This window comes from Panicum virgatum, chromosome 8N (assembly GCF_016808335.1).
Source record: "Panicum virgatum strain AP13 chromosome 8N, P.virgatum_v5, whole genome shotgun sequence".
Lineage (NCBI taxonomy): Eukaryota > Viridiplantae > Streptophyta > Magnoliopsida > Poales > Poaceae > Panicum > Panicum virgatum.
The window spans coordinates 23,136,802-23,208,890 of NC_053152.1; the positions used below are offsets into that span (position 1 = coordinate 23,136,802).

A 72,089-nucleotide genomic window follows, 5' to 3' on the forward strand; every position below is an offset into this window, starting at 1 on the left:
TTGCCGAATCCTTTATGAGATTGATCTATCACGATTCTTGTTGATGATGCTTTGATGCCTAATAGTTCGCGACTTGGCTTTGGGTTTGCTTTACTCTTGCATGGTTTACTTAGATTACATCAACTATCGTGTTCTTGTTGATTCATTACCGATTATCCTCGTGTAGTGACAGTATGCGGGAGGGAAAGGTTTTGATCTTAGAACACACCTTTGGTAGATTAGATCCATTCTTCGTTGCTTGGCGATTACATCTCTAGTGATCCTAGACCCTATGGACAAATGCTCTTCATATCTTGTGCACACATCTATCATTGCTCACTAGTCTAGATTAGATTAGATTGGTTAGATTAGATCTATTTCACACTCAAACACTCAATATAGATCTTTTACCAACATCATTAGTGCTTAATTAAGCATAGTAATACACTTGTTCCATGGATTGATAAACCTTGGGGGAATACTCTAAGGGAAAAGCTACAGGATCCGTGCGCTTACGGTACGTAAATTGGCGTTTTAAGAAGCGTCAACAAGCTTTTCTGGCGCCGTTGTCGGGGAACAAGCGATTTTGCTACGTTTAACTTTGTATTAATTTTGTTGGTTACTAACACCTAACCTTTTCTCTAGAAAATTTTTGTTTTTGTTTTTGTTTTGATTGTCTAGATGGACCATCTCATTCAACACATGTAGGAAGGAGAAAAATCACTAAGGGACTATGCAAGCCCGCGATCGGAGGACTTCGACATGCAAAAATCAGATTCGGTGTTGCGAGCCACCGAGTACGAGATCAAGCCTCAAATCATCAAGATGGCGGCGGCAAACCCCTTTAGAGGAGAAGAGACGGACAACCCATATAGACATATCAAGTGGTTCACAATGCTATGCAACACGGTACAACAAGACGGAGTTTCGCTAGCTTGGTTTAGATGGAATCTTTTCCCATACTCACTTGCGGAAGAAGCGAGAAGATGGTTTGCACTTGCATCCTTCGAGGTAAAAGGAAATTGGGATGACTTGATGAAGAAATTTTGCGAGCGGTTCTTTTCGTTAAGCAAGGTTCAACATATTCAGAAGCAAGTGATCAACTTCGCGCAAGGAGAAGAAGGGATAGATCAAGCATGGGATAGATTCAATGGATTGATTGAACAAGGACCGAAGCTCGGATTTTCCGGTCAAGTACTCTTGCATACCTTTTACTTTTCCCTAACCCCCGAGTGCATGCAATTTGTTCAAATGTGTGCAGGAGGAGATCTCATGGAGAAAACACTCACGGAAGCCACCCAACTCCTACAAAAAATCAGCAAGGGTGCGGCCATGCGAAGAGATTGGGAGAAACGATGTTCGGCAAGCTTCGAGGAAGAATCTCAAGTGCGGGTGCTTGCTGGAATTTTTAGAAAAGAGACATTGGAAGTAAGGGAAGAACAACCGAAGCATGGGAAAGTCATAGAGACAAACCACGATGAAGAAGCATCGATCCGGGGTGCAACGAAAGACGACCCGGAAAAGAAAGGAAGAACCATGGGCACCGCCAAATCGCTAAGGGAATTCGAGCAAATGGATTGGATACCAATTGACTTCGGAAGATTGTTCGACAAAGCAAGACCGCATCCAAATCAGCGAGGAATGGCGAAGGTGATAGCGGAAGACTTCCCGCTGGATAATCACACGGGATATACATTTGGCAAGGAATCGGCCGGTGATATTATTTGGAAACTTTTTGAAGAAAAAGAGGAAGATATTGACTTAGACGAAGTGCTGGAGATCAAAAGGGCCCTAGGAGTGAACTCGGAATCGTCACCCTATGCACACATAGCCCAAGTATATGCGATTGGAAGTGATCAAGAAGAAGGTAACCCATCACCCACACCTCATGTTGATTGCATAATAGAAGGAATAAAATGTTGCAATGTTTTATGTGACGTTGGCGCCCATGTCAGTGTGATGAGTTCCAAGGTTTATGTTGAGCTTTTTAACGAAACATCAAACCTAGATGCCACAATTATTAAATTGATCATGGGAGATGGTAAATTAATCAGACCGCTAGGAGTGCTTGGAAATCTAAATGTTGCTATAGCGGGTAAAAAAATCCCTACCGACTTTTTTGTGATTAATGCTAGTGATGATGAGCATGAAGGCATAATCCTTGGAAAACCCTTTCTCAAATTAGTAAATGCTATTCTAGATGTTGGAAAAGGGATTGTCACTTTTGATCTAGATGGAGAGAAGCGCACATTTGAATTTCATTCAAAACCATCTTTTGCTTCACCTCTACCTCTTGATAACGAAGAGGTAGAGAGCATTCGTTCCATTGATTCTTTCAGGGATCCTCTCCAACGCGTTTTGGAAAATGGAGACGCTCAAGATGATCAAGACGGAGAACTAGCGGAAACAATGGAAGAGTTGATGCCGCAACACGGGAATTTGGAGGACAAAAAATTTGAAGACATTGGATAGTTAGATCAAGAAGAGGATGGTGCGCCCGATGTTGAGATGAAGCCACTCCCCAAGGGATTGAAATATGAATTTTTGGGAGATGGCAAGACTTTTCCGGTGATTATTAGCGACGAATTGAGCCCGGAAGAGACGGAGAAGTTGCTGAATTTATTGAAGAAGCACAAAAAGGTGATCGGCTACTCGATTAATGACTTGAAAGGTATTAGCCCCGCTTTTTGCACACATCGTGTACAACTCGAGGAGCAATACAAACCGGTCGTAGAGCATCAAAGAAGGTTGAGCCATGCTATGCGTGATGTGGTGAAGAAGGAGGTTATCAAATTGTTGAATGCCGGAATAATATACCCCGTGCCACATAGTGAATGGGTAAGCCCCGTTCATTGCGTTCCGAAGAAAGGAGGACTCACGGTTGTGAAAAATGAGAAGGAGCAATTGATACCACAAAGAACCATTACGGGATGGAGGATGTGCATCGATTATAGAAAATTGAATAAGGCAACGAGGAAGGATCATTTTCCACTACCATTCAATGACGAGATGCTAGAAAGGTTGGCAAAGCATTCACACTTTTGTTACCTTGATGGATACTCGGGATTCTTCCAAATACCTATTCATCCGGATGATCAACATAAGACCACGTTTACTTGCCCGTATAGAACTTTTGCATATCGGAGGATGCCTTTTGGATTGTGCAATGCGCCCGCTTCTTTTCAAAGGTGCATGATGGCTATATTTTCAGATTTCATAGAAGAGATTATGGAGGTATTCATGGATGATTTCTCGGTGCATGGTACTAGCTTTGATAATTGCTTGGGAAATTTGGAGAAAGTTCTTAAAAGATGTGGAGAGGTTGATCTTGTGCTTAATTGGGAGAAGTGTCATTTCATGGTGAAAGAAGGAATTGTTCTCGGTCATGTTATCTCCGAGAGAGGGATAGAGGTGAACAGAGCAAAGATAGAAACCGTGGAGAAATTGCCACCACCTACGGACCTCAAATCTTTGAGGAGCATCCTCGGTCATGCCGGATTTTATAGGAGGTTCATAAAGGATTTTTCAAAAATCACCAAGCCATTGACACAACTTCTCCAAAAAGATGTGGAGTACATTTTCGATAGTGATTGTCTTCACGCATTTCGAACACTCAAGCAATCCGTCATAAGTGCTCCTATCATGCAACCTCCGGATTGGAATCTACCTTTTGGAATCATGTGTGATGCAAGCGACTATGCCGTAGGAGCCGTTCTTGGACAAAGGAAAGAGTGGAAGGTAAATGCTATCTACTGCGCAATCAAGACTCTCAATGAAGCCCAAGTTAATTATGGAACAACGGAGAAAGAATTGCTTGCCGTGGTATTCGCCTTCGAAAAATTCAGATCATACATAGTAAACTCTAAGGTGATAGTTTATACCGACCATGCGGCAATCAAGTATCTCTTGTCTAAGAAAGATGCTAAACCACGCTTGATTCGATGGATCCTATTGCTACAAGAATTCGATGTGGAGATAAGGGATAAGAAAGGGGCAGAAAATGTTGTGGCCGACCACCTATCAAGGATGAACCATGGAGATGATGGAAAAGAACCTATCGAGGATCAAATGAGAGATGATCACCTATATAGAATTCTCGACAAAGATAGTTGGATGAATGAAATAATAAGAGCAATAAAAGGGATGCCCTTGGATCACTTGGACAAGAATGCAAAGAGAAGAGTGATCGCAGAAAGAAGAAAATACTATTGGGATCCACCATACTTATATAGATATGGAGAAGATGGAGTCCTAAGAAGATGCATACCAAGGGAGGAACGTGAAGAAGTTCTAAGAAAGTGTCACTCGTTGGGATATGGAGGACATTATGGGCACTTTAGAACTCAAGCTAATGTATGGGCTAGTGGATTCTATTGGCCCGAGATGCATGAAGACGCGAAAAGATTTGTTTCGACTTTTCCGGAATGCCAAAGGACGGGGAATATCTCGCAAAGGAATGCCATGCCATTGAACTACAATTTGCAAATAGATCTATTTGATGTCTGGGGAATCGATTTCATGGGACCATTTGTGAACTCACATGGCTTTGAGCATATTTTGGTGATGGTGGACTATGTTTCTAAGTGGGTTGAAGCTATGCCATGTCGGAAGGCATCAACAGAGGAGTCCATACACATAATTAAATCGGTTATCTTCCCTCGATATGGCGTCCCGAGAATCCTGATAAGCGATGGAGGAACACACTTCATAGGCAAATACTTTGGTAAATGCTTGAAGAAATTGGGAATTGAACATAGAGTGTCCACGGCTTATCACCCCCAAACAAACGGACAAGCGAAAACTTCGAACAAGCAATTGAAGGACATTTTAAAGAAGACCGTGGTAAAAGGAGGAAAAGATTGGTCGAAGAGACTAGATGATGCACTATGGGCATATCGTACGGCACACAAAACCCCAATTGGTATGACTCCTTATTAATTTGTTTATGGAAAAACATGCCACTTGCCGGTGAGCTAGAACATAAGGCGTATTGGGCAATGAAGGAAATGAACTTTGATGCGGAAGCCGCTGGAATTAAAAGGAGAATCCAAATAAGCGAATTGGAGGAGTTAAGATTGAAAGCGTACAATAGTGCATCTATTTACAAAGAAAGGATGAAGAGGTGGTGCGACAAACGATTACAAAACAAGAAATTCAAAGAAGGAGACAAGGTCCTACTCTACAATTCAAGATTCAAACTCTTTGGCAAAGGAAAATTACAAAGCAAATGGGATGGACCATATGTTGTACACTCAGTTTCACCCACGGGAGCGGTGACAATCATGGATGCGAAAGGCGACCAATATGTGGTGAACGGACAACGACTAAAGGTATTCTTGGAGCCCGATGTCGTGCCCCTTCATTACATCGACATATACACCATGGATGTGGAACCCGAACGTCAAGCCTAACGACGTTAAGCAAGGTAAGTTTGTAAATATTCTCTTTTAGATTTTATTTTCATAGTTTTATTTCTATTCTGGACGAACTTTGAGTAAAACATAGGCTTCTAATTTATTGGTGAGCACCTCGGAAAAAGTTGGAGTCCAGGGGGCTGAAAAACCCCATGGGCCGGCCGGCCCAACACCCCTAGGCCGGCCGGCCTAAGCCTTCTCGTGTGCGAATCGGTCTCGATTTTTGGTAGGTGCGAGATAAGGAAATTTCAAACCTGTGCCTTATAGATTTCATATGCCAAAACCGAAGAGATTTTGGACTTCTCGTCCAAGTCTTTTCGGGATATAAATAGAGGCGCGGGGTAGATCTATTCTCTCATACTTTTCAATCTACACCACCACCTCGTGAGAGACATCGACAATGGCCGGTCCAGCGAGCGCAAGAGCTATGATTGAAGCAATGGAGATCAATGAGAGGGGCTTGACGCCCAACACCCCCACGCCAAAGACACCTAGCCCTATCTTGGCAACCGGTGCGACGCCCCTCCTTGTTGAAGCAAAGCGATGTGAAGCGAAGGCCCCTCCGAAGAAATTCAATACACAAGCACGGATGAGCGTCGGAGGGAAGGGCCTTCAATGGTGCAATGAGAAGCTAGCTTAAGCCCAAAGGGTTGTCATCGTCATCAGTAGCGACGAAGACGAAGGCGAGAAGCGACAAGACAAAAAGCCACCTGCGCCTAGGCGTTCCTTGCGCCTCCTCGAAGTTAAAAGAAAGAACTACATCGAGCACACCCCAGAGCCGAAGGACTATGCTGGAGACAGCGATTGGGAGAGCATCATGAGCCCCGGTTCATGGGGTGCCACCGGTCGTGACTACGATGATGATTGGCCGGGGTGGCCCGACGAAGAGGAGAGAAGGGAAGAAGACGACCCCTCCGGAGGTGATAGCGGCAAGAAGAAGAAGGACGACGACGAGCCCGAGGACGACAGCCCCAACCGCAGCGGGCATCACTCCGGGTGCTGTTTCAAGTGCCGCAATGAAATCGCGGACCTCCATGCCACCATTGATAGGTGCCACGATTGAATCGTGGCAATGGATCGAAGGATGGATGACATCGAGAACTTGGCCGAAAGACATTACAACTTCCTTCTCTGCAACATAAGGAAGTTATTTGGGATGGTCGGAAATCTACAAAAGCAAGGAGGAGGAGGGCGTCCAAGATGCAATTGCTCGAGGTGCCGTTGAGAACACCGACGAGCATCACACCCATCTTTTATATCATTGCGACGAGGACGCCGCATAATCTAAGCATGGGGGAAGGTGTGACGACTCGTAGATTGAATTTTGGTCTTTGTTTACTCGAAAGTTCGTCGTGTGCGTGTCTTTAATTCCGCATGTGTGAGAGTCATAGTCTAGCGTTGTGTGCTTTATTTTTCGCTTGTGTGAGAGTGAGTCTTAAATTAGTGTTGAGTCATGAAAACAAAATAAAAAGAGTCTTTGTTTTTGTTGGATCGTGCATTTTATTTATGCATTCAGTTTTACTTTATTTTCTTTAAAGCAATTGTTCACGAGCGTTGTCATGAAAATTATTTCGTATTTGTGGAGCTTAGTAAATTATTCGTCCATGTTAATACCCACACTTGAGCTTTGATCTAGCGCTTGGTTTTGATTACGCTTGCGAGTAAGGCATGATTTGGAGGACTTTAATTTCATAAAAATAATAAAACCCCTACAAACATAAGGTTGATCAAGTTCTTGGCAAGTTGAGAGTAAAAATCCTATCATCCAAAAGCTATATTCGTTCCACCATATGTATTGGATGTACATTGAGTTGAGTTAGGATTTCTTTCTCTTGGGAGTTTTAATTTCGAGCAATGATCATGTCTGTATTTTTCATCTCTGAATTGCTAGCCACGTCAATATTCGGTAATGAGAATTCCTCATTGGAACAACTCATGAGATCTACCGGATTCCAAAACCCGAACCCGAGATTATCTTGTTTATTATCGTCTTCCTTGACCACAACCCAATTATGAGGATACGTTCTGTTTCTGCGCATGATTTGTATAAAACATAATTTTGGGATAAAGAAAGGAAGGAGTATTAGAAAGATGGACCGAATCCGACCTGGGAAAGCCCCAGGCCGGCCGGCCTACACCTCCTGAGCCGGCCGGCCTAGGCCTCTCTGGTCTTGGTTCGGCCCCCAAAAATTCAGGGAGACACTTTGGAGATTTGCCTATCTATGTTTTATAGAAAGTGTCCTATGAAAAGGTTCGGAACAGAGAGAGAAAATTCGGGAGAGAAAAATAAGAAAGAAAAAAAGAAAAAAAATGTATGAGAAGAGAAGAAAAAAATGAATGAAGGGATTCTATGGTTAGAGAAGTGCAAAGAGATATCACCTTGTTGTTTGAGAACAATATCCTCAATTCCAGCCATGTGCAATCCGACAACGAGGACGATGCTTGTGCCTTGAAGTCAATCTTTTTGTATGCCTTTGCACATGTCCACCATTCTAAATCTTCTTACCCTTGAACCCTTTACATTATGGAGAAACTCTCATGATCATTGGCTTGGAAGGTAAGCGATCATTAGAAGGTTTTCTTAATTTGACAATATATGTATATACTTTGCTAAGCCTCACCGATAGCCCCACTTTATACTTGAGAGACTTTTGGGAGATGAGAGTTTGCAAATAATAATAGGATAGCCACTTATATCGAGAGACATGAAAGGACTTATGCAAGAATTTTTGGTCTAACCTTTGTTGCAGGGTATTTTGTTTCTTAATAAAAAAAGTAAAAAGAGAGAAAACCCTCCAAGGATGGCATGAAAAGCAAGTGTTGTCAATATTCGAGTTGCCGTCTAAAGGTAAGAGTCGTGGAGTAATATTGGACGAGTTTTTAAACGCCCATGATATGATTATCCTCGCTGCTCCTCTGACCTTTGTTTGAAGAAATATTGTTAGACTTGTTTGCATAAGTAAATTTTGCAGTTCGAGAACTCTTGAGCAACCCTTGGAAGGATTTGATGATTTGATTTGCCCGAGGACGAGCAAAAGCTAAGCATGGGGGGAATGTTGGCGCTCCTTATGTACCCATTTTACTATATGATTAGGAGTTGTTTTGGTAAATTCTTCGGGATGATTCATGTATTAACCCGCCACTTGGCACCCGAACTTGATCGTTTTTGATTTTGTCCTGGATTTTGGAGCATGTTGCATTTTGACAGGAAATTGGACATTTTTGGAGATGTTTTGACGCATGGTTACAACTGGGCTAACATGAGGAATAAAAGGAAGAGGCCACATGCAAAAGTTGGGACCGAAAGGGGCCAGAAAGGGCCTAGGCCGGCCGGCCTAGCCCATTTCGGGGCCCAATTGGTCTCAGTTTTCTTCAGCACGAAGTATGCGTCAACCCTAATCTGTGTTTTACCAAAACCGCCAACTATATCTGCCTATAAATACCCTAAAACTGCCATCAAAGGGGAGGATCGCAGGAGGGCGGAGATCGCAGAGAGATCGCAGAGAAGAGCATCTAGAGATACATTCGAGTTAGACACAAGAGAAAGGCGACACCGGAGGCCTCATCGTCCCTCGGCGCCGCTGCAAGTTGGAGGACAGCAAGGGATCCGTCCCTTGCCGGAGATTTCGTCACCATGATCGACTATGCTTCGCTTAGCTTCATGGGGTAAAGTCCTCATTTGTTCATGGGGTTATAAGGAGATCTTGAGTTGTAATTGCCGAATCCTTTATGAGATTGATCTATCACGATTCTTGTTGATGATGCTTTGATGCCTAATAGTTCGCGACTTGGCTTTGGGTTTGCTTTGCTCTTGCATGGTTTACTTAGATTACATCAACTATCGGGTTCTTGTTGAGTTGTTACCGATTATCCTCGTGTAGTGACAGTATGCGGGAGGGAAAGGTTTTGATCTTGGAACACACCTTTGGTAGATTAGATCCGTTCTTCGTTGCTTGGCGATTACATCTCTAGTGATCCTAGACCCTATGGACAAATGCTCTTCATATCTTGTGCACACATCTATCATTGCTCACTAGTCTAGATTAGATTAGATTGGTTAAATTAGATCTATTTCACACTCAAACACTCAATATAGATCTTTTACCAACATCATTAGTGCTTAGTTAAGCATAGTAATACACTTGTTCCGTGGATTGACAACCCTTGGGGGAATACTCTAAGGGAAAAGCTACACGATCCGTGCGCTTGCGGTACGTAAATTGGCGCTTTAAGAAGCGTCAACAAGCGATAGCGACCACGGCCCCTCCGGCCATCCGAGCCACTGGAGGCACGGCGCCCCGGGGCGAGTGGCATGGCGGCGGTGGCCATGGACCCGCTGAAGCGCCCCGACCCAAAGATCAATGCTAAACCAAGTATTAATTACCGAATAAAGTCTCCGGCATAATACATGTTACATCAAGTGGAGTCTAGAGTCATACAGAGCTTTATTCAACATGTACACGAGGGATAAAGCGACAATGCAGAGCTACAGAGAACAACCATAGGATAACGACTAGCATGACGGCATGGAGGACTAGCTCTTCATCCATCACGGCTCCACTCGATCAGCTTGGGTGCGGACACGATCTACTCGTAGTCTTCTGGCACAAAGTCAGGATCCTCTGGAGAAAAATCAACAAGGGTTGAGCACAAAAGTACTCAGCAAGTTCCACCTCACCCTACGGGAGGGGACTGACATGCACGACACATAATAAGCACATTCTACTAATAATGCAACTAATGGTATGCAACCCTTCCCGACACAACCCACAGTAGGTAGCTCACTAGTTGTCAGGACCACACCGTAGCCTGTCCATACCGTGGACACGGACCATTCGAATGGATTATACACTCTGCAGAGGTCGTACACTGTACCCACACGCTCGACTGCCCGAACGGACAACCGATATAGCCGACACCCAGCCGTGGTCACGCCCCAGCCCGGCCGCACAAACCCTCGGGCCCTGACCCCAATGGTCTATACCTGTAAACCATCCCCGCAACCGTCAGGCTAACCAGTGGGATTAGGCTAAGTCCGGCCCATACCGGAACATGTGGTCGTACTAAAGTAAGCTAGGTGAGCTGTCAAGACAACTTGGTCCTTATGGTTCACCAGGGCGGCAACCATCCCTCAACATGTCAACTCGAGCCTACCACCACGGTATTACTCACTTGCCAGTCTACCACCACGGTAGCGCCGGCTCCAGCACACCCAGCTGCCCTAGTCTCAGCCAGATCCCTTCATATCCTATTCTCAGCTCTGGATATGCATGACTACTCAGATGCATGCATGAGCACACTCAATCACTCAAGTACTGGTATATGTAATCGATCCTAGACCCAGGCTTCAGCTAAACGTCCTCACATGGATGCAACCGCTCTCGTAGGGGTCGATGAAACTTGCCTTCGCTTACGTACGCGTCGGCGGCGGCGGCTTCCAACTCGCGGTATGGGTCTTCCAGCTCCGGCTCGCGGTACTGGCCTTCGTACTCCTTGGCAGGCTCCTCCTCGGTCACTCCGTGATCTATGGGTGAAAACAGGACAACCGGCAAACAAACACAAGCAAGCAATAGAATAAGCTCAAATGGAGATGAAAATGGGAGGAATAGATAGTATATGATTTGAGGAGAGTTTAGGAAAAAGGGTTACGTGAAAAGGAGTTGATATGAAGGAGATATTGAGTTTACAGTATTGGTCGGTATTTAATTCCGATAATAGAATGATTTGGATTAAGTGCTCTCGGCCTGGTGGGTATTTTGTGCCTTTATTAGTGTTGTGGAGTTAATGGTCGGGGAGCTGACTGCCATCTCACCTTGGCGCGGAACAGCTCGAGGAAGAGGGTCAACTGTTGGAGCTTCATCTTGTGAGTGAGTTGGGCTCGTGAGGAGTGGTTCAGCTAGCGGAGCGAAGCGGCTCGGTGTGCTTGGGCTGGTGACGGGGCTCGTCACGGCCTCGCTCCTTTTATAGGCGAGGAGAGCAACAGCGGTGTCGCGCAGGGACGGGCGACGGCATGGGCTGCGGCAGCTCGTCGTCAACGCGAACAGTGGCAGCACTGAAGCTGCGAGCGTCGAGGCAGCAAAGCCGGCGAGGACGCTGCAGCGGCGTGGGCGAGGTGGGGACGCGGGGATGGGCGGCACGGTGTGGTGTCGGTGGCAGTGCGCGGTCCCATCGTGTGGCCGGCGTGTCGCCCGTGCGCGAGCGAGAGCGAGCGGGTGAGGACGGCAGAGGGGGGGCGTCGGCTTCCAGGAAATGGAGTGAGTGCTGCCATGATGGGTCATTTCAAGGTCAATGGTGTGGGTACTCTGCGGCTTCCAGTGAATGATGAAGTTATGGTGAAGGAGGTAGGCGCTACCATGATTGTCGGGGAATTATGGCGTGGTACGTTGCCGTCGAGGCGTGAGTAATAGCAAGTAGGTGCTGCCATCGGTTGATTGTGAGTTATGGCGTGGAACGGTGACTCAAGAGGCTTCTATGGAAAGAGACGAGATGGTATTTGTCGCAGGTGCAAGCATGCGTATGCTGGTTACTGGAGGGAACGAATGTACTAACGCAAGGCAAGAGTATAAAATAGTTTGCCTAGTAATTATGTAATACCTCATATGACGTTAATATTATTTTACGTTACTAGTTTAATTGCAACAAAAGTTTTATTTTAGTGATTGTTGGAAATTGAGGTGGCCCTACTAAGTTGAGGATCTACACCAACTCACTTCAGAGTCAGTCAGCTTCTAGTTACTTAGTGTACCGGGTCCTTTTGACGGCAGAGCCGCCTTTTGCTTCCGGGAGGCAGAGCCTACCAACAGATGAAGCTAGCTTCCGGGTGGCAGAGCCAACCTTCGATGAAGCCCAGATCCTTTTGTGATCTCGGGTGACAGAGCCAACCTTCGATGGATCACAACTTATACACTAAGTACTAAACTTAACCGGGAGACTAACACTTATAAAGACACTTACCTTATTGGAGCAACAAAGTTACAAAGGAACACACACCTTGTGGTGGCTAACCTAGCCCACTCTACCTATGCTCACTTCTACCATGCCCTTGGATGTGTGTGGGATGGAGTGGAGTAGTATGGCATGGCAAGGGGTGGCACCCTCCTTATATAGGCACCCATACCCTCTTGGATGAGTAACACATGTCACACTCTGGGAAGTTCCCTACAAATATCTATTTCTAGAAAATTCTAAATTTTACCATGACAAGAAAATATCCAAGCTTCATGTCTTCTTATGATTCTTGTGGAGCATTCTAGAACCTTGTCATGGTGAACAAAATTATGCCATGGTTTGTCCTTATTTTTATAGAACCTTCTAGAAGTTTGCATTGTATATTTCAACACTCCCCCTCAATAGTGATGAAAACTAGGATGTTACAAACCTACCCCACTTAGGTTGAATCTCGTCCCCGAGATTCAGCTTCACTACTAAAGAGACTAGGGAACTCGGTTCGGAGCACGTCTTCTCTCTCCCAAGTTGCTTCTGCTTCCGAATGCCTGCTCCACTGAACTCGGCAAATCCTGACTTCTGAGTTGCGGGTTCTTCGCATCACAGTGTCCAGAATTTTTACTAGTACCTCTTGATATCTGAGATCATCCTGCAGGTCGATTATCTCTGGGGCCACTTGTTCTTCTGGTACTCGTAAACACTTTCTGAGTTGGGACACATAGAATACATCGTGCACATCTGACATCTCTGCTAGCAACTGAAGCTTATAGGCTACTGCTCCCACTTTATTGATAATTGGGGAAGGTCCAATGTAACGTGGAGCCAACTTCCCTCGTACCTGGAATCTGCGTGTGCCGCGAATTGGGGAAACTTTAAGGTACACATAGTCTCCAACTTCGAAGCTGAGAGTACGTCTTCTTTTATCGGCATAACTTTACTGGCGGGATTGAGCTGCCTTTAGATTCTCTCTGATTTCTGCTATCTTGTCTTCTGCTTCTTTAATAAAATCTGGGTCCTCAATAATGCGGTCACTGACTTCGGTCCACATGAGAGGTGTGCGACACTTCCTCCCGTAGAGGGCTTCAAACAGCGACATCTTTAAGCTTGACTGGTAGCTATTGTTGTAAGAGAACTCTGCATATGGCAAACTGTCTTCCCAATTTTCACCATAAGTAAGAGCACAGGCTCTTAGCATGTCTTCAAGGATCTGATTAACTCTTTCAGTCTGGCCATCAGTCTGAGGATGATAGGCTGAACTGAAGTCCAACTTTGTACCAAGTGCTTCATGTAACCTGCTCCAGAATCTCGAAGTGAACTGGGTGCCTCTATCTGACACAATCCTCTTAGGTGCTCCATGCAACTTCACAATACGCTCAATATATAACTTGGCTAATTTATCACCTCCATAAGTGGTACGCACTGGGATGAAGTGTCCCACTTTAGTGAGTCGGTCAACAATCACCCAAACTGAGTCATGACCGCTCTGGGTTCTTGGTAGACCGGTGATAAAATCCATACTAACTTCATTCCACTTGCATACTGGGATCGGCAACGGCTGGAGTAATCCACTGGGCTTCTGATGCTCTGCCTTGACATTTTTTCACACATCACAATGAGCGATGAATCGAGCGATATCCCCCTTCATACCATTCCACCAATACTTCTCCTTAAGGTCCAGGTACATTTTCGTAGTGCTGGGGTGAATGGAATAGGCTGAGTTATGGGCTTCATCCAAGATGGTCCTGCGGAAATGACCTTGCTTAGGCACACATAATCTCTTCTTGAACCACAAGACACCATCTTTATCTACTCTGAAATCTGGGCATTGCCTTCACTATTGCGACTATTAATCCATACCAATCTTTTATCCTCCATCTGAGCTTCCTTTATCTGGTCATCAAGGACGGGATGGACACTAAGGTTATAGTTGCAAGAGTGGCGTACAACCCTTAGGTTCAGCTTCCTCATTTCTTCACTCAGCTCTGGGGCTTGTGTGACTAAGTGATGGCAATATGCTTTACGACTGAGCGCATCAGCCACCACATTAGCCTCTCCAGGGTGGTAATGAATTCCAAATCATAGTCTTTGATCAACTCCAACCATCTTCTCTGTCTAAGGTTGAGGTCTGACTAGGTGAAAATGTACTTCAGGCTCTTGTGATCCGTGTAGATTTCACACTTGTTCCCGATCAGATAATGTCTCCAAATCTTGATGGAATGCACCACTGCGGCTATTCCAAGTCATGGGTGGGGTAGTTCTGCTCATGTGTTCTCAACTGCCTTGAGGCATAAGCTACAACTCTTCCTTCTTGCATAAGCACACAACCCAATCCATGTCGGGATGCGTCGCAATAAACAACAAAGCTCTTCTGGTTATCTGGCAAGACTAGCACCGGGGCAGAAGTTAGTCACCTCTTCAACTCTTGAAAACCTCTCTCGCAAGCTTCAGACCAGACGAACTTCGTGTCCTTCCTGAGCAACTCGGTCATAGGCCGGGCTATCTTAGAGAAACCTTCTATGAATCTCCGGTAATAGACGGCTAATCCCAAGAAATTCCTGATCTCCGAGGCTGAGGTTGGTTGCTTCCATTCTGATACTGCCTTGACCTTTTCTGGGTCCACTTCAACACCTTCAGCTGTTAAGTCATGACCCAGAAAACTGACTCTCTGCAACCAGAATTCACACTTACTAAACTTGGCATACAACTGGTGTTTTCTAAGCTTTCCCAGCACAACTCTGAGATGTTGTCCATGCTCCTCAGCAATCTTAGAGTAGACCAGTATGTCATCTATGAATACCATGACAAACCGATCTAACTCCTCCATAAACACGTTATTCATGAGGGTCATGAAAAAGGCAGGGGCATTAGTCATACCAAAAAGCATCACTGTGAACTCATACTGGCCATAACGGATCCTGAAGGCTGTCTTAGAGATGTCCTCTTGTCGCACTCTGAGCTGATGATAACCTGACCTCAGATCTATCTTGGAGAAAAACTTAGCTCCCTTCAGCTGATCAAATAGGTCATCAATCCGAGGCAGAGGGTACTTGTTCTTGATGGTGACTGTATTCAGATCACGGTAGTCCACACAAAGTCTCATGCTTCCATCTTTCTTCTTCACAAAGAGCACTGGGGCTCCCCACGGAGAAGCAGCAGGTCCAATAAATCCCTTTTGTTGAAGCTCTACAAGCTGCTTCTTCAACTCGGCAAGCTCTGGGGCTGCTAACCGATAGGCATTCTTTGCTATAGGCTTGGTTCCAGGGACTAAGTCAATAGTGAACTCTACATCTCTTTCTGGAGGCATACCGGGTAATTTATCTGGAAACACATCTGCGAACTCCCGAACTACTGGCACATCTTCTGGGGATTCTACTTGGATGTGGTTCACCATGGAGTCTGACAGGCTAGGCTGGATTAGGCATGTGTTTGTAATCCCTTGGTGGTTGGTGACTGTCACTGCTCTCTCAGCACAGGCTATGTTTCCGCAGTGCTTGGTGAGCCAGTCCATACCGAGGATGACATCTATCCCTTTGGAAGTAAGGACTACTAGGTTGGCAACGAATACTACCCCACTTAGGTTTATAGGGATATCTAAGACACCTAAGTGGCAGGGTATATGACCTCCAGGGGAACGGGTCATTAGTGGCCTATTAAGGGCTATAGTAGGTATATCATGCTTTTCCACAAAGTGGGAGGATATAAAGGAATGCAATGCTTCAGAATCAAAAAGCACCGAGGCTAGAGCGGATTGGACCAGAAACTCACCAAAAGTCACTCCGGGTGCATCCTCTGATTTTTCAGCATTCACATGGTTCACTTTTGCCTTGCCGAAGGACTTTTGCCTTGCATGGTTGGCTCCAGTCGGCTGCTTTGGTCCTTGGATAGAGTTGGAGAAAATAGAAGGGGCGGACTGATTGAGATACGGGCAGTTGGCCTTGTAGTGTCCGGCTTCGCGGCAGTGGAAACATGTCTTCACAGTGGTCACTTGACTTCCACCCGACGGTTGGGTGCGTAAGGTATTCTGGGTCTTCATAACAGGAGCTGATTGGGCTGGCTTCTGGAAAGAACCGAGGTGCGCTTTGAATGAAAAGGCACCCTAGCTCCTCGGGCCTGAGTGAGCCAGATACTGGGTCCACTGAAACTTCTCCAACTGCTAGGGTTTCTTGCTTTCAAACCATCGTTTACGCTCACTGAGTTCTGCCTTCCTGTTTCTCTTAGTGGTGATAGCCCTGTTGACCATAGCATTAAAATCACTGTGGGTGGTGACTTCAACCAAGGTTCTGATTTCAGGGTTAAGCCCACCAAGAAAAGCTTCTTGCATCTTCTCGTCATCATTGATATCCTCTGGTGCATAACGAGACAACTCTGTGAACTTATGAAGATACTCTGTCACAGTCATACCATCTTGATTAAGCTTTCTGAACTCATCCCTCTTGAGCTTCATAACACTGCTGGGAATGTGATGTTCTTTGAAGATCTTGACAAAGTCAGCCCATACCATCTCGTTGGCGTTTTCATTTAATTCCCGGTAACTCTGCCACCAAGCAAGGGCTGGTCTCCTTAACTGTTGTACTGCGAGCAAAACTTTGTCTCTGTCATCTGCATGGACCACTTGGAGCTTCATTTCAATCTCTCGCGGCCAATCATCTGCCTCAATAGGGTTATCAAATCCTCCAAACTTAGGTGGCTGCAAGCGATTGAAATCTGCAATTCTGCTGCCATTGCCATTATGATGCATTGCAGGTCTACTGTTGCCAAGATTGCCTTGAGCTTAAGCGGTGAGAGTGGTCACAAGAACTTGAAGGAGTTGATTTTGTTGCTGTAGTATGGCTGCCAGATCAATGGGTGTTGGGGCACGGGGAGGTAGCAGCGGTAGGTGTCCATTTTCTGGTGCTTCTGGGGCTACATTCAGAGGGGCCTGGTTTCTCGGGTTGACCTCGTCACCGTCTTCCTGAGCATGGAGTCCCTGGACTCGGCTCGAACGACGGGACATCTGCGGTCAAGGAGGGATAAGGTAAGATTAGGTGACTCTCCTAATTTATTACTAGGGTAGATTTGTATATATATAATAGCATACAACACAAACGAATCATTCAAGCACCACACAATCATTCATTCAAACAAGCAGGGATACATGACACGATGGATTATAATAATGCGGCTCGACTTTTAAGGGTCGGCTGGGATGACTCGACTACTAAACCCTACAACACGGTCTTCGGGGTCACTGTTTCCGGGATCTCGGGGAGACGCGGGAGGCGTGGGCTGCATGGATTCACAAATCCTCCTGCGTGGTTGGGACGAGGAACATAGCGGAATTCCCTCTAGGATTGGCGGCTCCGCAGCAGTCCTGGGATGGCGTTCCTTGCACTTGGCACGGTCCATTAGGTAGACACCCCTAAGGAGCTGACTGTGGTGATCTGCCTGCTCCCTAAGGTTCTCTTCGGCCACGGCAAGGCGGCTTTCAGCTTCGGCTGCTCGGGCTTCTGCCAGGGCTACGGCCAGTTTAGTCCTACGCCAATGGGACTCCGCTCCCTCGGCACGCTAGATTAAATCTCTCACACGCTGATGTAGTTGGTCGCACAAATCATCGAGGCTAAGCAAATAGCCAGACATAGCGACAACTGTGGGGTTCTTCTCTGTCCCTGCGTGGCTCTCCAGGTTGCGGATCCTCGCCACCCAAGCAGGACGGCTACGATCCAGCGGTGGAAAGTGCTTCATGGGAGTGGAACCCAAGTGCCATTCAAACATCTGGCACAGGTACCGCAACGCCTTGCGAGCTGCAAGTTGAATGGTGTTAGGCATACGGGCTCCAGTGGCGGTGACGCTCCAGGGTTGCATCTCCAAGTACTTATCACTGGCGCCAATATGGATAGTGACCTCACAGCTTTCAGTGCCATGCTCCATGAACTCGCGACCCACGTACTCTGGTCGTTCCGGAACACCAAGTCGCACCGTGGCAGCATAAAGCACCCTAGGAAATCCATCTTCGTTGATGCAGTAGGTGGTGGTCCAGTCATCCGCCATCTGACTTACAAAGGTAGGGTTAGCATAATAAGGATAAAGTTTTAAGGAGTAATAGGGTTTCAAGGATTGACCATCCTAGGGCTCCTACGGTCATCGTTCACTACAGGTTCGTGTCCTACAGCCAAGCATGGCTCTGATACCACCTGAAGTGCCCCGACCCAAAGATCAAGGCTAAACCATGTATTAATTACTGAATAAAGTCTCCGGCATAATACATGTTACATCAAGTGGAGTCCAGAGTCATACAGAGCTTTATTCAACATGTACACGAGGGATAAAGCGACAACACAGAGCTACACAGAACAACCATAGGATAACGACTAGCATGACGGCATGGAGGACTAGCTCTTCATCCATCACGGCTCCACTCGATCAGCTTGGGTGCGGACACGATTTACTCGTAGTCTTCTTGCACAAAGTCAGGATCCTCTGGAGAAAAATCAACAAGGGTTGAGTACAAAAGTACTCAGCAAGTTCCACCTCACCCTACGGGAGGGGACTGACATACACGACACATAATAAGCACATTCTACTAATAATGCAACTAATGGTATGCAACCCTTCGCGACACAACCCACAGTAGGTAGCTCACTAGTTGTCAGGACCACACCGTAGCCTGTCCATACCTTGGACATGGACCATTCGAATGGATTATACACTCTGCAGAGGTCGTACACTGTACCCACACACTCGGCTGCCCGAACGGACATCCGACATAGCCGACACCTAGCCGTGGTCACGCCCCAGCCCAGCCGCACAAACCCTCGGGCCCTGACCCTAGTGGTCTATACCCGTAAACCATCCCCGCGACCGTCAGGCTAACCAGAGGGATTAGGCTAAGTCCAGCCCATACCGAAACCTGTGGTCGTACTAAAGTAAGCTAGGTGAGATGTCAAAACAACTCGGTCCTTATAGTTCACCAGGGCGGCAACCAACCCTCAACATGTCAACTCGAGCCTACCACCACGGTAGCACTCACTTGCCAGTCTACCACCACGGTAGCGCCGGCTCCAGCACACCCAACTACCCTGGTCTCAGCCAGATCCCTTCATATCCTATTCTCAGCTCTGGATATGCATGACTACTCAGATGCATGCATGAGCAGACTCAATCACTCAAGTACTGGTATATGTAATCGATCCTAGACCCAGGCTTCAGCTAAACATCCTCACATGGATGCAACCGCTCCTTTTATAGGAGAGGAGATCAGCAGCGGCGTCGGGCAGGGATGGGAGACGGCGTGGGCTACGGCAGCTCGTCGTCAACGCAAACAGTGGCAGCGCTGAAGGCGCGAGCATCTAGGCGGCAAAGCTGGCGAGGACGCGGCGGCGGCGTGGGCGAGGTAGGGACGCGGGGGTGGGTGGCACGGCGTGGTGTCGGCGGCAGTGCGTAGTCCCGTCGTGGGGCCGGTGTGTCGCGCATGCGCGAGCGAGAGCGAGCGGGTGAGGATAGCAGAGGGGGGGGCGTCGGCTTCCAGGAAATGGAGTGAGTGCTGCCATGATGGGTCATTTCAAGGTCAATGGTGTGGGTACTCTGTGGCTTCCAGGGAATGATGAAGTTATGGCGAAGGAGGTAGGCACTGCCATGATTGTCTGGGAAATATGGCGTGGTACATTGCCGTCGAGGCGTGAGTAATAGCGAGTAGGTGCTGCCATCGGTTGACTGTGAGTTATGGCGTGGAACGGTGACTCAAGAGGCTTCTATGGAAAGAGACGAGATGATATTTGTCGCGGGTGCAAGCATGCGTATGCTGGTTACTGGAGGGAACAAATGTACTAACGCAAGGCAAGAGTATAAAATAGTTTGCCTAGTAATTATGTAATACCTCATATGACATTAGTATTATTTTACGTTACTAGTTTAATTGCAACATAAGTTTTATTTTAGTGATTGTTGGAAATTGAGGTGGCCCTACTAAGTTGAGGATCTACACTAACTCACTTCAGAGTCGGTCAGCTTCTAGTTACTTAGTGTACCGGGTCCTTTTGACGGCAGAGCCGCCTTTTGCTTCCGGGAGGCAGAGCCTACCAACAGATGAAGCTGGCTTCCGGGTGGCAGAGCCAACCTTCGATGAAGCCCAGACCCTTTTGTGATCTCGGGTGACAGAGCCAACCTTCGATGGATCAGAACTTATACACTAAGTACTAAGCTTAACCGAGAGACTAACACTTATAAAGACACTTACTTTATTGGAGCAACAAAGTTACAAAGGAACACACACCTTGTGGTGGCTAACCTAGCACACTCTACCTATGCTCACTTCTACCATGCCCTTCGATGTGTGTGGGATGGAGTGGAGAAGTATGGCATGGCAAGGGGTGGCACCCTCCTTATATAGGCACCCATACCCTCTTGGATGAGTAACACATGTCACACTCTGGGAAGTTCCCTACAAATATCTATTTCTAGAAAATTCTAAATTTTACCATGACAAGAAAATATCCAAGTTTCATGTCTTCTTATGATTCTTGTGGAGCATTCTAGAACCTTGTCATGGTGAACAAAATTATGCCATGGTTTATTCTTATTTTTATAGAACCTTCTAGAAGTTTGCATTGTATATTTCAACACTCCCCCTCAATTGTGATGAAAAGTGGGATGTTACATCCGCAGCCACCGGGACCACCAAGGGCACACACCGGCGGCGGTGACAACGCATCTGTAGCACGGGCTTGTTCTTCGAGTTGAGCCTTCATTGATTCCCTCTTTGTTGGACGTGTAGACATGTACCCATGACCTTGAACAGTGGAGGTTTTGCATCCTATGGTTTTCTTCTAGATACGCTGGAAAATAATATTTTCCTCTAAATCTGATATCACAGCCTCTTTGTCAACACATGTCTCTGCAACATTGAAGAGTGCTTCATCCTAATAGATACAACAACAAAGGCATTACTATTCAATATGAAAATTTAAAAAATGTTGGGCTCATGATGCGCAGTACTAAACTAACTGTATTACTCACATAGACAGCCTGAGAAGCTTCATCTGACCATATCCCATTCCTCATGTGTGTACTCCTCCAAATTTCAATATCACCTGGTTTTACACCTGTTTCGGGATCTTCTGGGATGCCAGGAATATATTGCATCAGTTGAAACTTGTGGAAGAGAAAAATATACAGAATGCCATTTTCGAAGATATGAAAAAGTATGTCTTAGCTTTACCTTCTCATCGCTAAGTTTGGAGAATGATTTGGATCCTATGCAATGATTGGTCCTTTTTTGCTCACAGTTTTTAGAGTTCCTGTTGCTTACCTTCTGCAAAAAGGTTGAAGTAACAAAATAAATTAGTAGTTCACTGAACATATATAGCTAGTATGTGTATTTGAAAAGGGAAGGAATGAAATGTTAGTATACTTGGAAATCTTGACCTCCGAAATACAAAATCAAATAATGCCACTCAACAAGGTCCAAGTCTTCAGGCTTGTTCCTCATTCTTTCATCATAAGTGTCGTATGCTTTGTAAGTAGCACTGAATGTTGAACGCCATCCTTTGTACCGCTCCTTGGCTATGGCCCATATTTTTTCCTTACCACCCTCAGTGTTTTGAAGGTCCCACCAATTCTGTATATTTAAAAATCATTTAGAATATGAAGAGTTTGCCTATATGACATGATATTTGTTATGGTCGGCGTCACGTACGAAAGGAGGAGGCCGCGACGTGGCTAAGGGCATGGCCAGGACGCACGCGCCAGGTACCCAAGACTTACGCGCCAGCCTCCTGATTCCAGCGATTGGTTCAGTAATTGTAGGAGGTGATTTGTTTCCTTGTTAGCTGGTTTGTTGCCTAGTTTGTTACCATGTGCCTATAAGGCCTAAACTTGTGGTCAATGGATAAACCAACTGGAGTTTGAGATCAATCTCTCTCGTTCCCCCTTGCCGCTCCACGGCCACACACTTACACGCTGGACGCCGGGAACCCTGACGGCATCCAGCAGCGCTGCCACCGGGTCATCCGGCCTCGTCCTCCTCCTACCCACGACTAGTTCCTTCACAGCCGCTATGCCTTTGACAATCTGGTATCAGGGATGTCCGGCCTGAGTCCTGCCAGCTCCGTTTATGCCACCACCACCTCCGCGCCGCCCTCCACCGCGCTCACGTCTCCACCCGTCACAGCGCCCCCGACCTCTGCTAGTTTTGACATACTGGCGGCAGCCATCTATGGCCTGCAGTGCCAGATGGGTCAGCTAGCAACCAGGTTCTCCGTTCGGGATGGCCCCCGGGAGTCGCTGCCGCCATCGTCCATGCTGTACAGCCTGCCGGGCTTCGGCGGCCTCTCTGCGCCCGGTCTCCACAGCGCCGGAATCGTGGCCTCTGCAGTGCCCACGTCGGCTGTCGTGGTGCACACCGAGGGAGCGTCTCAACTTCCTCACCCGTCGACAGTTGTGCCCATAACGCAAATCGTATTCCTGCACTCACCGTCCTTGATTCCCAACCTCGACGACTAGTCACTGTACATGCCATCCTACAACGCTCACACGGACACGCTGGGGGTGCCGCGGTTCCACAAGCTCTCCTTCCTGACCTATGACGGCAAGGAAGATCCCCTGGGGTGGCTGAACAAGTGCGACCACTTCTTCCGCGCCCAGCGCACTCCTGAGGAGGACAAGGTGTGGCTCGCCTTGTTTCATATGAGCGGCGTGGCCTAGCACTGGTACTTCATGCTAGAACGCAACGCTGGTGATGTGAGCAACATCTCCTGGGCCTCGTTCAAGACGTTGTGCCAACAGCGCTTCGGACCCACACTCGGCACCAATCATCTCTCTGACCTGGCGCGCCTTCCGTTCCCCGGCACGGTGGTGGGCTACGTCGAGGCGTTCCTGAGTAGGATGGCCCACGCCGGTCTGCTGTCCCCGTTGCAGCAGGTTCAGCTCTTCACTGACGGCCTTCCGAATTCGATTCGCACCGACATCGAGCTCCAGGCGCTGGCCGATCTGCAGCGCGCCATGGGGCTGGCCCCGGCCTACGAGCGCCGCGCCGTGGCCCTCCCTGGCGCTGGGACCGCCCGCGCGCCACGCTCGGTTTTGCGGCCCCAGCCCCTACTACTGCCGTCGCCGCCGGCTGCGCCACCGACCATGACACCGGCCACGATGACGACGACGCCTCTCACCGGCGGAGATGGCCGAACGCCGTCGCCATGGGTTGTGCTTCAACTGCAACGAGTAGTACATCCGCGGTCACACGTGTTAGCGCCTCTTCTACCTTGAGGTCACGGACCCCGATGACACTGACTTGCCGGAGGAGGCGGCGCAACAGGAGGAGCCGTCGCCGCTGATCTCGCTGCATGCGATCACCGGCATCCGTTCGGCCGACACCATGCAGATCCGTGTCGCCATCAGCCCCCATGTGCTCACGGCTCTCCTTGACTCTGGCTCTACCCACAACTTCGTCAGCGAGGTTGCGGCGCATAAGGTGGGCCTGCGGTTCGATGACTCCAGCGGCGCCCGGGTGACTGTCACCAATGGTGACCGTGTCGCCTGCCGTGGCGTCGCGCACAACATCGCCATCCACATCGACAACGACCACTTCCAGGTGGATTGCTACGCGATCCCCCTCGACTGCTACAACTTGGTCCTCGGGGTGCAGTTCCTGCGTACCCTGGGGCCCATTCTATGGGACTTCGATGACCTCTGCTTGGCGTTCTGGCATCGGGACCGGCGCGTCCTATGGCACGGCCTCGGATCGCCCTGCCAGGCCGACCAGGCGCAGTACCGTCTACATGCCGTGCGCACCACCGACGGAGACCTCCTAGACCGCCTACTGGCCTCCTTCGAGGATGTGTTCGCCACGCCGACGGGACTTCCGCCTCGCCGTGACTGCGACCACCGCATACACCTTCCGCTGGGCGCCACACTAGTCGCGGTCCGCCCCTACTGCTACCCCCAGCTCCAGAAGGATGAGCTGGAGGCTCAGTGCAACACCATGCTGGAACAAGGCATCATCAGGCCCAACACATTGCCGTTCTCTGCCCCGGTACTCCTCATGCACAAGTCCGACGGCACGTGGCGATTCTGCGTCAACTACCGCGCCTTGAACGAGTGCACAGTGAAGGACAAGTTCCCGATACCAGTGGTCGAGGAACTCATCGACGAGCTGCACGGCGCGTGCTTCTTCACCAAACTGGATCTGCACGTCGGCTACCACCAGGTGCACGTCCACCCGGATGACATCGAGAAGACGGCGTTCCGCACCCACCACGGCCACTTCGAGTTCCTAGTGATGCCATTCGTCCTCACTAACACGCCAGCCACATTCCAGAGCTTGATGAATGCCGTGCTTTGCCCCTTCCTCCGTAAGTGCTTCTTGGTGTTCTTCGATGACATACTCATCTACAGCTCATCCTGGACAGAGCACCTCCAGCACCTATGCACCGTCCTCACCGTCCTGCGCGACAACAAGCTCTGCGTCAAGCGTTCCAAGTGCGCCTTCGCCACCACCTTGGTTGCGTACTTGGGCCACGTGATCTCCTCATCAGGCGTGGCCATGGATGGGGACAAGGTCGCGGCGGTTGCAACATGGCCGCAGCCAATGTCCGCACGTGCGCTGCAGGTCTTCCTCAGCCTCGCCGACTACTACAGACACTTCATCAAGGACTTTGGCACCATCACGGTGCCCCTGACACAGCTGCTATGCAAGGAGGGCTTCTCGTGGACCGACGACGCCACGACGGCATTCCAAGCACTCTAGGTAGTGCTGTCCATGGCACCGGTGCTGCAACTCCCCGACTACACCAAGCCCTTCATGGTGGACTGCGATGCCTCGGGGACGGGGTTTGGCGCCATCCTGCACCAGGGTGTCGGACCCCTGGCCTTCTTCAGCAAGTCGTTTGCCGCTCGCCATCAAAAGGTGGCCGCCTATGAGCGCGAGTTGATCGGGCTCGTGTAGGCTATCTGCTATTGGAGGCCGTACCTATGGGGACGCCGCTTTGTGGTCCACATGGACCACTACACCCTCAAATATATGTTGGATTAGCGCCTCTCAACGGTTCCTCAGCATCAGTGGATCAGTAAGTTATTCGGCTTTGATTTTGCAGTCGAATACAGGCCGGGGCGCCTAAACATGGTCGCGGATGCTCTGTCCCGCCGCGAACCAGAGGAGCCGCGCTCGGCCATGCTCTCGAGGACGACATTCGTGCTGTAAGACAACCTAAGGAGCGAGCTTCAGGTGGACAACCAGCTCCACCACCTCCGCGACTCCATCGTTGCCGCCCGTGGTGCTCCCTGGAGGCTCGACAATAGCCTCATCCTCTGCGGCACCCGCGTCTACGTGCCGTCCACCTCGCGCGCCCTACCGGAGGTCCTATAGCTCGCGCACATGGCGGGGCATGAGGGTATGCAGCAGACGCTGCAGAGGCTACGCCGCGACTTCGCTGTCGACCGCGACCGCGCCGTGGTGCGCGACTTCGTCCGCGTGTGCTCCACCTGTCAGCGGACCAAGACAGAGGCACTCCACCCCGCCGGCCTCCTCCAGCCGCTCGACGTGCCATCGCAGATTTGGGCCGACATCGCCATGGACTTTGTGGAGGGCCTTCCCAAGGTCAACGGCAAGAACGTCATCCTCACGGTGGTTGATCGGTTCTCGAAGTACGCTCACTTCATTCCACTCGGCCACCCCTACACGGCGTCATCCGTTGCTCGCGCCTTCTTCACCGACATCGTCCGGCTACATGGGATGCCCGAGACCATCGTCAGCGATCGTGATCCCGTGTTCACCGGACACGTCTGGCTCGACCTATTCAAGATGGCGGGCATCAAGCTCCGCATGAGCACCACATTCCACCCCTAGACTGATGGCCAGTCCGAGGCGGTGAATAAGGCGATCGCCATGTACCTCCACTGCATCACGGGAGATCGTCCTCGCGCTTGGCTAGAGTGGCTTCCATGGGCCGAGTACTGCTACAACATGGACTTCCACTCCTCCTTGCGCGCGACGCCGTTCCAGGTGGTCTACGGCCGTTCGCCGCCAGCTCTCCTTCCATATGAGCCGTCTTTGTCGCGCACGGCCACGGTGGACACTCTCTTGCAGGACCGAGATGCCTTCCTCGCCGACGTCCGCGACCGTCTTCTCCAAGCGTAGTCCTACGCCAAGCGCTACTACGACGAACACCATCGACCCCTGGAGTTCGACGTCGGCTCTTGGGTTTGGCTATGGCTCCTACACCGCCCAGCTCAGACCTTGGCCCCCGGCGTGCGCGGCAAGCTGGGCCCGTGATATGCTGGGCCATTCCTGGTGCTGGAACGCGTGGGCGATGTCGCTTACCGCCTACAACTTCCGGAGGGCGCCCGTATCCACGACGTCTTCCACGTCGGCGTCCTCAAGCCGTTCCATGGTACACCGCCACCGTCTACGCCGGCACTGCCTCCTCTCCAGCAAGGACGTCTACTCCACGTGCCAGAACGGGTTCTGTGCTCCCAACTTCGCTGTGGTGCTTGGCACGTTCTCGTTCTTTGGGCTGGCCTGCCCGAAAGTGAGGCGACATGGGAGCCCGTGGACGCCATGCGCGAGGGCTTTCCCGACTTCCAGCTCGAGGACGAGCTGTTTCCCGAGGGAGGGAGAGATGTTATGGTCGGCGTCACGTACGAAAGGAGGAGGCCGCGATGTGGCTAAGGGCACGGCCAGCACGCGCGCGCCAGGCGCCCGAGACTTGCGCGTCAGCCTCTTGATTCTAGCGATTGGTTCAGTAATTGTAGGAGGTGATTTGTTTCCATGTTAGCTAGTTTGTTGCCTAGTTTGTTACCATGTGCCTATAAGGCCTGAACTTGTGGTCAATGGATAAACCAACTGGAGATTGAGATCAATCTCTCCCGTTCCCCCTTGCCACTCCACACCACGCACACACTCACACGCTGGACACCGGGAACCCTGACGGCATCCTGCAGCACCACCGCTAGGTCATCCGGCCTCGTCCTCCTCCTACCCACGACTACTTCCTTAGCAGCCCCTACACCTCTGACAATATTACTGTTAGCCAACAAAATAAATAGTTGTGCGTACCATAACATCGAGTGCAATAGCAGTTTTGACATCTTGATCTATGTGTTTCCAGAATTTGACTCCAATAACTGGAGCCCTTTTTCTCATAAATAGTACCACTTCATCCACAAATGCATGATAGTTATCGCCTATGGGACCTCCTAGCCTTGGTGAAAAATCAATTTTTAGTTTCTGGGAGCCACTCTTTATTCTCTTTATGGCTGTTGATAAACCCTTCAGGGTACCACGGCCAGCTTTATTAGGACCTCCAATTGAACCTGTTACGAAACCAATATGTTCATAATGATGAGTCAAATTAAGGATGGAAGATGTTGTAAGAAATTGTTTATGCAGTACACACCTTTCCCTTTTCCTGTTCTACGCCTTGCATGAGATGGCCAATCTTTTTGAGGTGGTGGGCTACGAGTGCGGTGTTCATCAGCAGCAACTCTACCATCATCAATATCATCATCATCTTCTATATATGACACTGAACGATCAGTATGTAAAATTTATGGTTTGCACATATGCCAAGGAATACATATATTAATAGTAAAGCAAAAGAGTAGATTTTACAAATGTCCTTAAGAAAGCCTTTATGCCTCAACCATTCTTTATATGTCTTGATGGTTTCATCCCTGAAATCATCTTTAAATTCTGCATATCAACAGATAGTGTAAATAATGATATTATAACTTATATCATAAATAATCTTTGATGTGAGGAGGATTTTAAGTTACCTGTGTCTAGTTGATCTTGTTGCAGGTTTTCAAGCCATTCCTTGTATGCATCAAGTGGTTCTTTTGCAGTAGGTACATCTATATAATTTTCTTTATTTGTATCCCTTGGTCGCTTCATGGGTGTTATGGACATCATTAATTCGGACAGTTGCTCTGTTGCTAGCAATATTCTGAGTTTCATCTCTCCCTCATTATTAGCAAGTGCAGCTTCTGTTTGGTGGTCATAATCAAGCAAGATGAGGCTTGCAGAGTCATTGCCACATCACTTGAGATAGTACAAGAAGTCCCGCACACTGTACCCCAGCTTTGTTTTTAGTAAAACTAAGTTGGACAATTTGATATAGGACCTATCACAGACTAGCTCGCAGATTTCTTTATCCGCTGGTGCTCCATAGCGATAGACAATTACAGTCCACGTCTCACCAGTGAGTCTACAACAACAAAATCTATTTTTAGTGCAGTCCATGATTGAACAATAAATCTGCAATGCTGAGTTAAATATGTTCAGTGTAGTAGGTAATAACTAGGTGAAATATGACCAAAATTTCAGTGGTAAATATATACTATGATTTAATATATATCTGTAAGGATCACCGGGGTGTCCGACCCTAGAGGGGGAGGGGGTGAATAGGGTCGCTAATCGCTTTTCTATCCTAGGGCTCAATCTAATTGCATAAGATAAACCTAACACGTCCTACACATGCTAGTTATGACTAAGGTTTATCTATGCTACCCTCTACTTACCCCAAAAGACTTGCCACCTATAGCCAATCCTAATCAAACTAACTAGGAAAGTAAAGGTAAGCAAGAAAGAGTAAATGCGGAAACGTAATGCGGTAAGTAAAGCGGTAAGGGAGGGGATATGCAAACTCCCGTGAAGACACCAAGACACACGATTTAACGTGGTTCGGTTAGGACACCAAAGTCCCTCCCTACGTCCACGGCCACTTGCTCACAAAGAACAAGTGTGATACCGAGTCTCTTCGCTTGATCACCGTCTTGCCACGCCTCCAAGGCTCCCGACAAGCAAAGGCTAAGTGACACCAAGTCACAAAGACGAGGTCACCGCCACCGTCTATCTCGAAGCGTCACCACGGCACCGTCTTCACTATCTTGGAGCTTTAACACCAAGTAGGGGCCTCCTTCCCCGCACAAAGTGTCGTTGCCACTCCACACCAAGTCGGAGGGTCACACGACGAGTACAAGTGTTTGCTTGCCGCAGCAAGACTTCTCTCAAGGGAGCTCTCGCAAGAACTAATCCCTAATCAAGCACTAAGCACTCTAACAAGTGTGCTTAAGCCTATATGATGTACAATGAAGCTCTATGGTGGTTGGAGATGATCTTTAGCTCTTGTATACTTCCTTGAACTCCAGCACACTCAAATGGTGCGGCCTTGGGGGTATATATAGGCAGCACAAGCAAATATAGCCGTTGGAGAAAAGCTGCCAGAAATGTGCTTAACACCGGTTAATCCGATGCTCCCCAAAATGCCATCGTCGGTTTAACCGGTGATACTAAACTGCCCACTGAAAACTAGCCGTTACGTGTACGGGCAATCAACCGACGCAATCGACCGGTGTATGTAATGTTAGCGTCGGTTTAACCGGTGAGTGCAACTGTCCTCTGATCCTTGAAAAACAAACTCTCTGGACAACTGCACCGACGCCATTAACCGGTGCATCATCGGTTCATCCGATGTATGCATTTTTCTTGGTCTGCTTCTGCCATTGCACCGACGTATTCAAACTTCCTATCGTCGGTTCATCCGGTGCCAAACCCTAGCCCGCAGGCCATCTCTGTCATTGCACCGATGAGTACATTTTGCCTTACGTCGGTTTAACCGGTGATACTAAAACTCCCAGACGTGCTCAAGTCAATGCACCGACGTGTGTAATTTGCTTGGCGTCGGTTCAACCGGTGACTTGATTTCTCCCCGTAGGGGCGGCCCTTCGGGCCTAGCTTCGCCTCTCTTCTCTTTGTCATCACTTGAACCTAAAAGCCTGAGTATATCATCTAAGAAAACACATTAGTTCAAGTGTTGCGTGTGTCATCAATCGCTAAAACATTATATTGAAATATGGCATGAGAGGCCATTTTCGCTACAATATCATAGTCGAATTGGCATACAAACACTAGGTTACAAAAAAGAATCAATGTCGATGGTCACCAGATAGATTTCATCTTCATATATAGTGTCCCTAAGACAATTCATAGAAATCCTTGCTGATTTCATAGACAAGAATTAACCCTATAGGTGATTTCTATTACGAACAGATGTATAGGTGAACTCGGACAAGAATTAAAAGATCAGAAGATGGACTTCATGATCAGGGTTTCCCAAAGAGAATTCAGAATAACCGTATAGGTGATTTCTATTAGAACAGTAGGCGTTCTCAGTCAAGATTGAAATTCTCACGAGATGGACTTCATCATAGGAGAATTCAGGCAAACCCTAGGCGACAGTAGCTGTGAAATACCAAGGACGTAGCGTACCTGGGTTTAGTAGGTTGAAATGGCATCTCGTTGTCATTAGTGAGCCCTTGGGGATGAGCAGGACGACGATGGGGGTTCTTGAACCTTTGGTCGCCGGTGTCTCCATGAGCAGGACCTCCGTGGTCGCCAGTAGTGTTGGAGGGAGGAGTCGCCGCCATATCTCGATCACCAGGAGGCACCGCGTCTTGTCGCCCCCTTCTCACCAGTCCATGCGTCGACGGGATTTGCGAGGATTAGGGTTAGAAGCAGCGGCTTTTCTGGGAATATGACGAAGGGATTCCGCGGGGTGGGCGGATTAGTGGTAAATTGGGAGGGAAGATGAAACCGACGAGGACCGATCAGGCGGGGCGGTGTAATTAGCGTGAAAAAATTGGGATGGAAGGGTAACCGATTTGGGATTAATAATATGTAAATGGTTACTTATCACTAAAACTTAAGTGGCCCAATGGTTTAGTATGTTGGTGTTGTCCATGAGGTCCCAAGTTCGATTTTGTGCCACAGAATGTTTTAGTGAACTTTTTTTTGTTTTTCATACTTTTTATGAGATGGAACTTATTTTTGTAACATGCACATGGGCCTTATAGTTTCAAAATAACAAGTTAATTTTACACCTCGTTTACATACACATCTGCTCCAAAGCATTGTCTTAGCTCCAACATGTTTCAAGATAAAAATTTTATTTTTAGCTCTCATTGACCCATTTGTTTCAAGATGTTGTCTTAGCTCCCACATGATATGATCACATATGTGTAGAGATCATCATCGAACATATCAATATGGCTAATTATCTGCTCGACAACACTGTCTTACCTCCATCATGATCCGAAGTAATACATATGTATGAATAAATATGCATATGTTCTTCCAAGTACTCAACTTGGCTAATGAGCCTAACTTTGAAAATAAATATTTATATTAACGCCTCATTCACCCCTTTGTTCCAAGATGTTGCTTAGCTCCCATATGTTATGACTAAAAATAAAGAAGTTGACATTTCACATGATACACTCTTAGCTAATTATGTTGGCTATAAGGGTTTATTGGAAAATTTGAGATTCGAACATATATGTATTTCAAACATGGGGAAGGATGTCAATTCATTTTGTATTTAGTAAATAGTGGATAAATTCCAAAAAAATGTTAGTAGATGGGGTCAATTAACATTATGGAAATGAATTTGTGTCGAAGAAAAAAATCCAAGACAGTAGAAAAAAAATCAAGAGTAAAGTGCACCAGCGGTCCTAAAACTTATCACGTCGTGTCATCCCGATCCCCGAACTCGTAAAATGCAGATTTGGCTTCCTAAACTTAGCTTGGGTTTCATTCAGATCCTGAATTTGCAGATTGCATATTTGATTCCCTAAACTTAGTTCGGGTGCCGTCCATGTTCCTAAATAAAAAAATGTATATTTGACACACTAAATTGTATACAAATTATTTGTCAAACTATCGCCACTGTTTATCGCCACGTCAACCTAGTGTGAGGTGTTTATCGCCACTGTTGTTTACTGGCAACATAAAAGCAATTAGCAATACTTTGTTATTAGATGATGAGGTGGGACCAAACTCTCACCAATGCTTCAAATGGTAGGGAGACATTATAGGGAAGGAGCTCGAAGATTGTGTTGCGAACAAGGCGAGAGTCATGCCTATGTGAAGAAAGAATGTACATGTCCTGAATTTAGGGATTTAACTGTGTAATTTATAAGTTTGTGGATCGGGACGACACTCGACAATAAAGTTTAAGGAGTCAAATATGCAATTTGGGAGTTTGAGGATCTAAATGACACCCAAAGCTAAGTTTAAGGAGCCAAATATGCATTTCACAAGTTCGGGGACAAGGATGACACAATGTGACAAGTTTGAGGACCGCTGGCATACTTTACTCTTTACTCAAAAATCAATATTGGGTCCCACGTGTAATATCGCAGCTATTCAGATAATTTTTTAATTTCAAGCCGGGAGATTAGGAAGTTAATCAAAATTTGACTTTCTTGATCGTTGGTCAGATGAACGATCGGGCACCATGGTTACGTAGATCTCATCGAAACAAATCTGTTTGAATATACACATGCCAAATTTGATCATGAGGTGAGTGTGTGGTGAATCCGTGAAATTTGGGCCGTCGGTTTTCTATTAGGTTTCTATTAGCATCTTAGGGTACGGTTTTTTTTTCTTTTCCTACCCTTGTTCTGCCGCCACCTCCTCCCTCCTGTTCCATGCCGCCTCTCTCCTAGCGCCGCCATCTCAGGTTCCCAACCCTCTTCTCAGGTGGTCGCCCTCTCCCATTAAATCGCCGCTGGTGCAAATGATTACCTATTTTTTATTTACCTAAATTTTGAGGATCTTTTAAGAATGTAATATATTCGCCTCAAATTTCATTTTTAATAAATTTTAAGTATTATTTAAAATATAAGAAAAACCATATCATAAATTATTTAAATGCATAGTGTCATGTATGTTTAATTAAACATGTAAGGTCATATTTGTTTAAGACAACTTAAGGTATTTTATAGGTGTTTGTGCGCTTTGGTAAACATCACAAGTGGAAGTGTCTTATAGTCCATACTCCACACATGTAGGCGACGAGACGCACGGCCGCTAATCCCTTGACTTCGGGTATCTTTAATATTGATACCTGACAATACATGTTTATGAATTTCACAGAATATAAGCATTTTTCATTTGGGAACGGGAGCGGGACTGGGTACACCGGTCAAGAAAGCAAAATCGGATATACGTGATGTTGAAAACAAAACAATTTGATCGGGAACATATCTTAGGCAATAATATATATTTTTGAGAATTTAAATGTCTTTATGCCTTTTCATTGGAATAACTTCACATTTGAACTACATGTGTTGTGGAAAAATATCATTTACTTACCAAAAATATATGTATGAGTACAAACACATATTTGAAGATCACGTGCAACTTTTCACAGAAAAAATAGAATGTTTTTATATTTTAAATCAAGTTTTTATAGTTACTTAATATTAATTCATATTTATTAATTCACAAATACTCTTTACTTGCATCTATTACAGTTTTTCAAAAATTTTATGTGTAACAATATTAAGATTATCTGTGATAATAAATAGTTAACGAGAAACTGGCTTGTCTCATCTCTCACAGTTTTGAGTTTTAACCGGAAAATTCGGCGTTCGGAAACTCGGCGCTCATCTTGTACTTTTGGTGTCTGCCAAATCCGAACATTGGCGCCCGTGAATTGGCTTGGCGCGCCCAACAAAAATCTTTTCCCCATCTCACGCCCTCGGTTTATCTTCTCCTCTGCCGCCCGCCGCCTACCATGGTTCGGCGCCTCGCCTCCACGCCGGGGCCTCCCACACCGGCGCCTCCTCCGGTCTGGTGCCTCCTAGGGTCCGGACCCTGCACGGCTCCATGCCTGCGCATCTCGAATGCGGGGCCTCCATGCCGGCGCGACTAGGGTTTGGTCGCGCTGCACTGCCAACCACTACCTCCCCACACCGACGACACCCTCAGGCCCCTGTGCCCCACCCCTCGAAGCTCGACCCCGAGCGCTCCCTGGAACTCTTACCGCGAATCCCTCTCGCTGGGGAGGTGGATATCCATAGGTACGGCAAAAAAAGAAGAAGCTCTACGCGTCAATTTCTCTATTCCCGTTCCAAGGATTCTTTGATGGTGTATTGTTCTCTTTATCTCGTTCTGCTAGGTTTCGCCCACTGCTGGGGAAATCCAGTCGCCTCAAGACACGAATCTGTGAAGCAGGATCTTGCTGCAAGTCTGAATGTGCTGTGGTACTGATCTGTTCCTATATTTCGTTTGAAGGATCTCTACGAGTTAGTTGCAGTAGCTTTGTGCAATTTGCATTGATGGTGTTTGATAAAAGGCCTGTTTGAAGTGACTGAACCTGTCAGCGTCACCATTGTAAGTATGCTTTTCTACGTGAGAAGTGATAGTAATAACAATAATACACTGTGATGTCTATACTGTACACCTGTGATTGTTCGAAGAAAAAACTTGCAGTTTTAATTCCCATTCTCAGCAACACTGACGTAAGTTGTATTGCTTCTCTGCAAGGTTAGAATAATGGGCTGAATTTCGATGCAGCTAACTGCATTCAGTCAGCCTTGTATCCATTTGCTTTTTAACTATGTTATTGTGCCCCATGGACAGTTATTCATGCCATGTACTGACATTTAGAATGTGCCATACATGGTTCCTGTACGAGAGTATGAGATAATATATGCTCTGTTTACAATGTTTCCTGAGATGGCAATAGAAGCACGGTCATTCTATTAGTGATATCACAACGAATTGAAAGTTTGACCACTCGGTTATTGTCTGTGTTATCCTGTATAGTAGTCAAATGAGTGCAGTGCATTGTTAAGTAGGAGTGGCTAGATGGGACCAAATTGTCCCCGCTAGTTCAGTTGGGGTTTCTATAGAGCAGTAGAAGCTGAATCTTCCTGTAGTTCTTTCAGCTAAAGTTTACTTACGCACTAACATTCGCTTTAGTTTGCATGCTTTGTTTCAACTGTTTAATTGCTCGAATGTCTGCTTTTACAACACTACGATTCTTGATCTGCAATAGTCATTCTGTTAGTGATAGCAGGCTATAAGAAATTTCAGACTTGTGACATGAAAAAAGTGAGACTGCTTAGCAAAAGTATAACCTCAGTGAAAGAGTTAAATTGTAGCTGCTGCAATGCATCCATTTAAAAATTTGGATCAGAGGTCTACTTAACCACTTGCTTATATGATCCACAGATTAGAAAACTGTAGCTGCTATTGAGCTCTTTTTTTTTGTGTTCTCTGTACTCATCTGTAATATTTGCATTATCTGTACTCATCTAAGAACCTGAAGAATGCAAATTGAAAGAGTGCAGAAATGAGAGAAGCTCTAAGTCCTATTCTGCTAATTAAATCAGAGATTAGCCAGAGGTGAAGCCAGCCGAAAATGGGAACGGGGTCTTTACTATCGCATGCTCAGAAGATGCAAGGCCGTGATGACGGTAATTTTTTTCCCTCATACTTTTCTCATCGATTGAATGGGTCTAGCCTTCCAATAATGTCTCTAAATTGCTCTGCAAGTGTGTATGAAAAAACAAAATAAGTGTGAAAAAATCAACACAAACAAATCACGTACTGCTCGGCATTTTAGTTCCATATACTGCATGAATATTTTTTTTGCTCGGCATTTTAGTTCCATATACTGCATGTGCTCTACCCTGATTTTGAATGAAGTCTGTACTGATTATGAGTTTATCTTCGATTGTGCTAACACAATTGTGTTTCTCTGTTGCTTTGGCCGCAAAAAACAACAACCACCTAGTTAATTAGAACAATATTTGGTGTCCCAACAGAGTTACATTTATCCTGGCTACAGAATGTGCTAATGTGTGAGTGTATGTGTGTTTTTTTAATAGAAATCATTTCGCCTGAATGAATAAATTTCTTCTCATAGTAGCTATATGCAATGGCATGCTATTTTAACCACAAGCAGTAACATCATTAAATTCATATGCCAGAAAAAGGGGTGTCCAGCGGGTCTGGGGACCAGTGAGCCAATAGAGGTGAGTAAAGTCATTATATCTCCTCGCCAAATCATATTAGTAACTAACTAATCGTGCATGTTGTAGGTCTGCACCAAAAAGAAGGTGTTAATCTGTGTGGACTCATCCTCATCTGATGAGGCAGGTGCATCCATCGGCAAAAACCTCCACAAGGGAAAGAGCCCCCAAGCCACATATTTGGAGGCCTTTGACAAACAAAAGGTGATGCAAAATGATGTCTTGATTATATTATTCATTGATTCATTGAGTTACCTAATATATTGATGTGACCTAGGTCTGCACCGAAAAGGTGTCGTGATGAGGCAGGTGCATCCATCGGCAAAAATCTCGATAATTAAGGGAAAGAGCCCCTAAGCCACAGCTCCGGGGACCTCTCACAAGAAAAAGGTGATGCAAAATGATGTCTTGATTATATTATTCATTGATTCATTGACTTACCTAATGTATTGATGTGTTGTAGGTTCTGAAAGGAAACTACAAGATATTGGCTAGCAAGGTTCAATTCCTGAAGTACTCTGTTGATGGATTTCGTGAAGCGGTTGAAGAGCTGCAGTTCAACATTGATATTTTGGAGGAGAAGGTGGACAAAATGTACCAGGACGTGTATTAGCTGCAGATAGACGACCTTCGTGGAAAACTCAATGCCGTCCTGAAGCAGCTGCCTGGTGCTAAGAAGGCGAAATGAAGTGCAGCTAGGGAGTTTCTGCGTGGACATATCTACCTAGTTATGGTGTATCTATCTCTATATTTGTAATAACCTGTGGTTAGTTCTGGACTATGGTTAGTTGTGGACATATCTACCTAGTTAAGGTGTATCTATATCTATCTCTATATATAACGAGTCCGCGATCTTGTTCAAGAAAAGCAGGCAGCCGCCGGCCAACGAGTCCAATCTTGAGAAAGCAGGCAACCGCCGGTCGACGAGTCCGATCTTGATCAAGAGAAGTCCGATGAACCTGCCTGCTGCTTGTCTGCCCTGTCGCTGGCTTATTACCTTGATCACGATCGATGATTGCGCACCTCCCTCAATCCAACGACAGTCCTGGTCATATGCTTTTATTCCTAGTCCCAGGTGTTTCATATTTTGGGTCCACCATATTTGAGGCAACGTAATCTATTTAGTTGCAATACACTGATCTATTGCCACAAATGGAACTACGTATAACTACAATTATAATCGGTGGCAAAAGCATCATTTTCTTGCAACCACTTAGCATTTTGCTGCAATATAGACAAATATATTGCAACACACGCGATTATTTAATGCAACGCAATAAATTCGTAGCAATATCATTTACTACATGCAACCACTTTAAATTTTGTAGCAATAACACTTGCTTATTGCAACAAAAATAGAAATTATAACAACAAAAAGCAAATGTGGCAATAATTTGAGCTAGTCAACTATATTTCAATTGGTTGCGATAGCATCAATTTTTTGCAACGGAAATACAAAATTATTGCAATACCAACGGTGACAGTTAGAGGTGGGCCAGCCTCTCCTAAGCCGGCTGGCCTGGCTCTGGTTCCGCTCGGGCTTCTGTTTCTCTGGCACTTTGCTCTCAAGGCCCACATTGCTTCGCAAATCGAGTTGGGTTCTGAATCTTCGGGTGGTCTTTGGACTTGAGCTCAACTCCACTTGGTTCAAGCCTTTCGGCCTTGACTTGTGAAATTTGCCAAAACCACGTTGGTGTGACTTGATCTTGGGCTCAAGCCACCCTCCACAAAGTTTCATGATGAAGTGCTGCAAGGGTAGGCCGGCCGGCCTAGGGTTCACCCCATTTTGGCTCAATTTTGTACATGTTCCTAGATTCAAATAATCACCAAAACTTGTGGAACTTGTTAATGTTAGTGAAAATTATAGCAATATAGTTCTAAAAGTATGAAATCCGAAGGAATGTTGGCGGTAAAAATCATCGAATTCGACCGCCAACAGCCACCCCGAGAACAGGATGAACTTCCACCCGTTATCTTCTTGAATGCGCCGGAGACCTTCCGCCCTAAGCCTTTCATGATGGAACAAACATGTGCAACTCGGAACGGGTTACGTTAGTGAAATCGAAATGAATGTTCTTACCCGCGAGTTGCTCCTTCTTTCTTGCAGCAAAGAAATGAGAGAGAGAGAGGTCTCTTGAATTCAAATTTGAGCAAAAATCCAATGAAAACCCGAGAGCAAAGTTTGAGAGAGTTTGAGAGGGACTAAGTGAATGAGAGTTGAGTGTGAGAGCTCAAAACTCACCCCTCGGCCTCTATTTAAGGGGAGAATGGCCGGGCACCGTTGGAGGAGACAAACCTCAACGGCTAGTGACCGTTGGAGAAGGGTGGGCCCATTAGCTGTTGGCAGGGGGCCGACCGACCCTAGGGTTCGGCCGAACCCTAGGTTGGCCCCCATGCTAATAGCCAGGGCCCACTGCCCTTCTAACGGTCATGTGCTTTTTAAACTTTGGTGCCGGCCAAACTTTGCTTCGAAAAGATGTTCAAAATTATTTTTCAAAGGATTTTAATGCTCGGAATTTTTTTGGATTTTTGTGAAAAATAGAAAAAGTGCTAGAAAGGTTTCTAGCATGCATGAGTGTTTCGAAAATTCAAATATGTAGTGGGAAAAATCGAAAAAGTCAAGAAAAACAAAAGTGGTGGAAAGTAAATATGGGATATGTACCGATTTACCTTCGGCAAGGGCTCGTCATTTTGAGTCTGACGAGCGGGACCTTTCTCCTGCCTTGATTACCATTGTTCGGTTCGTCCTGGAGAATTGGACGAAGACGAAGTTGCGACCTTACACCACACCTTTTTGGCACGTCTTTTCTTTGATCGTGTGGTCATAGGTCTTGATGGTGGGGATTATGGTGCATCCCAAAGTGCCTGCCCTTCGTCATCCTGTTGGTTCAGGATGCGCTGCTCTTCCCTTTGTTTGAATCTGAAGAACATGTCCTCCTTCCCAACGCGGAAGTGGATTTCTCCTCTTCCTACGTCGATCCTTGCTTTGGCGGCCCTCAGAAATGGTCGCCCAAGAATGATCTCGATTCCGAGGTCACCTTCTATGTCCATCACTACAAAGTCTGCAAGGACGAAGGAGTCTCGCACGTGGACCAAGACGTTCTTGGCTATCCCTTCAGGATACCGGATTGTAGAGTCTGCGAGCTGCACAGACACATATATGTTGGGGAGACAGCAGGGTATAAGAGTTTTTCATATATTACCATGGGCATAATGTTGACACTGGCCCCCAGGTCGCAGAGTGCATGCTCATAGTATTGATCGAAGATTAAACAGCTGATCATGGGGACCCCTGGATCTTCTTGAATTGCTGCTACCAAGCCATCCCATGTGTCATTCTTTGGGGGATTGTACCTGCCTGTATGGTTAGTTCGAGAAGTCTGCCAGGGAAGGTTGCCCGACCCGGTAGACACCATATTTGCAGTTTCAATGGGAGATTCGGGTTGCCTCGGAATCTTCCTAGACTCAGAAACAGGAACAGCAGCAGCGATTTGAGCCAGTTGTGTTTCTATCATTTTATTGAAACTTAATTGATTTTTAATTGTAGACGAAAGAGTTTCAACTTTTGCATTTATACTTTCCAGAATTTTATCATTGACAGCAAGCTTTTTGTTTAAAGATTCATTTATTTTAGCTTGGCCAAAGACTAGATCTCTCAAGGAGGGTTGGTTCGAATTAAAATTCGAATTGAAATTTGAGTTGAAATTGTTACCTCCTCCTTGGAATGGTGGGCGTGCTTGACCCCACCCGTGGCCTCCTTGTGGACGGTACCCGGTGTTGTTGTTATTTATGTAGGTTGCATCTTCACAGGTTTCGGGGCAGTCATTCCCCGAGTGTCCACCATCACCACAAACCTCGCATGTCAAGTACGAGTTCATGGCAAGGACGGGAACAGGCATCTATGACCGGTTCCCTTCATCAAGTTTCTTCAGTAGGAGGTCCAGCTTGGCGGCGAGCATGTCCATCTCTTTGACGGTATGCATTCCGCCCTTGGTTCTGGGCTGGGAACGCTCCTTGTTCCAATCCTGGTTGGACACCATTTTTTCAATTAAGGCCGTAGCCTTGGCGATTGTCAAGTCCAGGTAGGCTCCTCCAGCAGCTGCATCAAGGTGGGCTCAGGATGTTGTCGTTAGCCCGTTGTAGAAACTTTGGAGCACGAGCCACTCGTCCATCTCATGATGAGGACAGGCGAGTATGTATTCTTGGTGTCTCTCCCAAGCTTCTAGGATAGATTCCATCCCCGTCTGCTGGAAACTTGAAATTCTTCCACGTAGGGCATTTGTTTTGCCCAACGGAAAGAATTTGGCGAGGAACGCCGTGGAACACTTGTCCCATGTGCTGAAGGCTTCTTTGTTCTGATAAAACCACTATTTTGCCTTCCCTAGGAGGGAGAAGGGAAATAGGCAGAGTATGATGGCATCAGCCGTAACGCCGTGTATGATTACGGTCTTGCATAACTCCAGGAAGTTCTGGAGATGGGCGGTGGCGTCCTCATTTGGCTTGCCATAGAATGGGCTAGCCTGCACCATGTTTATGAGGCTGGACTTCAGCTAAAAGTTCATGTCCCCAACATTGGCAGCTGAGGGGACGGAGAAGTCGTGGAGAGTCTTCTCAGCCATGGGTTCGGTGATTGTTGATGGAGCTTGGGAAGCTGGCTCGCTTGTCGACTGCGAGAGTGGAGGAGGAACGATGCGAGGTCGGACCCTTCTCACGAGCTTCTTGGGATTTTCAATGAAGTTTGTCGGCAAGGAGAAACCAGACGTACACTACCCTATTTTCATCCAATCAGGAGAAAATAAAAAGATAAACATATTAGCCTGTACAAGCAGTAGTTACCTCTTACTCATATTGCCATGTTTATGTGCTTAGTAAAATCTTTACACCTAATGCCATCCCCGGCAACGGCGCCAGAAATGCTTGCTGGCATTTCTTAGCGTTGCCACTAGGAGGGGTTAGTCCCTAGCAATGCCGCCACGGAAATGCCGTGTTGGTATGTCTTAACGTTTACAGAAAGATCCGCAAGCGCACGGATATACCGTTGTAACATTTCACCCACAAGTATTCAGGGTATCGTTATTTATATTTTCCCGAGGGATGGCAAGGTTGTGTAAAGATATTTACTAGTTCCATAACCATGACTTTATGAAGTAAGGTGTAGACTACTGACTACACAAGGGTAAGTGATAGATAAAGGATAATCAGAGGTAATGTGACACACACAGAATAGCCAACTGTCATGAATAAAGAATAAACAAGCACACCTAAGGTTAGTGGGAGCATAGGCACAGATCCTAGTATACAATTAATGTCAGCAGATAAGTTATGTTAGACACATGCTTAGAGCTGCAGGTGCTGGGAAATTAGGGACATCGGGGAGTATGACCTGCACTGGAGAACATCCAGTCCCGTTTCATCTTTGCATGAACTCCTACACGATACTCGAACGTCGGGGAGTACGCTAACCAAGAAGCAGCTTCCCAGCGGACCGACAGGGCTGTCACCACCTGCGGTCTACTCTAGTCACACCGTGGAGCACCATCATATCCGAAGGATCCCGCATACCCGGGCACTTTGCCCGCATTTGAGGTCACTACCCTAGCACCCCCGGGTCCCCCACCCTTCGGATGGACAGGTAAGATGCTAAGGTAAGCCCGAAAGCATAACAAACCGATATCCTTACCCAGATCATCTGGTCTAAGCAAGCAAATAGTATAACTTGATAAGGCACAGATCAAGGCTAAACAAGCTATAAATATAGCAAGATAACCAAGAATGAACTCAGTATGAATAGCATAATGAAAGTCGGAATACAAAGCCATACCAGAGGCCGAGGATTGCTCGCCGACCCCAAGGACGACTGGATTCGCTAAAGAGATGAAGTACTAGCCTAGCTCCACTACCCTAAGTAGTACAAGTCACAAGAGAGTGTGAGAGAGAGGCCTTCCAGTGGTGTGTGTGGTGAGTGGTATGAGAGGCCCCTTATATAGCTTGTGGAGGTCGGTTCCCGCCATCTTCAACATGGAAACATGCCAAACCGCCATCAGGAGAATCAGAGGAAGCTTCCCGCCAAAATGCACCTGGACGGGATTCAAGGGGAGTTCGGCCGAACCCTTGGTTCGGCCGGCCCCACCTTGCCGCCTCTGGCGTCCTTCTCTAGTACACTGCCTAGTTGGCCCTGGTGTTGGTACGTCGGTGCCGTAGCTTCGTTAGTCGGTTTGGTCTGTCAAGTGGGCCTCTATTGCATGTTATACGCAGAACGTGATCTTTTGCGACTTTGTCTACATATTCTTTGTGTTTTCTTCTTATTCCGAACTTGTGCTCCTGAAAATATGAATCTTCGAGAACAACTGTGGAGCTAGGTTAGTGATACAAATATGCGAGTAAGAGGTATGGTTTTCCTTCTTTTATGAGTAGAGTTGACGGTCATATTTCGCACTTAACGATCGTCAACAGTTAGTTGCAGGAAGAAGCTCCCATGGTCAAGCTTATGACCTTAAACAAAGCACCACGGGGAGATAACCCGACTATAAAAAAATCCTTCTCTAAAAAAATAATAATAAGAGCATGTTTGTAGGGCAGTATGCACCTTCGGGTATTTTTTGGTCGTTAACCCTTACAGGTTAAGATTAAAAAGAATGAGGACATGCGACGCCCAAGAACATGGGAACTGCTCCAACTAGATGCTAGGGATTACTCTGAAGGAAAGACCAACATCACACACTTGACTCTTGGTGTCCCGACACACAAAAGTTCAAGTGTGGGGGAAGTTGGTGGGCAAATCACTGCAAATTCTATTCAAGGAGTATCCTAGTTTTCAGAAGGATCAGCTCTAGTTTACTTATTAAAAAAGAGAAGAGCGATGAAAAAAAATAATAGAAAGAAAAGAAAAAATAGATAAAAAAAGAGAGAAGTGAGCGAGGAAGGGAGTAAGAGTGAGCCTGTAGGACCCACATGAGTCAAAGGCTGCCATATGCGCATGCCTTCAAGCTTTGGCCTTACACTTCAGCAGAAACACATTCCACCACCTGGCTCCACCCAACCTTGCCCTCGCGCGCACTTGCAAAGCCTAGATATAATCCTCATCCACTGCAAGCTTTGCGTAGCTCCAATCTAGCAGCTCTTGCATGCATAGCGAGAAAGGAATGCTCCTTCTAGGCCTTTGCTTCTCCCCGCTCTAACATACAGAAAGCAAGAGTAATACTCCTTTTTCTTTCCAGGCCTCTGTTGCTTCACCATGTTCAGTATTTGCTCACATGCATGAAAGGGAACGCACCATGATCCACCATTCCTGCATCATCGTGCCAATGGAGCATGCCACCAAGGCCAGGGTTCTAGAACACTAGCTGTGTGTGTGACCCAGCCTTGCTGTCACCTGAGTCAGCATGGTCTATGCGTCCTCCTTCACTTCAGCTCGCATAAAAAATGGAGGGGCCATCGACAACCAAATATGACCATGCCACCACTGCAGCAATTTCAAGACATCCATCTTACATGCAAGTGGTAAGTACACTCAGGTATGTAACCACGAGTTCACCAATCTCCATTTCAACATAGCTTGATCTTCAAAATTCATGTTTCCTTTGTTTTTGCTCGTATGCTCTAGTATGGGTGTATCAACGTTGTGCATCCATAGGCTTTTTGAATTAAGCGTGGTGCTTAGGTTAAAACAGTCTTCTTTAATCAAATTAGACATGGTGTCGAGTTTGGTTAATGAACTGTTGAGTTAATACTATCACAGACTTTGGATGCATATCTTTTTGTGGACTAACCCCTGCAGAAAATTCCGAAACAAAAAAATATGATGGGTAAGTCCTCAAGCTTCATGCTGGAGATAAACAAAGGCGCGGGAGGCACGTCAGCTAAAACTGCACAACATGCAAGGGAAGTACAGATCACCTTTGCAAGGTGCACTGTGAGTATATTGTCAAAATGCTCCTTTATATTTGTGCAAGTTTTACCCCAGCCTTGTTTAAAGATACAAATTTGGTGAACAACAATAAAAAGAAATAAAATCCTTTATAAACAAAAAGAGGAAATATCTCTCTTGAAAAATTGATGAAAAAATAATAATGGCAAGCAACCTGGGATCCATGCAATTTGAACTTTGGAATCTGATTTTTAATTAAGCATGGATGTGAACAACAAATAAAAAAATGATGAAATTCTTTCAAAGAAAAAAAATCTTTAGATTTTCTCGAATATTTGTTGTCCACTAACCTTTTGCAGGAAATGAAAAGAAAACAACTAAGGAGCAGCATGAACACTCTAACACTCATACAGCTCTCCTTGGTCCAAGAAGGAGATAGACGCACAAGGAGCCAAGCAGAACGAAGTGCAAAGTTTGGCTTTATGAATATAGAGCTTAACTCTTGCATCTTTGTTCAGCGATTGGTAAGTTCCATTTGGTAAAAATTCCACATACCTTGTGCACCCTCGTTCATTTCTTCACCCTGCAAAGTTACATAGGATGCCTAGCTTGCCATAATAAAAAGAAAATAAAAAAATATACATATAATGAAAATAATAATAAAAAGAAACTTAGGCACTTAAGCATTTCATGCACCTCGCCTCAATTAAAATTTGACTCCCCGGTAATTCAAAACCAGTAGAGTCCTTGTTTGTATTGTCTTCCTTTTGTATAAAAGCAGGTACAAGAATAAGTGTGGGGGAGATCTTTCAAAGACGCCATTTGCAAACTCATTCAAGATCTCTCCCCCAACATGTTGCACAACATCACCAGTCCTGCACGGTGAAGAACAGGACATATGGGATCCAGAGAGGGATGACCGAACCTTTGGTTCGATCAAACCAACTCTGATTTCCCTCAGTCACCTCTTCTTCCTCTTCAAATGATGGTTTGTGCAAACACACTCCTCATACTCCCTAAGTCTTTGAGTTTAATTGATTTTAATGCTAATCACTAAAAATTTAACTCAACAAACCTTGCTAATCTCATGCACTCCATGCACTTCTTGATAAACTTGCATACTCTTTATTCCTTGACTTTCACCTTGTTCTTGTGAACTAAAACATGATAGGGAACCCATGCTATCTAATAATTGACTTTTGAGATATGGTTAAAATGAATGAACCTAGTTCTTCCTTGCAAAGTAGTTGGGATTTCTTTTATAAAATTTAAAAATTTAATAGCATGGCTCCTCATTTGTTTATGAAATTCCTATCCAAGGACATATGTTGTTCGAAATTTAAAACCATCTACATATGCAACTTGTTATCTCATTGAGCTTTGTCAAATTATTGTGACCCTTTGTGAGATACATTTCATACTCCCATGATCAAGATCACGTACACTCCACATATATTCTGCCAACTTCTACATTAGAAGTTGCGCGAGAACATTTCACCCATCCATCCACATCATCCCACAAAATAAAACTCCATGTTATTCATGACTACTCTCTCCAAGTTATCATTTCAAGAAAAAGGACATAGGCTTTCAAAAAATGAATAAAAGACATGCTCAAGAAAGCATTATGAAAAAAAAAGTTTGGACACATGAAGGTCCAAAGAATTAAAAAAAAAGAGTTGGACACATGATGGTCCAAGTATTCAAAGAAAAAAACAGAGAAAGAGATAGCCCATGTCCAAAGAAAGAGAGTGAGAGAGATAGTTCATGAAAGGAGTCCACACACCATCCATACAAAAATATTCACACACATGCACATCTTGATCAAGGTTTATGACTTGTTCCTCCTTCGGATCCAGTATTTGACTTAGCAACATATGAGGAACAAGTATGCCTTCAACTTTCTCTCTAACCTGAGCTCCACATAAAAGCCTTTCTAGAGGTAGGAGAAAAAGACGGCAATAATTTGCCTTGGTGAGGAAACCAAAAAGCAAAAAGAGAGACCTGAGAGAACAAACTGAGGAGCTAGGCTATATTTGATTTCAAAAATTCATGAAATCCAAGTTTCTGAGTAAGGGAGACTAAGGAACCTGAAGTTTAAACCGTTCCAAGTTTCAACTATCAAGGTAAGCATGGTAGACACTTAAAAACTTCACAAGTCTGGGAGAAGCTTGGAATAATTTGTATGCAGGTTTCTTCAAAGGAGTTGCATCCACCTTAGTCTTCGCCTCTTTACTCGAGGACGAACAAAGGCTAAGTGTGGGGGTGTTGTTGACGGTCCTTAAGTCAGAAATAAAGCCGTTAATTCCTGCAGCTTTTCATAACATTCAATTACCAAACATAGCTATAGGGCTTATTGCTAACCATTTCCACAAGTTTTGGTGATTCTTGGTTTGCAGGGACACAAGTTGGGAATAACATGAAAACACGCAGAAGACACAATAGAAATACACAGAACATCGCTGTCTGCGTTACACATCCAAAAGAAGCCCATTTGACAAAGCAAACGGACCAACCAAGGCCGGGCATCGCGAATCCTGAACAAGGGGCCCACAAGGAGTGCACCGGCCAAAGATGGGCCCAAACCGCCTTAGTCGGGGTTTGGCCGAACCCATGGATGGGCCGACCCCCTTCTGAGGCGGTTTAGGCTCATCTTTGGCAGGAAGATCCCTCTTATCCTCTAGAAGGCGGTTATCAGTGATCCCGCCCTTATCTCACCCAAGAACCAACCTATTAGGACTATAAAAGGGGCCTCCCTCACCCCTCTAAAGGCATTCACCATTCACATTCACTTGTTGGAGAAGTAGTGGTAGGACTCCACTTGTGTCTTTAGAGTAAGGAGTGTGCGAGGAGGAGGATCGGAGAAGAGCTGGAATTGTCGGCCTCTCTTCGTCTTGTACCTCAATGGGTACGAATCACTTGAGTAAGTATCCGGAGTTCATCTTCTGTTAAGTTCTTGGTTCAGTATTCTTAAGTTATTCTTTTGTTTACGGGTTCATCGTCTGTTCTCGTAACGGATACTCTAGTAGAGGCCCCTGATAAAGACGGGCAACCCTGTACGCCGCTAGAGTCGTAATTGAAGGATTAGACGTGGTGTCTAGGCCCTAGATTGCCTTTGTTTGCCTCGTACTCTATAGTGTTGCGGGGTAGACCGCAGGTGGTGACAGCCCTGTTGGTTCGCTACGAAGCTGCTTCATGGTTAGTGCACTCCCCCCTGTCCGAGTACGGCGTAGAGCCACAAGCCGGAGGTCCCTAACAGTACCTGGGTCAGACCGGTGCCCGAAGTAAACGAGTGAAAGCCTAACTCTATCTTACCTTGATCCTTATCTTTAGATAAACCAGACTACCCAAAGCTCTCCTACCTCTTGTTCTCCTGGGTTAAATTAGCCAGAAGATCATTACACATCTGTTCCGTGAGGAAATACGATACCCTGAATACTCTCCGGGTGAAGTGCTACAACGGTATCTTCATTGCGCTTGCGGATCTTTTCTGTGATCGTTAAGAAATACCAACAGTAGCACTCTTCTAGTTTGGATTTGCGAGATATAATCAGTAGCCTTGATTAATTTAGCACTTGCAGTCATTCATGTTAAGTTATTTGAATACTGACTATATGTAACATACCACCGAGTTTCCAAGCAAGCAATTTCGGCCGCTACAGGAACCCAGGGCGGATGAATGTTGGGCGCACCTCAACCAACAGGAAGCCAGGGATTCAAGTTGGGGGCGCCTCAACAACTCCCAGGATTGAGGTGAGGATTTGACTTTTTAAGTTCAGGTCTATAATATAAGTGCATGCATATTGTCAAAAATAGAAGGCGCAGTCACAACTCACAATAGCACCATTTTTAATCACATAGTTGTATGAACAGAGGACCCGCATAGTGCCGCTGACGGCCGCCGCAAGGGCCATGGTGAAGGAAAAGGGAGTGACATCGCCGCGTCGATTTGAGGTGAGTCAGATGATGAACACACCTCCATATTCGAGATATTGACTCTGACATATATGTCTTGTGCATGCATGTAAAATTGAAGGAAGGAATGATGCATGTGTACAAAGTGGAAAAAATCCAACTCACGATGCAATTCTCAGAGGACAGCGACATTGAGGACCATGCCAAGGTTCTGCGCACCAAGGAGGTATTTGTTGTACCCATTGCAATCCAACCCTCATCAATGCCATTGCCTATGTAATTTTTATCAAAATCATCAGATCCATGCAAAGGCTGAGGAGCTTTGGCTTGCTATCAAACGCAAGATGAAGGAGATCCGCTGCACTAGTAGCAAGGCCAGTGCGCCAGCCAAGAGGCAGGGACACAGCGCAGGTGGCGTGGCCTCAAGGCCCAAAATTCCCCAAACAAGCTCGTCATCGAAATCCTCGACTGAATTGGCAGGCGGGGTAAATAACTAGACAGAGCTGCTTTGATGACATCTTTTGATTGTAATATGAACCATCTTTTGTTTTGCGATGTAAGGAACAAGTATATGGATGAAACTGGCTGATATTGCGGTCATGTTATGTAATCACTGGCTGGAGGACTATTGTTCGCTGATCCTGAAAAAATCAGTTGCTTACTACATTTCTGAGTTGTATCTGAATGTATAGTGATTACCTGATAAAATCAATTGGTAACTATATAATGTCTGTTGGTTATGACTAATATGTTTCGGCGACAACAATTACCATATATGCCAAAGTGAAACAATAACATAACCATATGACTCAAACTTGTTCATCCCACAATTGGTTAACTAGTCCGGTACACAATAGATAAACTTCACGCAAAAAAATCATCTTCGCCTCCACCATGGGAACTGTCCACTGCTGGTGCGACGACTCCATCTGCGATGTAGGTATCTGTTGACATTTCTTAGCACAATCACTAGGGACGGGGTTGTTAAGCCCATTCCTCGGCAACGGTGCCAGAAATGCTTGTTGGCATTTCTTAGCGTCACCACTAGGAGGGGTTAGTTCCTAGCAACGCCGCCAAGGAAGTGCCGTGTTGGTATGTCTTAACATTTACAGAAAGATTCATAAGCGCACGGATATACTGTTGTAGCATTTCACACGAAAGTATTTAGGGTATGATAATTTATATTTTCCCAAGGGATGGCTAGGTTGTGTAAAGATATTTACTAGTTCTATAACCATGACACTTATGAAGTAAGATGCAGACTACTGATTATGCAGGGGTAAGTGATAAAGAAAGGATAATCAGGGGTAATGTGACACACACAGAACATCCAACTCTCATGAATAAAGAATAAACAAGCACACCTAAGGTTAGTGGGAGCATAGGCATCAGATCATAGTATACCATTCATGTTAGCAGATAAGTTATGTTAGCCACATGCTTAGAGCTGCAGGTGACGGGAAATTAGAGACATCGGGGAGAATGACCCGCACTGGAGAACATCCAGTCCCGTTTCATCTTTGCATGAACTCCTACACGATACCCGAACGTCGGGGAGTATGCTAACCGAGAAGCAGCCTCCCGGCGGACCGACAGGGCTGTCACCACCTGCGGTCTACCCCAGTCACACCGTGGAGCACCATCATATCCGAAGGATTCCGCATACCTGGGCACCATGCCCGCATATGAGGTCACTACCCTAGCACCCCCGGGTCGCCCACCCTTCCGATGGACAGGTAAGATGCTAAGGTAAGCCCAAATGCACAACGAACTAATATCCTTACCCAGATCATCTGGTCTAAGCAAGCAACTAGTATAACTTGATAAAACATAGATCGAGGCTAAGCATGCTAAGAACATATCAAGATAACCAAGAACGAACTCAATATGAATATCATAACGAAAGTCGGAATACAAAGCCATACCAGAGGCCGAGGATTGCTCGCCGACCCCGAGGACGACTGGATTCGCTAAGAGATGAAGTACTGGCCTAGCTTCACTACCCTAAGGAGTACAAGTCACAAAAGAGTGTGAGAGAGAGGCCTTCAAGTGGTGTGTGTGGTGAGTGGTATGAGAGGCCCTTTATATAGCTTGTCGAGGTCGGTTCCCGCCATCTTCATACATGGAAACATGCCAAACTGCCATTAGGAGGATAAGATCAGTTTTCTTGCCAAAATTCACCAAGAGAAGCTTCCAGGTGGGGTCGGCTGACCCCCCCTTGGCCGCCTCTGGCCACCACCTTTGACTGGGTTGCTGCCTGGTGGGTCCTAATGTCAGATGGTCGGTGTCGAGGCTTGGTTGGTCGGTTTGGTCTGGTTTGTGGGCCTCCTTTGCATGTGTTACACAGGATGTGATCGTTTGCGACTTTGTCTGCGTATTTGTCGTGTTCTCTTCTTATTCCGGACTTGTGCTCTTGAAATCATAGATCTTCGAAAACAACTGTGGAGCTAGGTTAGTGATACAAATATGTGAGTAAGAGGTATAGTTTTCCTTCTTTTATAAGTGTGGTTGACGGTCATATTTTGCACTCAACGACCGTCAACAGTATCATCGTCCTCGTCGTCATCTTCTACTATGTCAGCAAAACTCGGTTCAGAGGTCGGTGCCTGACGAGCCTCTTCAATTACTTTTGCATCAACTGTTGCATCTTCGACATCATTCCTACTCCAATTCGTCAAATCGTGAATTTGATTTGAAATATTCATATACTCCACTCCTGTGACAACCATGTACACTTCTCCGGTATCATCAACAGTATTTGGTGGGTTCTCCGTTTCAGGCATAGCAAATAGGTTCCTAGGTTTCATTCTTAGGACACTAGACAAGTTACTTTTTCTTGCAGATTTCACATAACAAACTTGCTCTGCTTGATTCGCCATGATGTATGGCTCATCTGCATAGCTCAACTTGGTGGTGTCAATATCAATAATCCCATACTCATCTCTACTATACCCTCTGCTTTTGCTCTTACTCTTACTAGGTGCTGGAGGAACATCAAACCAGTCGCACTAAAACAGCATGACTTCATTTTCGTTTGCAAAATCGAGGACGGTGATTTTTTTAATGACACCGTACCATTCCATGCCATCGCCCTGGACGACAACACCACTATTCTGTGTGGTTAGATGCTTCTCTATGTCTCTTCTCCGGAAGAAAAAACCATTAATGGAGCACCTGTTTCTCACACGAATACGATGATCCGGACCCCGAGCCAAAGCATATAGCATATCACTAACTTTTCCCTGTGCATGTAGTTCGCTGACCTGCGATCACAATTATTTGAAAATAGGTGAACAAATATATAGTGTTGTTATCCATAAATAATTTATACACAAATTATGAATAATAAAATTATACAATAAAATGACTCACCTTATGCTCGAACCATGATACAAATAGTTCCCTGCGCCTTTTATCAACATTCACTGGATTTCTCCCTCTCAATTCTTTCTTATGCTCACTGCGAGAAAAATAAACATAGGCCTTGTCAATTACATATGCAGTCAACAAAATGAAATACGATTTCACTAGAAGCTTACTATATCCATGGAATGGCCTCATCACAATTGGATAATATGTAGCGTCTCATCATCTGGAGGTCATCAGAAGATGTAGACTCGACCTGATCACTTCTCTTCTTACTGAAGTCCATCCTACTGAATACACTCAAACCAGATGGTGGTTCACTAACAGCGCTCCTTTCTTGACGGTCTGGCCGATTAAGCTTTGTACTAACATCTTCAAAGAACCGAGAACAAAATGTAAGACACTCCTCTGAGATGTATCCCTCTACTATCGAACATTCTGGGCAAGCTTTGTTCCTCACATAACCTTTGAGGGTACGTAGGTATCTCTCCACTGGATACATCCATCTATAGGAAACAGGGCCTCCTAATCTGGCCTCCCAAGCAATATGAGCTGGCAAGTGCATCATAATATCAAAAAATGCTGGAGGGAATATCATCTCAAGCCGACAAAGAGTCTCTCCTATAGAATTGCAGAGTTTCTCAAGTTCAGATACCTTAAGCTCCTTTGAACAGATTTTGTTAAAAAACTTGCTGAGATGGATCAATGGGATCACTACATCTGTATGCAATATGTCACATACCACCAAGGGTAAAAGCTTTTGAAATATAATATGGTAGTTATAACTTTTATGTCCAGCTACCTTGCAACCTTTGACATCAACAGATCTCCTGATATTTGAGGCATAACCATCTGGTAGCTTAACATCATGAAGAAAGTTGCAGAGAATTTACTTCATCCCTGGACTTAACTTGTACAATCCTACTGGCAACTTGTATTTACCTTTTTCGAGCACAGGATGTTGTTGGCACTCCTTAGCCTAACGAATTACTCCGCAAGCACACAGAGACCGATTGTAGCTTTCACCAGGGAGTATACCTAGGATATCGAATCCAAGGAACGGTAAAGCTTAGACTAAACTTAGAGATCTTCAACCGGACACAACCAGCGAGAAGAAGATAAAGGGAAGAGGGCCTAACTCCAGATAACCTACTACTCTGACTAGTTGACGAGCTAACTACTGATTTGATCTGCTTAGGCAGCTGGAAGAGGAAGGACTTCAGAAAGGGGTGAGAAGGGAGTCCAACGGCAACCTGCAACTACTGCTATGAAAACACCCGAACGTGGTGGTCTACAAGGGATGGATAGGGCTGTCACCACCTACCGCCTACCACAACGGTTCCGTGGGATGGAACACAACCTGAGATAACTACCAAGCCTGGGCACCACGCCCACAGCTCTCGAGCTACTTGCTCCTACCGTGTACTTAGATAGAAAGCAACCTCAAATAAGCAGAACTTGCTACTTACGCAAGCTCAGGATCCCGCAGATCAAAGTAAGTACTTCAACAAGTAATTAAGACAGAAAGTAAAGCTAGCGAGAAATTGAAGTTGAGACAAGGAACTTACTCAAGTATATTCCTCCGAGGTGGATACATAAGGGGAGTAAGGCCAAGAGAACTCGAGTTCGCTCCTTTCAGCTCGGCTTTCACCAGAGCACTCATCTCACTCTCTTCCTACTCAACACAAGAGTGTAACAAGAGACTCTCTTCTCTAATGGATGGGTGTGCGTTACAAGAGGGGGTTTGGGCTCTATTTATACTACTCTATGGTCGGTACTGAGCTGAGCATTGGTTGCATGCAGGTAAGGTAGTTGTGCTTGTCTTCCACGCCAAGGGAGAGCATCAGAGGCCGCCATGTGGGGCCGGCGGGCCTCCCCTAGGCCGGCCGGCCTGGGGATGTGGCCGTCTGGCCACCGCCTTTGAGTGGGCGCTCTATATCTCATCCTAAAGTCGGTGGCAGTTGCGTGGCTCCAACGGAGGCAGTTAGAGGCCGGCCGACCTCTCCTAGGCCGGCCGGCCTGGCTCTGGCTCGGTTCGGGCATCCGTCGCTCTGGTACGTTGCTCACAAGACCCACATTGCTCCTCAAGTTGAGATGGGTTCTGATTCTTTGGGTTGTCACTGGATTTGGGCCCAACTCAACTTGGTTCAAGCCTTTCGGTCTTGACTTGTGAATTCTGCCTGAACCACATTTGTGTGAACTTGATATTGTGCTTAAAACCATGTTCCACAAAGTTGCACGACGAAATGTTGCAGGCGTAGGCTGGCCGGCCTGGCCTAGGCCGGCCATCCTGGGATTCACCCCATTTCGGCTCATTTTTGTACATGCTTCTCCTGGACTCAAACACTCACCAAAACTCATGGAACTTGTTAATGTTAGTGAAAAATATAACAACATAGTTCTAAAAGAATGAAATCCGAAGGAATGTTGGCGGTAAAAATCATCGAAATCGACCGCCAACACACCCCCACACCTAGACTTTGCTCATCCCGAGCAAAAGAAGTCGACACAGATCCTGAGGATCAAGCAAAGTCTGGGGTTCACGAACTCAGGTATGCATAAGAATTATTTCAGAGCTTTCCTCTCATACCTCAGATTCCTAATTGCTAACACCTTCACGTTCACCTATTGATCTCAAGAATAAATCAATGAAGATCATGACTAGCTCCTGATTCGCAGTACATGGAAGATTTTTGTTTTTAAATAAGTTCAAGGCATACACTTTTTTTCTCAAGTCTGTATTCACTCGATTTTGTTCACAACCTCACTGGCTCTCCCAGAAGTTGTTCTGTAAATGAGTATGTGGAGCTAAGTGAAGGATGTTGCATACCCTCAACATTTATATTGCAAGATCAAACCTAGTGTCTCTTAGCAGTCTAGATGCTCATCTCATGGGTCAAGTGCAAGTGAGAGATGAAGTTATATTTCCATGGTGGTTTTGTGTCTAGCACCCTACATCTCCCCCTTCTTCTTCTCTTTTTTTTTGTTTGACAAGACATCAATGTCATTCATCCTTTTCTTTCTTTTCAGGGGGTGCAGTGCCATTTTGCAACCACGTCTCATGGACTTGGGTTGATGGACGTGTACGTGAATGATCCCAAGAAGATGAATTAGTCTAAACTTCTTTTGGAGGCACTAAATTTGAGCAAGCTCACAATGCAGTGGATAGCTATAAGTTTGGAATTTGTAAGTATGGCTCTGGAATGGGTATCAATAAAGTTGAGCATATGAGTTTTGCCTGATTTTGTGTTTTCGAAATAAAAGCTTCCAAGATCTTGAGTCCTGTAACACCCGGTTTATAAAAGGACATAAACCGAGCAATCATATACATGCCAGGATCAAGTCACACGTATATACAACAGAATGAACAGTATATCATAGCACATATCACGTAAAAAGATATAATAAAGCGGATACGAATGTTATTTATTACATTAATGACAAAAATGTCTGATACAGAGTATGCGGAAGCATAAAAACATATACGAAGTCTCTCGGAAGCAGGGCGCCACAGGGACGTCGACTGGGAGATGAACGCCTAGAAGTCGTCGTAGTCCTGGTAGCGCTGAGCGAACTCCCTCGCGTCGGCAGGAACTGAGCAGCAGTAGAGTGTTCCCAAGAGGAAAAAGAGTAGAGTAGGCAAGAGTGAGTACACAACTTGTACTCAACAAGTATAACACAAACTATGAGGCTCTAGGTTAGCTGACTGACTGCATTAGCTTTTAAGTCTTGGCAAAATTTTATTAAAGCTATTTACTACAAGTTGAAGAATTACCATAAACCCAGTTACATAGTAATTAATCAAAATTAATCATGTCACTACTGGGAACCAAACCGAAACCACCAAGGTAACCCCGAGAGGTACCCCCCTCGTCGGAAGGAGATAACCCCCACTAATCAAAAGGAGGATCTAGGCCGCTCATAACCGTGAGCACGGCTAGTATACCAGTTTTACACTCTGCAGAGGTTGCACATCTTTACCCACAAGTCGTGAGCTACGCTAGTTGTTCATCACACTTCCTTAGTTGAGATGACTAGCAAACTCACTACGAGGCCGTTACAAAGGACACGTTGGTAAGGTGTAACCGCTAAGGATTCAGTCAATGCAATGATGGTACCCACCTCGAGGGGTACGCAGACCAAGCCCCGTAGCCTGGGCACCATTGAAGCTCGACTCCCCTCTTGCCCCGTCGGTAAGTTACTCCCGAACCAAAATGACCTACTTAGTAAGCCAAGACCGTCCCATTCCAGTCTTGTGGTAGCGCTGTTGTCCCAGGTTGTCGCTCTATGAACCGGTCCTTATGGAGAGTGGCCAACCAGGCAGTAAGCGCCGTGCTGGCTCCTTAAACTATGTTTCTAACAAAACCAATTTTAACGAGACGTGAGCCACTCAAGCCACACAGAGGGCCACTCTCAGAATTAAGTTGCATATACCATTAATCAAATTAATTAAAAAGGACCAAGTGTGTTATAGCGCGGCACCTAGCACAACTAACCAAAATGCAACCCAAAGGATATATATAGAGGATATAAAGTGGCTAGAAAAGTCCTTATAGGCATACAGTATTAAAATGCAGTATGAAAATGTATTTAAAATGATAGGTGGTGTTCATGTTATACTTGCCTTCCTCGTACTGCTCCTGCTGCTGCTCAAACTGGTCAGAAGACGGCTGCTCCGGGTACTGATACTGGGGATCCTCAGATGGATTAGCGTCTACTCACGAACACATGGCCAAAAACAATACACCACATAAACATACATGCAAACAATAGCATAAACTAAGAAACAGTACAACAATACATAAAAACAGCACACTAAACTAGTCTAAAACTATTCTACGCATTACAACGATCTCGTGGACATAAAGAATGCCTAAAATGGAGCTAAAACGCAAAATCTAGGCCAAAAACAAGTTCCAGGGACCTATTTGTAAGAAAACTGGAGTTCCAGGGGGTTTCTGGGCAAAACCGAGGACTAAAACGCAATTAAACAAAAGATTTGGGGTCTGACTTGCAAAACCGGCGGGTCTGGACTGCGGGTTCAAAAATTAGAAAGCTTAGGGGGCTTCGTGAAAGAAATAGGGCTGAACTGCAATTACTTTTGAACTGCAGTGGACCGCGGGTTAATTCCCGAAAAGTCCAGGGGCTCTTTAGCAAAATCGCCAGGCCGAAGCAGTAAGATTGGATCTGGGCGCTAGGATCTGGATCGGACGGTTCAGATAAGGTTGGATTTAGATCTAATCTTCAGTGTTGCTTTTGGATTGGATGGTTCAGATCCAAAGGGTGCGCGGGGCGGCGGCGCAGCTCGCCGGAGACCAAGCTCCGCGACGGCGCTCGACCGGAGGTGGCCAAAATCGGCCATCAGGGCTGGGATTTGAGTGGGTTTTGGGTCAAGGAGCGTCCACGCGGCACGCGTGGTTCACCTAGGCCAAGAGCGGAGCGCGGGGACGCTCTGGGCGGCGGTTGCTGTGCGGGCGGCGGCCCTACGTGGCGGGGCTCGCCGGCGTGCGGCATTTCAGCACTGGGAATGGCCTATGGGCCGAGCAACCTAACGCTAAAGAACAGGAGAGGGTCTGGGGTGCTTACCGGGGGCTCAGAGCGGCCGGGGTTGCAGCGCAGGCGGTCGGCGACGAGGACCCGCGGCGAGTCACGGGCGGCGCTCGGGGAGGGTCTGCTGCAGGGCGTCTCCGGGCTCTTGGATGGCATGGCTCGATCCAAGGTGGTCCTGCGGGGGTCCCATGGGGATTAGGGAGACTCGGGGGTCGCCGTCGGTAAGGAATCGATCGAAGCTGAGCTCACCTGCAGCGGCGAGTCCGCGGCAATTCCGGGGCATGAAGAGGCTGGGGTCGACGGCTGTGGCCCGAGAAGGTGCCTGGGTGCGCGGCGAGGCTCCTGCAGAGTAGTGCAAGGGCCGGGGCACGGCGGCGCAGGAAGCTCTGTACGGCGGCGCAATGCGGAGCGAGGGGGAGACGGCACCCTAGGGTTCAGTGGCGGCTTTGGAGGAAGGTAGGGTTCGGGGAGGCCGCGGGCGGCATTTATAAGACGGAGCTGGCGGGTGGGCCAGGGCTGTCAGTGGGGCGCGCGGTGCGCTAGCACGGCGTGCTGCTGACATGCGGGCCCCGGCTGGAGCGAGCGGGGGAAGCACAGGCCAGCGCGTGGGGAGGAGCCAGCTGGGCTTCGGGCGAGCGGGATGCTGGGCTGAGAGGAAAAGGGAAGGTGGTTCGCGGGCTGGGCTGCTTACTGGGCCGAACGGGGAGAAAGGGGAAACGGGTTGGGCTGAGCCGGTTTCATGGGTTGGACTGGGCTGCTACTAGGCCGCAAGCTGGGTTTGGGCTGGTTTCGGGTTTCTATTTTCTGGTTTTCTTTCTCCTTTCTTTTTCTCAAACTAACTCAAATCTAATTGAATTCAAATAAATTTTGAATTCAAATCCTAAGCACTCAACCAAAAATAAAACTATGCTCCAGCTTGAATGCACAAACAAGTTTAACTTAAATAAATTTTTGATTACTTAAAAGAAAATTAAATTAAATGCAAGGCTAAGCATATTAAACCTTAGAAATTTAATTAAAGCCAATTAAATTTATTATTAAATACAGAAATTTGAATTAGGGTGTTACAAATCCTACCCCTTACAGGAATCTCGTCCCAAGATTCTGGGCTGGCTAGCAAAGAGATCAGGATAGGTCTTCGTCAACTCCTCTTCCTTCTTCTGGCAAGTCCTTCGAAAAGACATCCGGGAATTCAGACACCACGCGAATACCATCCGTGGGTCTAGCCTCCATCTGATGAAGAAAACCAGAAGGCTCTATAGCACTGACTGTCACCTCTTGGCCATTAGATGATAACAAGTGAACTGACCGCTGAGCACAATCAATTCTGACTCCCCACTTGGCAAGAGTATCCATTCCCAGAATCACATCAATACCCTTGGTGTCTATCACCATCATATTTGTACTGAACTTTACTCTCCCTATGGAAACACTGACTCTGGGCAGGAGATATGAGACCTCAATTGTCCTCCAGGTGAAGATACTAACATGCACTTCTTTAATGTGTTAGTACGAATACCATGATGCCCGACAAAAGACTGTGCAATAAAGGAATGCGTAGCACCAGTATCGAACAGCACCGTAGCTGGATATGAGTTGACCATGGACGTACCAATAACCACGTTCGGAGACTCGGCCGCTGACTCGTCCGTCACATGGTTCACCTTCCCCTGTCGTGGCGCCCTGGGTTGGGCTGGGCGCCCCTGCTGTCCTGCCTGCCGTGGAGTTGGTGAAAGGCGCTTCTGTGGACAACTTTTGGCATAATGCCCTTTTCCCCCTCATTGGTAGCATATGCGGTGGTGGTGAATGGCGCTACTTGGTTGACCTCCCTGTGAACTTATCATCACATCTTGCACTATTTCTTCTGCTTGCCTTTTGGGCTCCTTGCGGCCACGTGGCTGAATCACCTTCATAGTGATAGTCAACCCATCAACATAATCATAGAGAGGTTGATTCTCGACCTGTGTATCTCTAGAGCACTCAGGATCCTTTCTCTTCTGGATGGTCTGTAGCTCATCGACCGATGGACTGTCGAGGAAAAGGGAATCCTCTGCTAGCTGCTCTTGATGAGACCTCTTCCTCTTTGTACTGGAGAACAACCTCTGATTCCTCCTAGTTGTGGCTTCATCCACTGAACGCAGTTACCATTAATAACAAGCATCCACTGCCCTGTATTGAGGATCTCTTTGATCTGCTTCGAGGTGCTCGTGCATTCTCAAAGATTGATCTGCGTTCGGGCTATTTTCAGCTGAGGATCTGTCCTGAGGATATTCCGAAGATGGCATTCACCAGCAAGTACGGGCTGTATGAGTACACAGTCATGTCTTTCGACTTGACTAATGCCCCGGCTTTCTTCATGCACTTGATGAACATGGTTTTCATGGATTATCTGGATGTCTTCGTGGTGATCTTCATTGATGATATTATGATCTTTTCCATGTTAGAGGCAGAGCATGAAGTTCATCTGAGGCTCGTGTAGCAGACATTGAGGGAGCATCAGCTGTGTGCTAAGTTCAGCAAGTGCGAGTTCTGGATTGACGAGGTTCCATTCCTCGGTCATATCATCTCCAAGGGAGGTATTGCAGTTGATCCGAGCAAGGTGAAGGATGTGCTCGAGTGGGTGACACCGCAGACGGTGAAGGAAGTCCGGTCGTTCTTGGGCTTAGCAGGATATTATCAGAGGTTCATTGAGAATTTCTCCAAGATCGCGAAGCCTTTGACTTCTTTGCTAGAGAAGAATGTAGCATTCATATGGACTGATGAGCGTCAGATGGCATTTGATGAGCTGAAAAAGAGGTTGACTACGGCGCCAGTCCTTACTCTGCCAGACCAGAGCAAGAGGTTCACGGTGTACTGTGATGCTTCGAAGGATGGTCTTGGTTGTGTTCTGATGCAGGAGGGCAGAGTGATTGCCTATGCTTCACGGCAGTTACGTTGGCATGAGCTGAACTATCCCACTCATGATCTTGAGTTAGCCGCAGTTGTGAATGCTCTAAAGATTTGGAGGCATTACTTGTATGGGCAGCAGTGTGATATCTACACTGATCACAAGAGCCTCAAGTATATTTTCACGCAGAATGAGCTGAACATGCGGTAAATGAGATGGTTAGAGCTGGTCAAGGACTATGACTTGAAGATTCACTATCATCCGGGTAAGGCCAATGTTGTGGCAGATGCTATGAGCAGAAGAAGCTATGTCAACATGGCCGTTGCTTTCCAGATGCCTCCAGAGTTATGTGAGGAGTTTGAGCAGTTGAGTCTGAGTTTCTTGCATCATACTTCGAGTGCAGCATTCGAGGCAGTGCCCAATCTAGAGGCAGAGATCCGGCAGCATCAGAAGGAAGATGAGAAGCTGCAGGAGATCCGTGAATTGCTCAAGAAAGGCAAGGCTCCTCATTTCAGAGAGGATGATCAGGGTACCTTATGGTACAAGAACCGGATCTGTGTGCTAGATGTGAAGGATCTCAGAAAGTTGATTTTGAGTGAGGCTCATGATACAGCTTACTCTATTCATCCGGGCAGTACCAAGATGTACTATGATCTCAAGGAACGCTTCTGGTGGTATGGGTTGAAGCATTCAGTGGCAGAGTACGTGGCTATTTGTGACACCTGTCAGCGTGTCAAGGCTGAGCACCAGAGGCCAGCAGGTCTATTACAACCATTGAAGATTCCAGAGTGGAAATGGGAGGAGATCACTATGGACTTCATTGTTGGATTGCCTCGTACTCAGAAAGGGTACAACTCTATATGGGTAGTGGTGGATCGTCTGACGAAGGTTGCTCACTTCATTCCAGTGAACACTACTTACTCCGGTGCCAGACTTGCAGAGTTATACATCTCCCAGATTGTCTGTTTGCATGGTGTGCCCAAGAAGATCATATCTGACAGAGGATCTCAGTTCACTTAACGGTTCTGGGAGCAGCTCCATGATTCGCTGGATACAAAGCTGCGTTTCAGTACCGCCTATCATCCTCAGACAGATGGGCAGATGGAGAGAACCAACCAGGTGTTGGAGGATATGCTGAGAGCTTGTGATACTCAGTATGGTACTAGTTGGGATAAGTGCCTATCGTATGCTGAGTTTTCGTACAACAACAGCTACCAGGCCAGTCTGAAGAAGTCCCCCTTTGAGGCATTGTATGGCAGAAAGTGCAGGACTCCTCTTATTGGGATCAGATTGGTGAGAAGCAGCTCTTTGGCCCTTACATTATAGAAGATGCAAAGCAGATTGTACAGGCTGTGCGGGAGAATCTGAGGATTGCATAGAGTAGGCAGAAGAGCTATGCAGATGGCAAATGGAGGGACCTGACCTTCAGCGTTGGTGATTATGTATATCTGAATGTGTCCCCGGTGAGAGGAATCCGCAGGTTTAATGTGAAGGGGAAGTTAGCACCTCGGTATATTGGTCCATTCAAGGTGCTAGAGAGGAAAGGCAAAGTCGCTTATTACCTGGAGTTGCCTACCAACCTCTCCGGAGTTCATGATGTCTTCCATATTTCTCAGCTGAAGAAGTGTCTGCGAGTACCTGAGGAGAAGGCACCACTGGATGGGTTAGATGTGTAGAAAGATTTGACCTATACTGAGCATCCGGTGAAGATGTGCAGAGTTCAGTGGAGTCATCACAGTGGAGCTGAGGCTTCATGGGAGCGAGAAGATGAGCTGAGAAAGACATATCCAGATCTCTTTGCTAGCCAGTCCAACTGAATCTCGGGGACGAGATTCCTATAAGGGGTAGGGTCTGTAACACCCTAATTTAAATTCCAGCATTTATTAATAAATTTAATTGTCTTTATTTAATTTTTCTAAGGTTTATATGCTTAGCCTTGCATATAATTTAATTTTTGTTTCATAAGGAATTAAAATTTTCTAGGTATAAGCTTATTATTGCATTCATGCTGGTGCATTATTTTATTTGGTTGAGTGCTAGGGTTGAATTCAAATTTGAATTTGAATTCAAATAGGATGAGTGAATTCAAATAGGATGAGTGTTGTTTGGAAAAGAAAAGAGAAAGAAAGAGGAGAGGAAACCAAACCAGCCCAGCAGCCTAAACCAGTCCGGCCTGCTCCACCTCTCTCTCTCTTCACCGTAGCCCAGCGCGCGTCCCTCACCCTGCACGCGGCGCACGTACCGGCTCCCTCCCGCACTCCGCCCGCTCGCGCTCAGCCCAGCGCCCCGCCCCCACATCCGCGTCACCAGACCTCGCGTGTCACCCCCTCCCCTCACCGACAGTGCGACCCCATCTGGCAGCTCCTTCTTCCCTACTGTGACGCCCGCGCCGACTCCCTCTACTCCTCTCTCGCCGCGCTCCCTCGCTGTCCCATGGCCCCGATTCGCCCCGTGCGCGCGCCCGAGGCCCACCGGCCAGCCACACCGCGCCCTCTTCCCACTAGAAGCTTCCCCACCGAGCCCGGAATCACGCCAAGCCGTCTCCCTGACCCGCTTCTTGCGCGCACGGAGTCAATCCCGTGATTCTCGCACGGCTTTCCAACTGAGGCACGCCTGCCCAGGATCACCGGCTAGCTCCTTTAAACGCATCCCCGGCCTTCCCTGTGCAGCACACGCCCACCTCTCGCAGCCCCAAAACCTAGCCGCAGCCACCCGCAACAACAGCGCTCGGAGCAGAGCACCCCACCGCCGCGGCCACGCCGCTCCGCCGCATCGGAGCCCTGGCCAAGCCGCGCAGCAGCACCGCCTCGCCGCCTGGAAGCTCTCCGAGGCATCCTCCCTCAACCCCGGCCCTGCACGCACCGGCATTTCCTTGGAACGCCGCCACGGTAAGTCTACCCGCCGCCACGATTCTTCGCCACCGACGATCCCCGACCTCCCCTGACCTTTGGATCATTTCCGCAGCACGACCCAGCACCTCCTCAACGGATCCACGAACCCGGAGACGCCCTGCATCGACTCCTCCATGAGATCTGCCCCACCTCCACCGCCGGTCCACGCCGACGTCCACCCTGCGCAGCAGCTTCGGCCACCACAAGCCCTCGGTGAGCACCCTAGGGCCTCTCTTGTCAGCTTGCGCTAGGTAGCTCGGCCTGTAGGGCGCTCTAATGTCTAGAACACCGCTCGCTGGCGAGAGCCACCGTGCAAAGCCGCCGCCGCCTTTGCTCTCACCGCCCAGGGCCTTGCCGAGCCCAGCCAAAGCCCTAGGTGGACCACGCGTACCGCGCCTAGCACCCCAGACCCAAATCCGGGTCGAATTGACCCTTGGGGCGCCGGATTGGCCAACCCCGACGACCCCCCGCCGCGGAGCAGAGCTCCGGCGACCTACCACCGCCGCTCCCGCGCGCAAAGCACCTGAGCCATCCGATCAGAAGCCAGCGGCCAAGATTAGATCAGCTTACCCCTTTGATCCAAACCGTTAGATCTACATCCAACGGCCGAAAGTCACCCATACCGCTTCACCCTAGCGTTTTTGCTAAAGAGTCCTCTGGTTTCTTTGAAATAAACCCGCAGTCCATGCTAGTTGAAAAATAATTCGAAATCCGCCCCTGCTTTTACGTTTTAGACCCTGGGTTTCTTTAAATTAGAACCCGCCATCCAGCCTTGTTGTTTTTGCGAGTTAGACCCCAGATCTAAGGTTTAATTACATATAGGTCCCTAGTTTTTGCAGAAAACCCCCAGAAACTCTATTTTTCTTATAGTTTAGTCCCTGAATCTTGTTTTAAGCGTAGTTTTTACGTTCTAGCTCCGTCTTAGGCGTTCTTTATGTCCATGCGATCGTTGTAATGCGTAGAATAGTTCTAGCTTGGTTTTTGTTTGTTGTTTTTATGTATTGTTGCACTGTTTCTTAGTGTTTGCCTTTGTTTGCATGTATGTGTATGTGCTGGACTTGTTTTTGGCGTTGCGATCGTGAGTAGACGTTGATCCTTCGGAGGAGTACAAGGAGTCACCTTCAGAGCAGTTTGAGCAGCAGGAGAACTTTGAGGAAGGCAAGTATAACATGAACAACACCCATCACCTTTAATTAGAATTTCATATTGCATTTTAATACTGTATGCCTATAAGGACTTTCCTAGCCACTTTATATCCTTTATATATATCCCTTGGGTTGCATTTTGGTTAGTTGTGCTAGGTTGCTGCGCTATAACACACTTGGTCGCTTTTAATTAATTTGATTAATGGTATATGCAACTTAATTATGGGAGTGGCCCGTTTGAGTGGCTTACATCTCATTAAAAATTGGTTTTTATAGAAACATGGTTTAGGGGGCTAGCACGGTGCTTAGTGCTTGGTTGGCCACTCTCCATAAGGACCGGTTCATAGAGCGACAACCTGGGACAACAGCGCTACCACAAGACTGGAATGAGACGGCCTTGGCGTAATAATTAGGTCTTTTTGGTTTGGAGTAACTTACCTGCGGGGCAGGGGAGGTAAGCTTCAATGGTCCCGGCTCCTCCGACCCTTTGGAAGGTTATCCTCGTGTAACACCCGGTTTATAAAAGGACATAAACCGAGCAATCATATACGTGCCAGGATCAAGTCACACGTATATACAACAGAATGAACAGTATATCACAGCACATATCACGTAAAAGATATAATAAAGCGAATACGAATGTTATTTATTACAGTAATGACAAAATGTCTGATACAGAGTATGCGGAAGCGTAAAAACATATACGAGAAGCTCTTGGAAGCAGGACGCCACAGGGACGTCGACTGGGAGATGAACGCCTAGAAGTCCTCGTAGTCCTGGTAGCGCTGAGCGAACTCCCTCGCGTCGGCAGGAACTGAGCAGCAGTAGAGTATCCCCAAAAAGAAAAAGAGTAGAGTAGGCAAGAGTGAGTACACAACTTGTACTCAACAAGTATAACACAAACTATGAGGCTCTAAGGTTGGCTGACTCAACTGCATTAGCTTTTAAATCTTGGCATAATTTTATTAAAGCTAATTACTACAAGTTGATGAATTACCATAAACCCAGTTACATAATAATTAATCAGAATTAATCAAGAACTACTGAGAACCAAACCGAACCAAGCCACTCGGGGAAAACTGCCTCGTCAAAGGAAGATAACTCCACTAATCAAAAGGACGATCTGGGCCACTCATGACTGTGAGCACGGCTAGTATACCAGTTTTACACTCTGCAGAGGTTGCACATCTTTACCCACAAGTCGTGAGCTACGCTAGTTGTTCATCACGCTTCCTTAGGTGAGATGACTAGCAAACTCACTACGAGGCCGTTACAAAGGACACATTGGTAAGGTGTAATCGCTAAGGATTCAGGTAATGCAACGATGGTGCCCACCTCGAGGGGGTACAAGACAACACAGACCAGCCTCGTAGCGTAGGGACCATTGAAGCTCGACTCCCCTCTTGCCCCGTCGGTAAGTTACTCGTGTCGGCAGGAACTGAGCAGCAGTAGAGTATCCCCAAAAGGAAAAAGAGTAGAGTAGGCAGGAGTGAGTACACAACTTGTACTCAACAAGTATCACACAAACTATGAGGCTCTAAGGTTGGCTGACTCAACTGCATTAGCTTTTAAATCTTGGCATAATTTTATTAAAGCTAATTACTACAAGTTGATGAATTACCATACACCCAGTTACAAAATAATTAATCAGAATTAATCAAGAACTACTGAGAACCAAACCGAACCAAGCCACCCGGCGAAAACTGCCTCGTCAAAGGAAGATAACTCCACTAATCAAAAGGAGGATCTGGGCCGCTCATGACTGTGAGCACGGCTAGTATACCAGTTTTACACTCTGCAGAGGTTGCACATCTTTACCCACAAGTCGTGAGCTACGCTAGTTGTTCATCACACTTCCTTAGGTGAGATGACTAGCAAACTCACTACGAGGCCGTTACAAAGGACACGTTGGTAAGGTGTAACCGCTAAGGATTCAGGCAATGCAACGATGGTGCCCACCTCGAGGGGGTACAAGACAACACAGACCAGCCTCGTAGTGTAGGGAACATTGAAGCTCGACTCCCCTCTTGCCCCGTCGGTAAGTTACTCCCGAACCAAAATGACCTAATTAGTAAGCCAAGACCGTCCCATTCCAGTCTTGTGGTAGCACTGTTGTCCCAGGTTGTCGCTCTATGAACCGGTCCTTATGGAGAGTGGCCAACCGAGCAGTAAGCACCATGCTGGCTCCCTAAACAATGTTTCTAACGAAACCAATTTTAACGAGACGTGAGCCACTCAAGCCAACACAGAGGGCCACTCTCAGAATTAAGTTGCATATACCATTAATCAAATTAATTAAAAAGGACCAAGTGTGTTATAGCGCGGCACCTAGCACAACTAACCAAAATGCAACCCAAGGGATATATATAAAGGATATAAAGTGGCTAGGAAAGTCCTTATAGGTATACAGTATTAAAATACAGTATGAAAATGTAATTAAAGGTGATAGGTGGTGTTCATGTTATACTTGCCTTCCTCGTACTGCTCCTGCTGCTGCTCAAACTGGTCGGAAGACGGCTGCTCCGGGTACTGGTGCTGGGGCTCCTCAGATGGATCACCGTCTACTCACGAACACATGGCCAAAAGCAAGGCACACAATAAGCATACAAGCAAACACTAACAAAAGCTAATAAACAGTACATCAATACATAAAAACAGCACACTAAACTATACTAAATCTATTCTACGTATTACAATGATCGCGCGGATATAAAGAACGCCTAAAACGGAGCTAAAACGCAAAATCTAGGCTAAAACCAAGATCCAGGGACCTATTTGTAAGAAAACTAGAGTTCCAGGGGGTTTCTGGGCAAAACCGAGGACTAAAACAAAATTAAACTAAAACTCTGGGGTCTAACTCGCAAAAAAAATAAGGATTGGATGGCGGGTTCGATTTCTAAGAAGTTCAGGGGTCTAAGCATCAAAAACAGGGGCGGTTTGGAAATACTTTTAAGTACCACTAGACTGCGGGTTGAAAACGAGAAAACACGGGGGGTCTTTAGCAAAAGCGCTAGGTGCTGACCGGTACGCCGGGCGATTGACTCGGCTCGGGATGCACGCGGGCCGTCGGATCTGGATCCTGCAGCCTGGGATGGATGGTGCGCGGGGCAGCGGCGGAACACGTCGGAACGCGGCGGCGAACGGCCGCGGATCGCCGGAGTTCGCCAATCCGGTGCTCCCGGAGTCCGTTCGGGCTGTGGTTTGGCCGAGGGTGGAGTGCGCGGCGTGCGTAGTCCACCTGGGGTTACGGCGGGGCTCTGCAGGGCTTGGAGCGGTGCGCGTCATGGCGGTGGCGGGTTTGCGCGGCGGGGCCTCACCGGCGTGTGACGTTCCAGGAACAGGATAGGCCTACGGGTCCAAGGTTGTAGCGCAAAGTGACAGAGAGGCGTTACTCGTGATCACCGAGCTCGGAACTGGACGGGGAAGCAGTGCAGGAGCGTCGACAGTGAGGTCCCGCGGCGGCGCTCGGATCTGCTCGCGTGGTCCGGTCGGTGGTGCGCTCCTCTGGTCTTCGGATCCCTACTGGTCGACGCGGGGTGGCGCAGCGAAGCAGAACAAGGGGTCAGGGAGGTTCAACGGTCAACGGCGGCGAGGTATTGCGACGGCGGCGAGACTCACCCGCGGCGATTTTCGAACTCGAATCCGGTGCTGAGGGCTTGGGAAGGTTCACTGGACCGCGGCGAACCTATTGCGGGGCACGGGGTGGCTGGTGCTACAGCGGAATGGCGTGGCCGCGGTGGCGCAGAGCGGTGGCACGGCGGTGCAAGGCGCGGATGTGGTTATGGTGCAAAGGCGGCGGCTGCGTGGGGAAGTGGATGCGCACGAGAGGGTCACGGGGTGGTTTAAAGGAAGCAGGGCGGGGATTGCGGCGTGTGGGCGAGGAATGGGATCCCCGGCGATCTCGCCGGTGGTTTCCGGCGTGGCGGAGCGGATCGCGCCAACGCCCGCGTGCGTGATCCTGGGGTCGGCAGTGAAGGTTCTGGAAGGGAGGGGCTCCGGGAGGCTGGCCGGTGGGTCTCGCAGGGAAGGGTGGTCCACCGGGCAGGCGTGGGAGCCGGAGTTCACGGCGTAGCGGATGAAGCAGAGCTGCGCGGGGAAGAAGAAGAGGGAGGTGACGGCGCTGACAGGCGGGCCCGGGCTGCAGCGAGTGGAGAGGGGCGACGCTCGGGTGGGTGAGCGGGCCGTGAACTGGGCTTTGCATGAAAAGAGAAAGGGGAGGCGGGCTGGGCTCAGGGAAAAGAAACGGGCCATGGGGAGAAGGAAAGGTGGGCCAGCGGGTTGGGCTGCCAACTGGGTTTGGGCTGGTTTCTCTTTTCTTTTTCTGGGTTTTCCTTTCCTTTCTTATCTCAAGCACCACTCAATCTATTTGAATTCAAATTCCAATTTGAATTCAAACCTAACACTCAAACAAAAAGAACAATGCACCAGCATGAATGCAACAACAAATTTTTAAACTTAGACAAATTTTAATTACTAGTGAAACAAAATTAGATTAAATGCAAGACTAAACATAATAAACCTTAGAAAATTAAATAATTACAATTCAATTTATTATTAAATACTGAAATTTAAATTAGGGTGTTACAGACCCTACCCCTTATAGGAATCTCATCCCCGAGATTCAGCTGGGCTGGCTAGCAAAGAGATCTGGATATGTCTTCCTCGGCTCATCTTCTCGCTCCCATGTAGACTCAGCTTCACTGTGGTGACTCCACTGAACTCTGCACATCTTGATGCGCTTGTTCCGAGTAACCCTTTCTGATGTCTCCAGAATCTTTACCGGATGCTCAGTATAAGTCAGATCTTCCTGCACATCTACTCCATCCAGTGGTGCCTGCTCCTCGGGTACTCGCAGACACTTCTTCAGCTGAGATATATGGAAGACATCGTGAACTCCTGAGAGGCTGGTGGGCAACTCCAGGCGATAAGCAACTTCGCCTTTCCTCTCTAGCACCTTGAATGGACCAACATACCGAGGTGCTAACTTCCCCTTGACATTAAACCTGCGGATTCCTCTCATCGGAGACACCTTCAGGTATACACGATCACCAACACTAAAAGTCAGGTTTCTCCGTTTGCCATCTGCATAGCTCTTTTGCCTACTCTGTGCAATCCTCAGATTTTCCCGCACAGCTTGTACCATCTGCTCTGCATCTTCTATAATGTCAGGGCCAAAGAGCTGCTTCTCACCAATCTGATCCCAATAGAGAGGAGTCCTGCACTTTCTGCCATACAATGCCTCAAAGGGGGACTTCTTCAAACTGGCCTGGTAGCTGTTGTTGTAGGAGAACTCAGCATATGACAGGCACTTATCCCAACTAGTACCGTACTGAATAGCATAGGCTCTCAACATATCTTCCAACACCTGGTTGGTTCTCTCTGTCTGCCCATCTGTCTGAGGATGATAGGCAGTACTGAAACGCAGCTTCGTATCCAACGAATCATGGAGCTGCTCCCAGAACCGTGAAGTGAACTGAGATCCTCTGTCAGATATGATCTTCTTGGGCACGCCATGTAAACAAACAATCCAAGAGATGTACAACTCTGCGTGTCTGGCACCAGAGTAAGTAGTGTTCACTGGAATGAAGTGAGCAACCTTCGTCAGATGATCCACCACTACCCATATAGAGTTGTACCCTTTCTGAGTATGAGGCAATCCAATAATGAAGTCCATAGTGATCTCCTCCCATTTCCACTCTGGAATCTTCAAAGGCTGTAACAGACCTGTTGGCCTCTGATGCTCAGCCTTGACACGCTGACAGGTGTCACAAATAGCCACGTACTCTGCCACTGAACGCTTCATCCCATACCACCAGAAGCATTCCTTGAGATCATAATACATCTTGGTACTGCCCGGATGAATAGAATAAGCTGTATCATGAGCCTCACTCAAAATCAACTTCCGGAGATCCTTCACATCAAGTACACAGATCCGATTCTTGTAACACAAGGTACCCTGATCATCCTCTCTGAAGTGAGGAGCCTTGCCCTTCTTGAGCAATTCACGGATCTCCTACAACTTCTCATCTTCCTTCTGATGCTGCCGGATCTCTGCCTCTAGAGTGGGTACTGCCTCGAATGCTGCACTAGAAGTATGATGCAAGAAGCCCAGACTCAACTGCTCAAACTCCTCGCATAACTCTAGAGGCATCTGGAAAGCCACGGCCATGTTGACATAGCTTCTTCTGCTCAGAGCATCTGCCACAACATTGGCCTTACCCGGATGATATTGAATCTCCAGGTCATAGTCCTTGACCAACTCTAACCATCTTCTCTGCCGCATTTTCAGCTCATTCTGCATGAAAATGTACTTGAGGCTCTTGTGATCAGTGTAGATATCACACTGCTGCCAATACAAATAATGCCTCCAAATCTTTAGAGCATGCACGACTGCGGCTAACTCAAGATCATGAGTGGGATAATTCAGCTCATGCCGACGTAACTGCCGTGAAGCATAAGCAATCACTCTGCCCTCATGCATCAGAACACAACCAAGACCATCCTTCAAAGCATCATAGTACACTGTGAACCTCTTGCTCTGGTCTAGCATAGTAAGGACTGGCGCCGTAGTAAGCCTCTTCTTCAACTCATCAAAGGTCATCTGACGCTCATCTGTCCATATGAATGCCACATTCTTCTCTAGCAAGGAAGTCAAAGGCTTCGCGATCTTGGAGAAATTCTCAATGAACCTCCGATAATATCCTGCTAAGCCCAAGAATAACCGGACTTCCTTCACCGCCTGCGGTGTCTCCCACTCGAGCACATCCTTCACCTTGCTCGGATCAACTGCAATACCTCCCTTGGAGATGATATGACCGAGGAATGGAACCTCGTCAATCGAGAACTCGCACTTGCTGAACTTAGCGTATAGCTGATGCTCTCTCAATCTCTGCAACACGAGCCTCAGATGCTCTTCATGCTCTTCCTCTGTCTTGGAGAAGATCAGAATATCATCAATGAAGATCACCACGAAGACATCTAGATAATCCATGAAAACCATGTTCATCAGATGCATGAAGAAAGCCAGGGCATTAGTCAAGCCAAAAGACATGACCGTATACTCATACAGCCCGTACTTGTAGGGGAATGCCGTCTTCGGAATATCCCCAGGATGGATCCTCAGCTGAAAATAACCCGAAAGCAGATCAATCTTCGAGAATATGCGAGGACCTCGAAGCAGATCAAAGAGATCCTCAATACGGGGCAGTGGATGCTTGTTCTTGATGGTAACTGCATTCAGCTCCCGATAATCGACACACATTCTCTTCGAGCCATCCTTCTTATCCACTAGCAACAATGGAAAAGCCCAAGGAGAGAAGCTGCGACGGATATAGCCCTTGGCTAGCAACTCATCAATAGTCTTCTTAACTTCCTCATGCTCTATAGGTGCCATGAGGTAGGGCCGCTTTGCAATAGGAGCTGTGCCAGGCAAGAGATCAATAGAAAACTTGATGTCGCGTTCAGGCGGCATACCTGGCAAATCATACGGAAAGACATCCAGGAATTCAGACACCACGCGAATACCATCCGTAGGTTTAGCCTCCATCTGATGAAGAAATCCCGAGGGCTCTGAAGCACTGACTGTCACCTCTTGGCCATCAGATGCTGTCAGGTGAACTGCCCGATGAGCACAATCAATTCTGACTCCCCACTTGGCAAGAGTATCCGTTCCCAGAATCACCTTGATACCCTTGGTGTCTAGCACCCTCGGACCAGCACTGAACGTTGCCCCCCTTATGGCTATACTGACTCGGGGGCAAACAATATGGGATCTCAACTCCCCTCCCGGTGAAGAGACTAGCAGACACTTCCTTAATGCAGTGGTAAAGAAACTATGCTCCTCAACATATGACTTGGTGATGAATGAATGAGTAGCACAAGTATCGAAAAGCACTGTAGCTGGATGGAAGTTGACCATGAACGTACCAATAACCACGTTAGGAGCCTCGGCCGTTGACTCGGCCGTCACGTGGTTCACTCTGCCCTGTGCTGGCGCCCTGGGCTGAGCTGGGCGACCCTGCTGTCATGCCTGCGCCTTCCGGGGGCAAGTGTTGGCGTAGTGCCCCGGCTGGCCGCTGTGATAGCACACGCGAGGAGGTGCTGGAGCCTGCTGTCCGGCAGGAGGAGCTGCCTGCCGTGGAGCCTGAGGTGCTGGCGGAGCTGGTGGAGCACGAGCCGGAGGTGCCGGTAACCTCTGGCCCTGACCTGCCTGCTGCTGCTGTCAAGGCGGGTACTGCTGCGGCCTCTGCTGGTACTGCTGGGGAGGCCGGTACTGCTGCTGCTAGTACTGCTGGGGCGGCTGGAGGTGAGGACGGGTGTTGCTGCCAGAAGCAACGGGGA

At 47.1% G+C, this 72,089-nt stretch overlaps 2 protein-coding genes and 1 non-coding gene across 14 annotated transcripts; all 3 read left to right on the top strand.

The window, feature by feature from the left end:
* The first annotated feature begins 22,823 nt into the window (after positions 1-22,823).
* On the top strand, positions 22,824-25,053 carry LOC120684903. Its single transcript, XM_039966767.1, has 3 exons — positions 22,824-22,976; positions 23,097-23,387; positions 23,557-25,053. Exons 1-3 carry the CDS (start codon positions 22,824-22,826, stop codon positions 25,051-25,053), a joined length of 1,941 nt encoding a protein of 646 aa, XP_039822701.1.
* Positions 25,054-33,786: 8,733 nt separating this feature from the next.
* LOC120686223 lies at positions 33,787-36,995 on the top strand. Of its 12 annotated transcripts, none has more exons than XM_039968406.1 (7): positions 33,787-34,169; positions 34,268-34,352; positions 35,487-35,570; positions 36,087-36,131; positions 36,198-36,332; positions 36,421-36,518; positions 36,592-36,995. In XM_039968406.1, exons 1-6 carry the CDS (start codon positions 33,976-33,978, stop codon positions 36,427-36,429), a joined length of 552 nt encoding a protein of 183 aa, XP_039824340.1. In that variant the 5' UTR covers positions 33,787-33,975; the 3' UTR covers positions 36,430-36,518; positions 36,592-36,995. The 12 variants fall into 12 exon arrangements, 2 of the variants coding, with proteins under 2 accessions (XP_039824340.1, XP_039824339.1); XM_039968405.1 differs by having other exon boundaries at positions 33,792-34,169; positions 36,406-36,518; XR_005680049.1 differs by having other exon boundaries at positions 33,797-34,169; positions 35,438-35,570; positions 36,406-36,518.
* Positions 36,996-40,298: 3,303 nt separating this feature from the next.
* LOC120687073 lies at positions 40,299-40,405 on the top strand. Its single transcript, XR_005680573.1, has one exon. It is a non-coding gene; the product is annotated as a small nucleolar RNA R71 (small nucleolar RNA).
* Positions 40,406-72,089: the final 31,684 nt, after the last annotated feature.

Excerpts from the sequence above, each read along its gene's own strand:
- LOC120686223 (XM_039968405.1), top strand. The coding sequence starts at position 33,976 with ATGCCTGCGCATCTCGAATGCGGGGCCTCCATGCCGGCGCGACTAGGG. Across the intron at positions 34,170-34,267 it reads GGGGAGGTGGATATCCATAG|GTTTCGCCCACTGCTGGGGA; the intron begins GTACGGCAAAAA and ends TCGTTCTGCTAG. Across the intron at positions 36,333-36,405 it reads AGGCCTTTGACAAACAAAAG|GTCTGCACCGAAAAGGTGTC; the intron begins GTGATGCAAAAT and ends GATGTGACCTAG.
- LOC120684903 (XM_039966767.1), top strand. The coding sequence starts at position 22,824 with ATGCCATCCTACAACGCTCACACGGACACGCTGGGGGTGCCGCGGTTC. Across the intron at positions 22,977-23,096 it reads GCACTCCTGAGGAGGACAAG|CGCTTCGGACCCACACTCGG; the intron begins GTGTGGCTCGCC and ends TTGTGCCAACAG. Across the intron at positions 23,388-23,556 it reads CCGCCCGCGCGCCACGCTCG|CGCCTCTTCTACCTTGAGGT; the intron begins GTTTTGCGGCCC and ends CACACGTGTTAG.